Source organism: Lacerta agilis, chromosome 10, assembly GCF_009819535.1.
Source record: "Lacerta agilis isolate rLacAgi1 chromosome 10, rLacAgi1.pri, whole genome shotgun sequence".
Lineage (NCBI taxonomy): Eukaryota > Metazoa > Chordata > Lepidosauria > Squamata > Lacertidae > Lacerta > Lacerta agilis.
The window spans coordinates 63,511,229-63,583,317 of NC_046321.1; the positions used below are offsets into that span (position 1 = coordinate 63,511,229).

Below are 72,089 nucleotides of genomic sequence, written 5' to 3' on the forward strand. Positions count from 1 at the left end.
CACGAAAGGGCGGGCTGCGAAGGCAGAGAGGAGGCAGCCACGCTCGCTCGCCCTCAAAGCCGGGGCGGCTCACAGGAGGAGTCGCGATTGGGGCCAGGCGGGGCGAAGGCAGGCCGGGCGAAACTGCTCCGCCCTAGGGGGTCCCAGCCAGGCAGAAAGGGAGCGTCTGCGAGCAGAGGCGTCTTAGCCTTTGAGCTTACTGGCGGTGTGGCAGCCAGAGCTCCCTGGCTCACCGACAGCCTCCCCCCATCCGCAGCCCGAGAAGAGGTGGGCGAGGGCGACGCTGCCGGCGGGGCTGGAGGTTGGAGGCGCCCTCCAGGCCATGGCGCCCTGGTGCATTGCGCCAGTGGGCTCAATGGCTAAGATGGGTCTGGCTGGGTGCACACCGCGCCCCAGCAGGCCCTTCATGGTAGGCGTTCCAGGGCAGGCGTCATGGCGGGAGTGGTGGAGAGAAGTGCAGGAGTTCAGCCTCGGTCCAGGCCGCTAGGTCGGGGGGACCTGGGGAAGATGCCAAGGGCAGGGATGGCAGAGGATCCCCGGGAGCCAGCAGGTATCTGCAAAAGAGGGACGGGAAACAAAGGGAGGTTGCAAATAAACACCCTTGTGGTGCAGTGACTACATAATTGCATGAGCACAATTCCAGAGTATTTTTCATTTTCATGTATATTATATCTATTTGAAAAAAAAGATTGGTTAATGAAGAAATTACATATCTTCCTACTAACAAGTGTTGAACTGATTCGCTGATGAAGAATTCAACGAAACAGGAGTTGTTATCCGGAAACACTGTTCAGAGTTGGACATCAGAATTGGACATTTGCTGATTATACAAAGCTTCACAGCTTGTTCTCCGCTGGGGAGAGTCTGGCACCGTGATTCATTTAAGGACTTTCAAAGACTTCAGTTTGTTAGTTTTGATGTTTTGAATCATTCCATAAAGTTTTTCATATTGTATTTGTTTCTGGTCATCGTGTTGCTTTGCGTTCCCCCTCACACAGAAAATCTCCCAGTGTTTGTGTGGGCAGAATGAGGAATGGATTTGGGCAACACTCGGGTGCGAAGGCACCCTCTGCATGGGCTTCGGATAGATACCTGCTCCCAAACAATCCCTCGTCCTGTTCTCTGCTATGCTGAATGCTCACAGAAGCTGCGGCTGCCACTCATGTAGGTTGCAGAGCTATTGGCCCTTTGTTGCAGCTTATTTATTGGCAGGCAGTGCTGAGTATCCTTGCCTTGCCCTGGACCCTGGCAACCCACGCTATGCCACGGTGTGTGAAATTAAAATTATTTATGTAGTAAGGAGTGTTGAGAGGACTGTTTTCAAATATTAAGAGCATTAAAACAGCCTTGTGGATCAAGCCAATGACCCATTCAGTCCAGCATCCTGTTCCCACGGCGGCTATCCTGTGCGAAACCCGCATGAGTCATCTAGTCTGACCCCCTGCAACATTGTGAGGTAGATTAGACTGAGAGACAGGGACATGCCCCCAAGGTAACCCAGTGAGCTTCATGGCCAAGTGGCGTTTGAACCCTGGTCTCCCAAGCCACAATCTGACACTAACCATTATACCAAATACCCAGCGATTCTCTTCAAAGTCTACCTTTCCTTTCTTGAGCTCAACCATCTGCCTAATATTCCTGGGACGGATGGGGGGAGCAATTAGCCAAGGGCATCCCATGATCTTGCATGGGGCATGAATTTTCTCACATAGAAAGCTGCCCGAATCGGACCACAGTGGTCCATCCAGCTCAATGTTCTCCCCACTGAGGTAGGCGGAAAGATGACACACACCTACTTGGCCCTTAGGTCTCCGTGTTCAAAGGGTTAGGCATTTCCCTAAACCCGCTTTCTGCAATCATGATGGGGAGAAGCAGGCGGGCCAATAGCTGTCCTGGTCAAGTATCTCGAGTCCGTGGGCCTTTCCTTATAAAAGATAACTGGCCAATTACCTTTTCTAAGGCCATCACCTCCTGGCAAATAGAAGGGGAAGAAATGGAGGCAGTGAGAGACTTTACCTTCTTGGGCTCCATGATCACTGCAGATGGTGACAGCAGTCACGAAATTAAAAGACGCCTGCTTCTTGGGAGGAAAGCAATGACAAACCTAGACAGCATCTTAAAAAGCAGAGACATCACCTTGCCGACAAAGGTCCGTTTAGTTAAAGCTATAGATTTCCATAAAGAAGAGCTGGACCATAAAGAAGACTGATCGCCGAAGAATTGATGCTTTTGAATTATGGTGCTGTAGGAGACTCTTGAGAGTCCCATGAACTGCAAAAAGATCAAACTTATCCATCCTTAAAGAAATCAGCCCTGAGTGCTCACTGGAAGGGCAGATCCTGAAGTTGAGGCTCCAGTACTTTGGCCACCTCATGAGAAGAGAAGACTCCCTGGAAAAGACCCTGATGTTGGGAAAGATGGAAGGCACAAGGAGAAGGGGACGGCAGAGGATGATATGGTTGGACAGTGTTCTCGAAGCGACTGGTATGAGTTTGGCCAAACAGCGGGAGGCAGTGGAGGATAGGGGTGCCTGGCGTGCTCTGGTCCATGGGGTCATGAAGAGCTGGACACGACTGAACGACTAAACAACAACAAGGCCAACCAACTCAAGATACATTGCTTCTCTCAAAGAATTCTGGGCACTGTAATTTACCCCTCTCAGAGTTATAGTTCTCAGCAACCTTTCCATGCTCGGAGTCAGCATGCTGTAGTGGTTAAGGGTGGTGGACTCGTAATCTGGTGAACCGGGTTCGCTTCCCCGCTCCTCTACATGCAGCTGCTTGGGTAGTCACACTTCTCTGAAGTTCCTCAGCTTCACTCACCTCACAGAAGAAGAGTTTGGATTTGATATCCCGCTTTATCACTACCCGAAGGAGTCTCAAAGTGGCTAACATTCTCCTTTCCCTTCCTCCCCCACAACAAACACTCTGTGAGGTGAGTGGGGCTGAGAGACTTCACAGAAGTGTGACTAGCCCAAGGTCACCCAGCAGCTGCATGTGGAGGAGCGGAGACACGAACCCGGTTCCCCAGATTACGAGTCTACCGCTCTTAACCACTACACCACAATGGCTCTCAGAGTGTTTGTTGTGGGGGAGGAAGGGAAAGGTGAAACAAGGCAAATCCTCAAGCAGGGGTGTGATCTTGGAAAAGTTATTGGGGACAAAGAGAGAGGCTAGAGAAGCCACTTTTGTCCCCTGGGCCTGAGGTTCTCCACCCCTGCAGTAACTTCTGTTTGAGTCCAATTGATCAGAGGGCGCACAAAATTCCCCTGTTGCCACGATACCACAGTACTATGGTAGACATGGAAACTCAATGTCCCAGAAGTTGTGCTGGTACTGGCCAGCTGAGCCTTTCTGCACCACGGGTCCATAGGGGTGGGGGGACATTTTTCAAAAGTTGCATGATTATTCCTCCTTCACCCATCACACTGGAACTCGTCGTTTTAGGAGCATTTGCTCCTTATTTTGTCATTTCCTAGCAGTCCGTTCTGCTGTTTTTTAATGTCTGCGCTGGTGTCCTCATCTAACCTTGTGCTGCCAACAGTGCCAAGCTCATTCCCCTTCTCCTGCACATGTCTCTGTCCTCTATCCAATCAAGGAAGAGTTCAAGGACACATTCAGAGCCGTCTCATCCATAGAAGCCGGTGGCGCGGTGCGCCAGGGCGCTGGGCGCCCCAGGGGCACCCCCGCGAGCCCGCCGGCATACCGGGCTCCTCCTCCCCAACCCGCCCCCGCCCCCACGGGCAGGCGGGCACTCGCGCGCCGGCGGGCGGGCTGTAAGCCGCCCGCCCTCGCCTCCCAGAGCCCCAGCTGGAGCGCTGGAGCGGCGCGGGGCTTTGCGCGACCTTCCAGCACTCCAGCTGGGGCTCTGGGAGGCGAGGGCGGCCGGCTCGCGCTCCCGCGCGCAGCCGCCCGCCCGCCCGATGCAGCGCGAGCTGCCCAGCAGCGCCGCGCCGTCCAGCTGCGCGCGGAGCGCGAGCTGCGCGGGAGCGCGAGCCGGCCGCCCTCGCCTCCCATCCCGGAAGCGCTGGAAGGGCGCGCAGAGCCCCGCGCCGCTCCAGCACCACGCCCCTCACCCCCCGCTCGCCCACCCCCCTCCCAAGGGGCGGCAAGCGCGGGAGGGAGGCGGCGGAGAGGCGGCATGGCGGGGGCGCCGGAGGGATAGCCGCGCCAGGGCGGCAGATCCCCTTAAGACGGGTCTGGACACATTGCAGCTAGGTGGGGACACTCAAGGCCTGCATACACAGTATATTTTTAAAGCAGATTTGATGCACATTATTTCCCTCAAATAATTCTGGGCACTGCCGTTTGCACCTCACAGAGTTACAACTCCCAGAAGCCCTTTAGAAACTCTGATGCCCATAATTCTTTGAGGGGGGAAATGTTCTTTTGAGTGTGTTCTAAAGCCATAGTGTGTACTCAGACTAAAAGCACACACACATCGCAGTCATGCCACACACAGTTTGAACTAAGTTAAAGGCCCAGCTTAACAGGAATGTGTGGCTCTCTACAGAGAATATGCCATTACAAGTTGAAAAGTTAGTGCAGAAACATTTGGAACATGGGAGAGTGGTGGCTAGTAAGACAGAAGGCAAGGAGACCAACAATTAGTGGAACATCAGCCAAATAACAAATTCTACTTTGGTCTCCATCCTGCCTATGTGTTACGTTCTGAAAAGGCAAACTTTAGTGTAAGGAGGAGGAAGAAGACAGTGAGCTGCACCCCCTTGGCTGGTTGATAAGGAGGAGGATGGGATTGGCAAGACTGAGAGGTTGGAGATCTTGCACCCCTGGCAGAACCGTCCAGATTGAGCCCCCTAGCCACAAACAAATTAGCTCTTCTTTCTGCCTCTCCTCCACCCCACTACACCCTGGCAGTCATTCAATTCCTCACACACTTCACCTTGTAACAAATTATTTTTTGTAATGAATTCTGATTGAAGGAGGACACCAAGATGGGGAAGGCTGACCTAGATGATGGTACAGTGGTACCTCGGGTTACAAACACTTTGGGTTACAGACTCCGCTAACCTGGAAGTAGAACCTCGGGTTAATAGCTTTACCTCAGGATGAGAACAGACATCGTGCAGTGGCAGCGGGAGGCCCCATTAGCTAAAGTGGTACCTTAAGGTTAAGAATGGTTTCAGGTTAAGAACGGACCTCTGGAACGAATTAAGTTATTAACCCAAAGTACCATTGTATTAGGGATGCGGGTGGCGCGGTGGGTTAAACCACAGAGCATAGGGCTTGCTGATCAGAGGTTGGCGGTTCGAATCCCTGCGATGGGGTGAGCTCCCGTTGCTCGGTCCCTGCTCCTGCCCACTTAGCAGTTCGAAAGCACGTCAAAGTGTAAGTAGATAAATAGGTACTGCTCCAGCAGGAAGGTAAACAGGTTTTGTGCGCTGCTCTGGTTCACCAGAAGTGGCTTTGTCATGTTGGCTACATGACCCGGAAGCTGTACGCCGGCTCCCTCAGCCAGTAACGCGAGATGAGCGCCGCAACCCCAGAGTCGGACACGACTGGACCTAATGGTCAGGGGTCCCTTTACCTTTACCTTACCACTGTATTAGAGATTAGTGAGTCCTAAAAAGACTCCATCAGAGCATTTACTACTTAACACTTCTATCAGCAGCTGCCTAACAGACCAACAGACACAACTGTCACAAAGAGGCAGTTAGTCCTCTCTTAGAATATCGGATTTGACTGACATATCCCACAGCTCTGTGGTCAGAGAGCTGGAGAGGTTGTAGCAAAGAACAACCATAACAAACACTTGTAGGGTTGGAGCAGCCTGCAGGGATGTGTTAATCATTTTGGGATTCCTTAGTCAAGAAGAAAATGATAACTGCTCTCTGTTCTTGTCAACAGAGCATTGGGGACGATTTATATTGTTGCATGCAACCCCAACCTCTGAGTGGTGCAAAGTTCCAGGGGTGCTTATCCAGGATTCGTGTTTCCTTTTGGAAGTGAGGCACAGTGGAGATGGTGGTGTCTTTTATGATATACACTTTAGCCTGGTATGGAGGGATTCATAACATATATCACCCATAGCCACAGCCTCAGATTCAAGCAGAGATCTGGCATGGCTCTCTCTCTCTCTCTCTCTCTCTCTCTCTCTCTCTCTCTCTCTCTCTCTCTCTCTCTCTCTGCTTATTGCTTTGCATCTAAATCACATACATACCTGCAAAACTCTGCCCTAAATTCTGGCTTTTGTCCTTCTCACTCTCTGGGAGTTAAGAGAGGGGCCCCACCCATTTGCACCTTAATTGCCCTTAATGACTCAACCCCAAGATTATCACCTTATGATGAAACTAGCTTGGCTTAATACAAGGGATGTATTGATATGCAGATAATACAAGGGATGTATTGATATGCAGATTTTTTTTCTATACTGTATGCACCTACCCAGCCATTGACATGAAAAAGGAAGCCCTCTCACCCAGAATATGGAGAAGGTGTGGGGGCAATATTGCTGTTGACCCCCACCTACAGGAAGGAGGCTGCCAAGCGGCCTAGTTCTGGGGCTCCCGCAGGCCCCTTGAGCCTAACTTGAGGCCCCACGGCGAACCGCGGTGGCGGGAGGGCCACGAGCCCCCCCCTGCCGCAGGCCCCTTGGGCCTAAAGAAAAGCCTTGAATAAAAAAGGGGGGAGCAGTACTTACCTGAATCCTGTTGACGCTCTCCTACTTCTGTAGGACCTGTAGACCTGAACCTGTAGGAGGGAAAAATCAAAAGGGGTCTGGCTGGGTGGCTCTGCTTTTTTACCTAGCCCTTGACCCCACCCCCGGCCACTATCCTTTGTCCACCTTGGCCAGGGGCAGGCCCAAGGGCCCACCTGAGTTGGGGGGGAGGAACCCGCCCAGGTGATCATGCCCAGTGCCGCAAACCCCGTCCACCTGAGGAAGGGAGGGCGGAAATTGCTGTTGACCCCCACCTACTTCTTTAATGGGTGATGCGTGGCTCCAGACCCAAGAGGAGAACTCATCCAGCAAAGATGGGACTTGCACAGGAGCTGAAACGGAATAATCCCAAAGTAAAGTCTAGACAAGTCTGATGTAATTTAGAGATCTAAAGCAAAGCATGGAGACTCATTGCAATAATTCCAGGTCCATTGAGTGTTTCTCTTTTCAGGCTGAGCAACAGACTATGTTATTAGCATGAAGACTCAGAGTTTGGAATTGTGCTGCTTATAATCAATCCTAAAAAAAAAAAAATTCAAAATGTGGTGGGGTATCTAAAATGAACCCCAAAACAAAAGAGACGGTTTCTCAAGATGCTGACAAAATGAGGATTTTAAAACAGCCTGATGCATTGCAGCCAGTTATAATTTAAAGGCCTTCTTCATGACATCAGATCATGCACCCAAAGCCCTGCAAATGTGTTTTCTATACAGGACTACCTTAATCTACTATGCATTCATAAATAGCATGTTTTTGGTGCTGTAATAACTTCGTTATGATGACAAAAAGGGAAGGGCCTGGAAAGAGGGAGGGAAGGGCTGGGCCCCGGAGCTGAGTTTGAGGGCATGGTGCTAGGATAGCTAAACCTCTGAGCTTTTGAGAGCAAGATTTGCAGCAGAAGTCCCTGCTTCTATATGTCCTTCATTGTCACAACATAGGAGTTCTCTACCATTGCATCCTTGGGGGGAAACCAAATAGTTTATTTATGCTAGTGAAGTCAGTGCTTGATTCACTGTCCAAACAGAAACCATGGCGTTCAGCAAGTGCAGATTACAGCAAGCCAGTAAATAACACAAATACAGAACCTAGTAACTAATGTCAAATGAGGACATTTACCTTTCATCCTACTTTGCTTCAGACCTCCAAATAAAATGTACAACAGTGACACAGATGCACAGCCTTCTTTTGAAATCCCAGCAGTGACGTCCTGCCTTGCTATCAAGAAAGAAACTGTATCTCCCTCTTTCAGGTATAACCCACATTAAGGTAATTTGCATTAAAAGCACAGACATGACCTGTGATGAGTAAGACTAGATCTCATACAGCACATGGCACAGTGATCAGAGCATGATTGTGAAGCCTCAGGGTGGAGGGGCAGAAGCTATCAGAAGATTTAAAACATGGGTGGCGCTGTGGGTTAAACCACAGAGCCTAGGGCTTGCTGATCAGAAGGTCGGTGGTTCGAATCCCCGCAATGGGGTGAGCTCCCGTTGCTTGGTCCCTGCTCCTGCAAACCTAGCAGTTTGAAAGCACATCAAAGTGCAAGTAGATAAATAGGTACCGCTCTGGCGGGAAGGTAAATGGCGTTTCCGTGTGCTGCTCTGGTTCGCCAGAAGCAGCTTAGTCATGCTGGCCACATGACCCAGAAGCTGTACGGCGGCTTCCTCGGCCAGTAAAGCGAGATGAGCGCCGCAACCCCAGAGTCGTCCGCGACTGGACCTAAAGGTCAGGGGTCCCTTTACCTTTTATCCTAAGAAGTCACCTTAGGGCATTTGTGATAACAGCCATCTGAGGGTCAACAGGGCAATAAATGGCTTCTTGCTCTACACTTGCAAACAGACACATCAAACAAAGAAACAAACTGTGCTCCCAAACCCTGAAAATTACTACTACTATGACTACTATTCATTTAATTTCATTAGGGCCATGTACACACTACAGCAGGGGTAGGCAACCTAAGGCCTGTGGGCCGGATGCAGCCCAATCACCTTCTCAATCCAGCCCGCGGGTGGTCTGGGAATCAGCATGTTTTTACATGGGTAGAATGTGTCCTTTTATTTAAAATTGTGGGGAATAGAAATTCGTTCATTCCCCCCCCCCAAAAAAAATAGTCTGGCCCACCACATGGTCTTAGGGACATTGGACCGGCTCACGGCTGAAAAAGGTTGCTGACCCCTGCACTAGAGGCTTTAACGGCAAAGAACTCATCACTTCCCCAAATGCATTTCAAGTTGTTGTTGACATCTGTCACTCACCAGCTAAAAACACTAAAAGGTGGCAGCCGGTAGGCAAGCTCATATTGCAGAAATTGCTTCTAAGGATACTTGCACATTTTGCTTCATAACTTTTTTTTTTCCCCTAGAGGGTCTAGGGACATACTTTTTTTAAAAAAAAGTAAACGACAGAGGATGAGATGGTTGGACAGTGTTCTCGAAGCGACTAGCATGAGTTTGGCGAAACTGCGGGAGGCAGGGAAAGATAGGCATGCCTGGCGTGCTCTGGTCCATGGGGTCACGAAGATTCGGACATGACTGAACAACAAAGTTCAGACTCTGCCTCACCCCACCCCACCTCGGCCAGCTAGTTGTGAGCCTGGTACACCAGTAACCTCAATGAGGTTACCTCAGCATTCTGCTGCAATTTAAATGCTCCCCTAGGCTCTTACCCCACAATGCCTTCAAGGAATTCAGCAGCTGCCTGATTCTTACATACAGATTCGCCATAATTAGGCTCCCCCACTCCCAACACCAGTTGAAGTATGTCACTTTGCAACCATAAGGACTCACAGGATCCATTGTCGTTGTCAAGGTACTGTTTGCAGCAGAAGGTTAGGTGAGGACACCAGCGCTGACATTACAAAACAATGGAACGCCCTGCTAGGAAATGACAAAATAGGAAGTGGGTGCTCCTAAAACGGTGGGTCGCAGTGTGATGGGTGAAAGAGGAATTATTGTCCTACTTTTAAAGAGTATCCCCTCCATGGACCTGGTGTACAGAGAGGCCCAGTGGCCATTGCCAGCACAACTGCAGGGATATGGAAGTTCAGTATCTATTGCATTGCTGTGGCAGCAGGGAACATACTCAGGGGCCAGATGTGACTCTCCAGGTCTCTTTATCTGCCCTCAGAATTCTCACAGGTGATGCCCCCTTTCTCCACACCACACCCCTCTTTAAGGGTTTGCCCTCTGCCTACATACTATAGCTTTAGAGCACATTTGAAGCATGTTCCACTGGGGGGGGGGATGCTGGGCAATGTAGTCTGCTAAGAGTTGTTGGGAATTGTAACACTATGAGAAGTACACTACAGCCCTTGTGTGTGTCCCGTCCCCTCCGGTGGAATGTGTCCTTGAACTCTGATAATGACATGTGCTTGCCTGGATGAAGGAACAGAGACCGGTATGTGAGTTCATGTAGAAATCAGCCCACTGTGCAAAGGGAAGTATGAGACAAGTGTATACTATAGTACATGGTCAACCCAGTGCCTTTGTGTGTTTGTGCTTCCGGTTTACTGAGCAGGAGAGCAGGCAACAGTGCAGCATTACAGCTAAGCAGGGAAGTACGGATCTGATCTGGCACCATAGTTAAAGCCACAGCCTTTCCTGTTCCTGCCACATAATGCCACAGCTGCCCATGCGATGCTCTATTACTTGTTTGCTTGTTGCATTTTTTATACTGCCTTTTTGCCAAGTTACTCAAGGCAATTTACAAATTTAAAACAACTAAAACAAATGATACAAAGGGAGGAACAGACTGACTGGAGCAGGTCCTGAGCTTACCCCTGTCTTCCCTGTCTACCCCTGTCTTCCCCCTGTCTTCCTCCTTCTTCCTTCCCACAGAGCAGAGGGTGTCCATTTAGTCCTGCTGCAGAGAGGTGGGGAAAAGCAGTCTGACTGAAGAAGACCCTGAAGTTGTCTTTGACCGCCTCCCTCATTTGTCTATTATTATTATTATTATTATTATTATTATTATTATTTTCAAGTGTGAGGGTAGCAATGACAGGATACAAGAAAGAGAACTCTCCATGTCTACAAATGAAATACAGAATATAATAAATAACCACAAAACAATTATGGAAATGACACAGAATATCTCTCACATCTATATCTTATCCAAACCTTACATTAGGGTTCTAAATGTACACTAATCAATTATCCATAGTCCATGGAGACATCACCCCAGTCACACCCTTCTTGACTCCCCCATTTGTGACATCTTTACCGCAAGTTAGCTCCCTGTGGTTTACACACTTACATCTCAGAAGCACCAGTGCTACTGATAACACCCTAATTAAACTTAAGTGCTTCAGCATAAGGGGTTTGCCATTGGTTTAAGCAGAGAAGCTATAAAACTGAACCGCACTATCTAATATAAATCTGGACTAATGGTAAGAGGTCCCTGTTTGCTCTTTATATCAGCGAAAGTGAGTGCAAAACAAATAGTCCCCTATCAAGTCATCAGTATCTTTGCCTCAGCACCCTCCAGCAAGTACAGGGCAGGAGTGAAATGGAGTTACTGGTAATAACCTTGGTCCAAAGTTTTCCTCCACAAAGGTATGCAACAGAACAAGCGTTGGGTCTCACAGCGAAAGTGCCCTGAACTGAAGAGCAAAGTCCACACTGTCGTTATAAAGCATTTTCTCTGCTTTGGGGAAATGAAGCCATTCACTCTTTGGCTCAAATGGTATTCGGTCATGTTTATGAGAGGCCATCACAGAGCTACAACTTTCAGAGTGGTTTAACAATCCATCCAATTCCATAGGGACTCTGGGAATTGCAGTTCCATGAGGGAAACAGGTTTTCTAACAACTATCAGCACCCTTGAGAAACTACGGTTCCCAAGATTTTTGAGGAGAAGCCATTATTGTTTACAGTGGTATGATACTGCTCTAAATACATAGTGCAGATGGGATACATCTTTCCCAGCTAGTGTTCCTGGGCAATGGTCTGGGCAAAACTCTCTTAGTTTGAATTATATAGGTGGAAACCATTTTAGGTGCCTACAACTGACACACGACCACCGATGCTTGGATCCTTTTGGACCCGGAAGGAGGAGGAATGGGGATGGTGCAGGAGGGTGTGTGGGTGTGTGGAACAGGTTAGGGAGCAGAACGGGGTGCAACGGGCTGATACACACTCGCTGACATACACAGGTGTCAGGAATGGAAACAGTGCACAATGGCCACTGCCTGTATATATACCTATACATTTCAGAGTAGTTTTGGGGCCATTATGATAGGGTGTGTGTGTGTAAAGATTTGTGCAATGCTGCAGTTCCTGTTGTGCTAGTGTAAAAAATGGAGGTTTCACATTATGAAATGCAGGGCAACAGGAAGTATCAGGACCTCAGGTTTAGCACTCAACAATGAATTCCTTCCATTGTGTGTACTCAGCCAATTTCGTCATCTTGAGGCCAACCATTTCATGAACAGGAAGTTATTTGGTGTGGTCATGCCCGTCTATTTCCTGTATACCTTCTACCAATGGTTCTCAAATGTTTTTCTCTGGGCCACTCTTTCAGAATGAAAATTTGCTCATGCCACACCAACCTTTTTAATGGATAAGAGATACCGGTATGCTGGAAAACGAAACGAAACATCTCCTAGCAGTGCTTGATTTATACCACAGAACACAACTAAAGCATTGTTACCATACTATATTGTACCACAGTGAAATGCTTGCATCTTTCTTTGATTGTCCTTGAATCTTCAAGCCAACCTCGCCATCCTCTCCTACCACCACCAGTGTGGTGCACCACAGCCTGTAAGAACCACTTTCTTACACATTCAGGCCCCATCCCCATCCTGTTTCTGATATTCCATAAAATAATATCTATATAAATCAAAATAAATATAAAGCGGGTGGTGCTGTGGGTTAAACCACAGAGCCTAGGGCTTGCCAATCAGAAGGTTGGCAGTTCAAATCCCCGCGACGGGGTGAGCTCCCATTGCTCGGTCCCTGCTCCTGCCAACCTAGCAGTTCGGAAGCACATCAAAGTGCAAGTAGATAAATAGGTACAGCTCTGGGGCATTTCCATGCGCTGCTCTGTTTCGCCAGAAGCGGCTTAGTCATGCCGGCCACATGACCTGGAAGCTGTACACTGGCTCCCTCGGCCAGTAAAGCGAGATGAGCGCCGCAACCCCAGAGTCGTCCGCGACTGGACCTAACGGTCAGGGGTCCCTTTACCTTTACATATCTAAATCTTTGGATGGGATGAGTTCAATATATAAGATTATAAAAGAAGAAGCTGACAGGGGGGAAATGTATCTGAATGTGAGGTGTTCTGGATTTGGTAGATTAATTAGTACTGAGATTTGACTGGGACAATTCAGGTCTCCTTCCTGGTCCCCACCCCCACCCCCGTGGCCCATCTTTTTTTTTTTTTTAACAGAATTTATTGACATTTTCATAATATAACAAAAACCCAACCCCACACCTACAAATACCAAAACAAATACAAATACACATAATGTCAGGATTCTTCTTCTTATCTATATACCTTACAAAAAAAAAATTTCTAGTTCTGAATCTTGACGTTTGACTTCCCCCGCCTATACACCTTCGGTTTTAAATCAATATACTATTTCCTTAACAACTTTTCTCTATAAAAAATTTAACTTTACTTAAAAAGAAAAAACACAATTGTCTTAGTCTTTGCATTATAACCTAAATCTTGACCAAATATTCTTATAGCTAAACTTAATTCTTCTATCCTTTATCATGCTGCTTTTAACTTAAAATTCAATATCTCCTTACTTATTTAAAATAAACTTGTAATTAACAGACTTCACACTCCGATTTCGGATACCGTGGCAGACCATTCAGATTATACATTTAATACTTCAACCCACTCCCCCTCTGTCCATTGTCTTTTTCTGTCTTTCACCAGGACCGGATCTCCAATTATCTTCTTCTGGATGTCCACAGAACCAGGCTGCATTCCCAACAAACCTTGCATCGAGCTTCAGGATATTCATCCCCTCTATTCTGGGTTTCTCCGTTTCTTTGTGCCATACTTCTTCTTCTTGTAGAAATCTTAATTCTATGTCCCTTGCCCCCGAGCTGCCACCTCGGAGTCTGGATATTGTAAATCTTCCCGTTCCAGGGCTGCCACCCCCAGAAACCGGCCCCCCTTCCATTCGGAGTTGCCCAGCCATCTCAGACCATCCTTCAAACACCTCTCCCAGCTCTTTGCAAAAGTTTGTTTCCATTGTGTAGAACTTTTGAAAAGCCTCTTCTGTGGAAAATAAGTTCTTTCCATTTATAATTCCACTCAAGGCTTGTAGTTTTCGATTAAGCAGTTCCAGTTGAAAGACAGTGAGCATTTCCTCATCCTCCAAATCAGAATTCAATGCCAGCGCAAGCGCAAAGTCCAGCATCTTGGGGGGGAGGATGGGTATCAAGTTTCAGTTCCTGTCTCTTCCTTCCTTTGTTTCAACTTTTTCCCACGAAAGTCCAAGTCGCCGCCATTTCTCCGATGCCGGAGTATAAAGACCAAAACTTCAAATGGAGATATTTTTTCCCCAGTTAACCCCCGAAGGGAAATCTCAACAGTCTCAGTTTTCAACTTCCAAATACTTTCTATCAATTATTGTGGCAGCAGTCACTTAAAGGGTTAATTCCTTTCATCCGCCGAAGGGAGGGAGGCGGGCTGCCTTTCTTCTTTCCCCCAGATCGTTCCAGAGATACAAAGAGTCAATCAATTACTCACCGCCTCTGGGTTCTTTACACTCACTAAAGACAGGTAGAACTTAGACGCTCATCACAGGCTTTGTCGCCGCATTTACATCCCGGTTGGGGCATGTCCCCTATAGCCCGGCTCCGTCGTCCCTTCACCCCCACTCCCCCTTTACAGGGGGAGCGGGGGAAGGGTTCGGAGCCACAACGGGCACAGCCGGGGAGCCCAGGGAGCGGGACGCTCTTCCCGCACCCCAACCGGAGCCCCGCTTTGCGGTAGCGGGGCTCCTAACCCCCGGGATGGACTGGGTGCTTCGCAGCCGAAGCAACCCACGACCACCCGCAATGGCGTCAGCCGCCGGAAGTCCCCATCTTTTGATTGAGGTATTTGAATTGTTGCAGCTTTGAACTGAAAATGAAATACACACTCTACCTGTCAAGCTGTGTTCTGTTCTCTGCTTTCAAGAAACGGATGTCTTTTCAAATATTCCTCTAAGAGGAAAATGTATTTTCCTTTAATGAGCTATACTGAAATACTGAATAAATATCGAGGTTTGGTATTTTAAAAATTAATAAGGCACATTCTGCAGCATTTCCATGTTCAGCCTTTCTGGTTGTTTATATTTTATACATTATTATTATTATTATTTTGACTTTCTTTGTTCAGTGGGCATCCTATAGATACCGTAGATATTCCATTATACTCACAGTTCTAGCGCTTCTTTTCTCTTAATTCTTCCTTTCCATTCACAGTGCTTTTTATTTATGACCACGCTTCATCCATTTTACATGAACGCGTTCTAAAATTACAATTCCCCACAGTGCTGTAATTGTGGCCATACAGGTAAGGAGGAAAACTAAAATTCACCTAAGCTGCCTTGTCAAATGGAAGATGGAGCAAACTTGTTTTCTTCCTGACGTGGAGAGGATGGCCTCTCCCCCATTCTGTTAGCTGTTCAAACCCCTCTGAGTGGCAGTTGCAATTCTGCAACTGACTTTGTAACATAGAATGGAGCCCAGGCTCAATGGAATGAAGCTGAAGGTATATGCTGAAAAGGCTGGCAGGCGTGGGGTGCTACATCAGAAGCACTGCGCAAGCTGAGTTTGTCCTTGGGACACAGCTTGAACGCCAGAAACCTGAGAGTCACATGCTGCTTCTGAGCAACACCACACCTTGGCCTTCCCAGTGATGGAATAAAGAGACATGGCTGGGACTTTTGAAGTTCAGAGGCTCCTGTGGCGTCTTTTCAGTCCAGCTGTGGGGAAAGTGCCAGGAAGCCAGGAGGGAAGGATGACAGAAACATCATCCTGGTCAAAGGCAGCTCCATCCTCAGGCTTCCCTCCCAGTTTGCTGGCCACGAACAACTTGGCTGGGAATGCTCCAGCCCCCTTGAGCTAAAGAACTTGGCCATTCCTGACCTAGCGCAAACCCACCCTGCCCCTCTAGCTGCACATTTGGATGTGCTGTCGGTCAGGCTTTGTAAGCTGCCCTGGTACGTTTTATTGAAGGGTGGCCTACAAATCTACAAAACAAATATGTTTTAGGGTACAATCAGAACTGAAGAGCTCCCTATATTTTGGAGGAAGTTGTTTGTACTGATCTTCTGATCAAGGTGCTTGTAAGCTTTCTGGAAAACTCAAGGAATGAAGTTTCGACACCACAATTCAGTGCATCGCATGCAGGTCTGAAATCAGTTAAGAACCTGTTATCTTGGTTTTAGATAGGGTGTAAACAAACAGTGCAATATAAACTGGAAACATTTGTTTCTGCTTTAGGAATTATTTCCTTGCTCTGAAGCGGGATACAAGCTGTTACTACTAAGCATAAAGCTGACTTGTTTGCTTGTGAAGCTGCTGTGCTATCCTAGCTTTGCACAGGTGAAGAATTGCCCAACATTAGCAATTTCTTAAAAGCAACCCACATGCGACCTGATTTCTCCTAATGCAGTTTTTTTATTATTGAGATCTGCTGCAGAGTTGGTCACCTCTGCAATTTGATGGCTAGCAGTATCAGAACGTTTCCGTGCGCTGCTCTGGTTTGCCAGAAGCGGCTTAGTCATGCTGGACACATGACCCGGAAGCTGTCTGCAGACAAACGCTGACTCCCTCGGCCTATAGAGCGAGATGAGCGCCGCAACCCCAGAGTCGTCCGCGACTGGACCTAATGGTCAGGAGTACCTTTGCCTTTACCTAGTATCAGAGCAGCTATTGCTTTGGCTCCCCTTTTCCACCAAACATACCCTGTCCTGGTCCTTTCATCTGGATGAAAATACAATGTATTGTGGGACAATCATCAGATAAAAGGATGAAGAATCATTAATGTTTGTACCTCTGGCAGCTTTGTGGGGGATTGTACACGAAATGCACTACCACCATATGCTAAAAAATAATAATTAAGTGAATCTCAAAATGCATGTTTGGGTTGTGATAAGAAGCTCCTTACCACATTTAACAGCAGACTATAGTTTCCATTGTATCAAAATCCCACAAAATAATATTTGTGCAAACCATAGTTTTTCCTCAAACCAGGAAACCATAGCGGTTCAGACACAATGGCAAACTAGGCTAACCATAAACGGGAGCTTCTGACGGTGGAACAAGAAAAAGAAAAGAAGAATGAAGAGAAAGGGAAGGTGGGGGTATCACACAAGCCCAAGGATTGTGGCTGATTGTTCACATCATACTAAAACATTGATTATATTGTATACACGTTTTAAAGAACACATTGTTGTAAGATGTTGAGCTAAACACATGGGGCTGAGTAGTAGAATTGCTCCAGCAATTCCAGAAGGTCGTGAGATTTGAGGGATAGCAGATAGGAGGTTCAGGGCTCATACCAAGAACAAACTTAGTTGGTCTCTAAGGTGCTACTGGAAGGAATTTTTGTTTGTTTGTTTTGATCATGATGAGACTAGATTGCTGGATGTGCAGTCCTGTTTTTTTTTAAAATAAATATTTTCCTTTTCAGGTAATGCAGAGCATGGTGAAATCACAATAAATAAAACCTCCCCTTAAGTAGTTTCAAGCACTACTACAGGTTCCACATAATATCTGTACTGCATTGTTTACTGTGACAGCACCTGCACTTTGGAACTCCCCGCCTATTGCAACAAAGCACATGCCTTTGCTAGACTCTTTTCTGGCACCTGCTAAAAGCATTCTTCTTTAGGCAAGGATACTTAGATGCTGAGGAAGTTGAAGTAATTTTAATCTTAATATTTTAGCTTTTGTATGTTTTCAAGTAGGATTGCTAATGTTTCTTGATTATACTGCTGTGGTGTTTTTTTTGTTTTTTTTTGTAAACCACTTTGCAGGTTTCTTAAAATAAATTTTATTAAATAAATAAACAATAAATATAAATTTAATAACACAAGCCATCCTGTAGATTTAAGGATCTGTCCACAGTCGCCTACTTGTTATCAGAGGCGCAGAATCCACATTCCCTTGTAAGAAAATATGAAAGAACGTAAAACCATTTTTGCAGGCAAAAAACAAACAATCAATGTGGGGTTAGGCTCACATAGGATTGTGCTATGATTAACTGTTAATATCAGAGTCTGAAGCTGTATTTCTAAGCCTGCTTACTTGGGAGTGAACCTGGTAACATAACACTCCAGTAAATAAGTACTACAACACACTGATTGGCAAACCTGATAGAGAAAGCACTTAAGAATCTAAACGAGGCCAAAGAAAATAGGGTTATGTAAGTAACCTGTTTATAACTGTTTGGATACAAATGGATTAAAATGCTGCTGAGTCAATCATCTGGAATAAGAAATGCCTTGTGATATAAATCTGTTGAACTTCAAGCAGAGCAGTTCCAATAATGCAGCCCAAGCATGTATATCATACAGTATCTGTAATTTGACCACACTGTGGGAATGTTACGTTAGTAGAGACGAAGCTTTAAAACAGTTGTTTTGTTAAAAAGAAAAACTATCATTATTTTTTTTTAGTAGTAGTAGCAGCAGCAGCAACAACAAAGTCATATATTCATTCCTACTTAGACACATTTGCATTTTTTAAAAAGGACATGCATAGCTTTTACATTTTACATTTCTTGGGGCTAACATTTCTTACACCTTGTGCATTTCTCTGGAAACACCTGGATTGGTGTGTTTTTTTTCTTTTTCTTTCAATGAGTAATCATACTACAGGTGAGCAAGTACAGATATCATGTTCTATGCCTTGCTTTTCCTTTTATCTTGACTTTAAAAGGTTTCGTATAGATTTGCTTTAAGGTTGAAGCCTTAAAGCCCCACTTTTTGGGGTTCAGGGAAAAAATGCTGAGCATTTTTAGGGGAGCCACAGTTGTTGAGCTTCTTTGGGAGGATCCAGTGATGTACTGGTGATCTACCACAGACGTTCAGTGATCTACTGGTAGAGCACGATCTACCTGTTGGACATGCCTGCCTTATCTGATCCAAATGCCTTATCTGGGTAGCCTGGCCATTCCTTTGAGATGGTAAATACTTAGTTCCTGAATCTCTTATGCATATTGATAGTGTGCTCAGCTTAACAGATACTTGCCAGACAGTATTTGAAAAGGGAGATGTAAGCCCCTACAGTCCAAATACAATTGGAAAACTTTTCCCATTTCCTTCCTCTTTGCAGAGAAATATTTGAGGTCAATTTGGGAGCATCAAAATGGCTTCAGGATTGTTCTCCTGTACTATTTCAGACACGTGGTTTTATGTGTGTTTGCCTTGTACATTTATGAACATTTATTTTTTATATATAAGACCTTAGAATTCCTATAACAGGGAGTAGGGCTGTAAAAGCCAACCCCATATTTTTTGTATAACAAAGAACAATGGGAACAGTAGCCCAACAAACATATGGAAAGCCACAGGTTCCTTTCCCTGCTATAAAATGTACCCAGGGACGTCTTAACTGCGCTGTCACTTGATGTGGAAAGGGCTGGTAGCCAGCCCAAGAACTGTGCATAAAACTGATGCTTTTGCTTTGAGTGGTGCCATTCACACGGAGACCAAACACAGTAGCCCAAATACTGCTTCTGTCTTAACAAGCGCCTTATGCGACATCATGGCTCACATGCTTCTATGTCCGCACCGGGGAAGGGGCATGGCAGAAATTCTACCAAATTTTATATTGCAGTCTTGTGTTATGCTGAGATGAATATGGCCAGTGGGGAAATGGCATTTTAAGGAGAACTATCTCCATTTGCAGACTCTGTGGATTTAAGCCCTCTTGGGAGAGCTTAGTTCTCGAACAGAGGACTGCTTGTTGCATGGTTACATTTTAATCACTCCAGCTCCCTTCTGAGTAGCTTTGTTGCATTTTCAATATTTTCTTTCTTTCTTTTCTTATGAAGTTGCTATTATTTTCAAAAAGCCACAGTAGATTTCTGACCAGTTTCAGATCAGCAAAGGGTTTGACATGAAAGAAAGGAGTGTGTTTCTTTGCATTTGTTCCCACCAGGCTTTCTTCTGATGAGCTGAGATGGATAGTGGCCACAGGAGATGTGAATTCCCCATTGATGATAACAATAAAATATCGGAGCTTTTGCTGCAAACATCAGAAGGAGTCATCGGGCTTAGCTGAGGTGGCTGTGAAATTTCACAGCTAGCTTTGTCCATCTGAATTATGGCTTTGGGGAAAGTAGTCATGAGAACTATTAGCCAGGTATTAGCTCAGCAGCATTTCTCAAAAAGGAACTATCTTTCTTGTTTTTTTGTTCCATTTAACAGCAGCATGGCTATATTTAATGACACTCATTCAGCCACTTTGCTGTTGGAACACTCTTCAACTTAGTATGGTAGGCAAACCCCAGCTATGGAATTATTCTGGAGCTGTGTATAGTAGCTACTCACACAGCCACAACTAACAGTTTTTGTGTCTTGCCAACATAAATGGGTGTTAAGAGCTTTAGCCTTCTAAGTATAATTAAAGCACTTTCACACTTGAATTTATTGCCGGCATAACATACCAGAATTGAGAGCAGTTTGTGATATATGGAAGGGCGGGTGGAGGAACAAGAAATTAAAAACACACGCACACATGTTCAGGAGAAACATTAGTTGAAGGCTTAATATTTCAGGTGCTTTGCAAAGGACTACTGTTCTGCAGGCTGAATTGTAGGGCAGAGGACAGTACATTTCAAAATACAGTGGTATCACGGGTTAAGAACTTAATTTGTTCTGGAGGTCCGTTCTTAACCTGAAACTGTTCTTAACCTGAGGTACCACTTTAGCTAATGGCGCCTCCCCCCACCGCCCCGCCACCGACGCACGGTTTCTGTTCTCATCTTGATGCAAAGTTCTTAACCCGAGGTAATATTTCTGGGTTAGCAGAGTCTGTAATCTGAAGCGTCTAACCTGAAGCGCCTGTAACCCGAGGTACCACTGTATTAACCTTTTCGCTGAGCAGGTATATTTTAAAGATGTGGGATGAGGGGGCAGTCAATAACAATGGTTAGAAAATGACAAAAGCCAACTACCAGTCTCTGGCGGGCCACAGGTTCCCCACATTAACTTAAGGTGAGTTAGTATTTTTAAACCCTGTACTGCAGATGGGAAGTCAGAGGTGGGGTTGCCAAAAGTCAGCTACTGAGTTTATGGCAGAGAAGAGATATGAATACCTCCTTCACACCACAGTATTTTTTCCAATATGCTACACCAGCTTTGTGTTCTGTTATACAGTACGAGTGCAAATTGCATGGGTCCTTGACATCCCATTACTGAAAATACAGTGCTTAGGTAAGAAGAGTTCAGTAGTCAGAAGTGGTACACTCTTTTCAGATACCTGTTTACCACCTTAGTCAGAACTAGGCTTATATGTGTCCCAACAGAGTGTCGAGTATGGGGTAAAAGGCAATGAAGTGCTATCATGGGGGGGACGGGGACGGGACATTATCAGTGCAGGACGGAAGCTAAGTAGACACTAACTGCTCTATGGGGAGACTTCCAGCTTGCCAGAGCTACTTTGCTGTTTATAAGAACTCCAAGATTTACTAACCAGAGCAGGTGCAAAAGATATACCAGTTAGAATTAAGGTACAGTGTTATGAAGCACCCCTAAAAATATCCAGCTTTTGCAAGCATAGCCAGCACCAGAGAAGCGTGATTTGATTTTGACCAGGAGACCTCAAGAGAGACTTCCTTACAGAAAGCCATGTTCCAAGCAAGAAACAGCACCTGGTAGATGGTTTCTTTTACTCTAAATGTCTACTATCCCTCCTGTAGCATTTGTAAATGCAAAAGAAACAAAAGAGCACCAGAATCTTTCTAAAAAGTGTTCAAGAAAGATGTGATGGGTGAGGGCCTTCCTGTTCACCCCTCCTCACAATCACTAATCATGCTGTTTTCAATGGCCTGAGGCTCCTTTCTGTGTAGCTCAAAAGATATGTTAATCTCATTTCCCCACCTCACCTGGACAGCAGAATAACACACATTTCTAGAAGCTATTTCGCAAACATTTTAGATAGGCTCTTCCTGGCTTCCACCATTAATTTTTTTTTAAATCCAATTCACTGTCAATAAGATGTTATTTTCAGTCTTTGTTTTTTATGTTTTAAGCACAATTTAAGCATAAAAGTTGATGCTTTTCACCCTGCCAACTAGGAATCTTTGGCTTACCAAGAGACCTCTCCTCTCTGCCCAGAAACTTTTCTGTGGACTCCCACCCCACTCCACTTTCCATCCCTTTTGTTACTAAAGATGTACCCATTGAACCCCAACCACGCAGAACAAGGACAAGTCTGGAATCTTCCTTCATCCCTGTTTCCCTGGCAAACCCATCTGCTCCTTCTCCTCCTCCTTCCTATGATCATCTGTTCCCCCTTAGATGTCTCAGCTCCTAATCTAAGATACCCAATTCCTCACAATCCACAGTAACCCTCTGCAAAAACAGACCTTTACTTTTGCGCTTAGCAATTGCCCCAAACTCCCACACCTGCTTTCCTCTCATTTTTACCTCAGAACTTCTCCAAAGTCCACTACCCAAGCCTCCCTAATTCCTCTTACATTCTCTCTTTCTCTAAAAGCAAGCAGCTCTAACCAGCACCCATTTTTCTCTGAACGCACACAAGGCTTTTCCTCAGAAATCCCAGATGTATTTTAAGAACAACTCTTGCATTGGTTTTAAACTCTTCTAAACACCCCTCAAAATACAGTTACAAGTGGGTAGCCGTGTTGGTCTGCCATAGTCGAAACAAAATAGAAAATTCTTTCCAGTAGCACCTTAGAGACCAACTGAGTTTGTTCTTGGTATGAGCTTTTGTGTGCTCATACCAAGAACAAACTCAGTTGGTCTCTAAGGTGCTACTGGAAAGAATTTTCTATTTTGTTCCCTCAAAATACAGTGTTGCTTATAAAGGTCTGCATGTTTAGTAAATTCGCTAATTCTCTCTTGACATAATAAATTTTATGTTTATCTCAGTTGCCTGCGTTAACTCTTGGGGTGCCAATCTCTGTGTACAGCTCTGGCTACCTCACCTCAAGTTGGCCCTGTGAGAACAGTCTGGGGTTGTTTCTGGATCCAACTTTGTCACTGGAAGGCAAAGTTGCCACGGTGGCTAGAAGCTCCTTTCGGTAGCTGTGCCTGGTATGCACAACTCCGATCATTCCTGGACCTAGGAGAGCTTGGTCACATTAGTTCAGGCATTGGTGACTTTCGAAAATGGATTACTACAATGCACTGTACTTCCCTTGAGCTTGATCCAGAAATGTTGCAGTTAGTGTTGAATGCTGCAGCACAGTTGCTGAGAGGAGTGTGACCTTGTCAGCATATAACAGCTGAGAGATTTCCACTGGTTACCGATTTACCAATTCAGGGTGTTCCTAGTGGTCTATAAAGCCCAGAACAACTTGGGACCAGTTTATTTTGTGCGATCGCTTTACTACAAATGTGTCCACATAACCGCTTTGATTTGCTGAACTGGCACCGTTACAGATACAAATCATTCCACACTTGCAAGCAATTGTTCTTCTTGTCTAGCAACACTACACTTTGGGACTCCCTGCATATTGACATCAGACCACTGACTTCAATGTCCACTTTTGAACACCTGCTATAACATTTTTGTTTAGGCATGCCTACCCAAGCGTGTAGATGTTGATGTCTTTTTAATCTCCTATTGTTAATTTTAATCATTTTAATATATTTTAAATTGTTTTTAACCGTTAAAAAAAATATTTTTTGTAAACTGCTTAGAGGTTTTACTACACTCAAGTGGTACATACATTTTGTTACAACAATAAATGAATGAATCTATAGTGCAAATCACTGAGAGATCTAGGATTCTAGTCTACATTCTGCCTATCTCTGCACAAAAGTGAGAAGCCATGACAAGGAAGACCAGGCAGACCAGTTGGAGGATTCGGTTGAGGGCACGAAAAGTGTGGGAAATACGTCATTGAAAGTAAAACCTGGAATGCTCCCTCAAGGCAATTCCTGCCATTTTCATCTTCTTTAACAAGGCTTGTATTTATGAATGGAAGGCAATAAAGAGACATTTCTTTTGAGACTGAATGTTAACCTTGGGCGATGGATTTTGGGCACAATATTGAATATGATGCATGGACAAAACTATGGAATGAGACTTTGAAATTCACTGCATGTGTATCATTGAAAGAGAATATCTATAAAATGATGTATAGATGGTATTTAACTCCAGTAAAATTGTCAAAAATGTATAGAATGCATGATAAGCTATGTTGGAAATGTAGACAAGAAGAAGGAGATTTTTATCACATGTGGTGGACATGTAACAAGGTTAAGGGGTTTTGGGAGTCTATTTACAATGAACTCAAGAAGATGTTTAAATACACTTTTCCCAAAAAGCCTGAAGCCTTTCTGTTAGGATTGATGGGAGGAGAAATAGAAAAAAATGATAAAAGACTGTTTATGTATGCGACAACGGCAGCGAGAATATTGCTTGCCCAAAAGTGGAAATTACAGGAACTACCAACAGTTGGTGAGTGGCAGACGAAGATGGTGGAATATGCGGAAATGGCAAAACTGACCGGCAGGGTCAGAAACCAGGAGGACTCGAGGTTTCAAAGAGACTGGAGTAAATTTGTGGAGTACTTAAGATTGAACAGAGGAAGTTTAAAGACACTAGTAGGACTGGAATAAACCTTTGACATAGATTAACATGGTTTTATTTCGAACTGCGCGACAAGAATGGACAAGAAAACCTGCTGACGTGGGGGAGGGGAGTAATAGCTCGGCAGAGCATTGTTTTAAAAATGTATTGTATTTTGATGTGGAATTGGCTGTAATTTGGTATATTTGGAAAATAATAAAAAAATTATTTAAAAAAAAAAGAGACTGAATGTTAACCTAAGGGAGACTTATCTTGGCCAAGCTCAGAGGACTTCAGGGCGGTGATAAAACGAAGGAATACCTTTCTCTTTCTCGCTGAACTTTTCCCATCCCTGCAAGTCAAACAAGCCTTTGGTGTACAAGAGACTCCAGGATGACTCACCAAAGGTTGTTTGAGGAGAACCATTTGCTCCGCATTGTGACTGGCAACTTTGCTGACTCAGCGGAATAGCAGCAACACCCATAACTTAAAGCACTTGCAACACAACCACCATGCATAACAAGATGCCTACAGTCAATTTTGTTGTGAGTCAATGTCATATGCCCTAGAAGAAATATGTGGGGAATGTGCGTTAGCAACTGAAGTGTGCAGCACCTCCAGCCTGGAGGCAGCACTATGACTACTGTTGTCTGTAAAGTAAGAAGAAAAGTGGTCAACAAGAAGGCCAACAAAAAGGTAATCCTAGGCTTTCATCCTGGAGACTGCAAACAAGCTGCATGTCCAGTCCTAAATATTTTTTATTCAAAATTAGCATTAGGAAACCTTTGGCCCTCTAGATATTGCTAAGCTACAAAGCCCATCAGTTTCAGTAAACATGGCCAACAGTCAGGGATGATAGTACTTGTAGTACTGGTGGGCAAAAAAATTCCCCACACCTGCTCCAAAGTAAATCCCACTGTGGTAAAGAGTTAGGATTGCAATCTGTTTCTTCTTTGGTAATAGCTGCTCTACTTACTTTTTGACAATCCCGAGGATTTTTGAAAAAGAAATTTGCATAGCAACACCAGGTGGTGTTTATAGGCTGCATGGAGGGTAAGCTTAAGCTAGATAGCAGAGTATGAGAGAAACCCCTTCTGCACACCTGATAATGTCCCAAGAGGTTATAAGTGGATTAAAGGGCAAACTACTGTTCATAAAGTTGTGATGCAATGTGGTTTTGTGTGTTTTTTAAAGCTTGTGCGGAGTATTTTCCATTAAACTGAAGCACAATAATCTTCCTTTAATACTGTAATCTTTTGATCTTTGGGGCTTTGATTTCTCAATAGCCACATCAAACAACCAAATGAAAAAGGTTGTTCTCACTGGTGAAAATGTTGCCTTTGTGCCACGTAAATGTGAAGCATCTCCCCTTTCAGCCCCTCTTGGCAGAAAGAATGTCCAAAAATGGTTATGCTACGTTGTTAACAAAAGAAAACAACAACAGTGTGTGGTTCATAGAATCATTCCTTTCAAGTAAAGAGTTGAACAGTGGTTGTCAACATGGTGTCTTCCAGATGTTGCTGGACTACAACTCCCATCATCCATGACTTTTGATCCTTCTGGCTGGGGCTGATGGGAAGTGGAATCCAACAGCATTTGGAGGGCCACAAATTTCACAAATGTGCACTGTAGTCCACAGTATATGTGGACCATAATTAATTTGGTAGACTCTAATGTGCCACGACATTCCCTTGTTGATTTTGCTGAAACCACTACAAATAGCAACTGACTCATTTTAATGTGTTTTGTGCCATGCTCAGCAGTGGCTACTTCCTGTTACGAAGTGTTCAGTTTGCATGGAAGCCTGCAGTTCTCACATGCGATCCTGACACTCAGTTCTAGGGATCTTTCCACAGCGATGGCTGGATGCGCTCTGAAAGATGGCACCCCAAGTGTTGACAGGAAGATCAATCCCAAGTAAATTTATTATATCAAAAAGGGAATTAGCTTACTTCAGATGTAGAATAGAATCGATTGGAGAGTTTAAACAGAAAAAGCAAACTATTTTAAAATAACGCTTGAGAAAACATAGGAAAACAAGTGGGGTCAGGAGAAAAGGCAGGGAGAGGAATGTACTTTGGAAAGAATTGTATTTCACACAGCTAGCAAAATTTATGATGGGCTGGATGGGCTTCCCTGGGGAGGGCCTTCCCAAAGCACCCGTTGCCATGACTGAAAAGGCCCCAATTTCTGTGCCCAGCCATGCCCGTTTTCAGGATACTCCATTCCAACTACCAGAGCTCCAGTTCAGCAATGGCACAAAGGTTTTTCAGCAAAGTTTCTATATATATTTTGTGGGGGTACGCATACTCCTAACAGTTTGTGAATCTTAAGTTTGGCCTCATTGAGCGGCAGTATTTAAATGAGAGTAGGAAAAGGATAGTACCCCTACACATTTTTTGAAGGGAAAACTGTGTATGTGTTTTAGAATTACGTTTCCCCAGAGCACATTTTATGGAGGTTATAGCTGGAAACGTTAGGACTTTATACAATGTGTGCCATCCTCTGCTCACTTCGCTGGCAGCAAACCCTACTGAATTTGGTGCGGTCTACTCCCGAGTAGACAAGTGCCTTTGGACATATCAGGACTTGCACCTGAGCCGTTTGTATTTTTATTTTATTTTTAAACGCATCAGATGATCCGGCTGCAACCCCCAAGCACGATCGCAAAGCACCACTGAAGGCTGAGAGGTTTAAAAATATATTTGGATCAGGGCCGAATCACACCCTACGGGCAATCTTGTGGCGTCCCCTGAGGGGTTTACGGGAATCCCAGCCGTTTCCATGAGACTCTGAGCCCGCGGGGGTGCGGATGGGAGGAATCTCCCTTCGCGATCCAGGTTCGCTTTCCATTCCCCTCAGACGCCTCAGCCAATTCCGCCCGTGAGCTGAGGAGAATCGAAAGCGTAGCCCTGACGGCCGCTTGCCGCGCATGCGCGTAGATCCTTTTCTCTTTCGTCTCCCGCAACCTTCGCCATCCGCGTCGAGCGCTGTCTCACGCCCGCCCTCCTTCCCTCCAGTCCTTCGCCCCCACCCTTCGCCCGCTAAACGCACCGCGCCGCCCAATCGGAGAGACGGAAAGCGGAGCGCGAGCCCCTGTGACGTCAATTCCTGAATCCAACATGCTCAAACCCCTTTCTCGTTCTCAAGGGGGGGGGGAGAGGAGGACGAGGGGAGAACGCGCGCGCGCGCTACTGCTTGTGCGACGTCTCCGGCTTCATTTCCCTCTAACAACCGCGCGCGCCCTCCGCTGCTGAGATTGCGGAGCCAATTGACGGAGACGCCGAAAAGCCCCGCCTCCTCCTCGCGGTGACCTCACAGCTCTTTCTCTGTACCGTCCCTCCCGCCACTCTAGGGACGGCATCCAATCCAGGGCGGGGATGGCGGCGGGGCGGTCCCTCGGCCCTCCGTGACGTCGTGGCCCCGCCCCGCCGCCCGGCTGCCCCCTGAGGCGCTTGGCAGCGGGCAGCGAAAGAGAATCAAGTCAGTCAGCCAGTCTCAGTCAGCTTGCCTGCCTCGCAGCGAAGCCCCCTTTCCGCGTCCCTCCTCGTCGTGTTTCTCCCTCCTCAGCCACCGAGCAACATGGAAAGCGCGGCGGTGGGAGCCGAGTTCAACATTCTCCTGGCGACCGACTCCTACAAGGTTGGGGGCGAAGCGGGCGGGAGAGAGAAGGGTCTGGGGCGGGAGGGGGAGGCGGGCTGGCGGGCGAGGGGCTCACCTTTGGCCCCCTGCGCCTCGTGCCCCTCTCGGCCTGCCCCTCACAGCCTTCGGGAGGGAGGATGGCTGGGCTCTGGAGAATCGCACTGCACCCCCCCCTCCTCCTGCGTTGTGCTTCTTCCCTTCCTCCCCCCTCCCTTCCCCCCCAGCCCTCCTTCCATGCTCCTTTCTGTTTCGTGTTCCTGCCTCGCACCCCGCCCTCGCCAGGCCAGGCACCGGGCCAGGACGTGGCTGGTGCTGCATGCATGGCGATGGGTGCCCGGAGCTACGTGTGTGACGGCTCGCAGGCCATGCCCACATGCGAGAGGCTTGCGAAAAAAGAGGGGTGGCGGCGGCGTTGTCGTTTTTTTTGGAGGGGTGTTAGGGTGTGGGAAAGCCCCCCCCCCAGCTTGGCCTTTGCCCTTCTCTCCTGCGCGCGCTCTTTCATCGGGCTCTCCTTGGTTTAATGGAAAGCGCAGGTTGAAGCTTGCGGTCCTTTGTACACTTGCTTGGTAGCAAGCCCCGTTGAAATCGGTGGGGGATCGCCTGCAAGGAAAAGTGCACTGTTTTGCTTTTTTTAGGGCAAGCTCTGATGGCTTGGTCTGGCCATTTGAGTCCGGGGTGTGTGTGTCTGTACCCACCTACCCACCCCTTTGAATGTGTTAAGTGCTATATAATTTTAATGGAGAAGGGGAGGCAGCGACAGTGAAGCTCTTTGCTTCTTTTGGAGTGCAACACCTCTCCCTCCCTCCCTCTCATATCCTTATGCGCTTGGCGCAAAAATGGAGCCCGGAGGTTTATCATCCACACATGCTGACATAGGTGGAGGGTGGGCAGGAGACAGTGGCTTTCTAGTAATAGGCAAGTGCAGAGAGAAAAAACGGGGCAAGATAAAAAGTGACACCTGTGGCATGGAGGAGATGGCTCCCCACTGGAACTCTTATTGCCCTTGGCTCTTTCATCTCACTTCCAAATTCTTGCAGGGGGAATGCAATGATAGTGAAACACCACCTGCCTCTTTCACTTACTAGACTTGTGGGAAGTGCTAATTTTAGTTATCTGGTGCCAGGAAAGGGAGTGTTTCTGAGGAAAGGTAATCTTTGCAGGCAAACTGACTTAACACTTACCTGATAATAGAAGTACCAGGTTTCTGTGTAGCAAAGAACCTGCTCAAAGTAAGCATGCTGTTTGCTTTTTATCAAGATAATAGATTATAGCTACTCATCTGTACAGAACTTTACAGTTCTTAAAGCGTCATTTATACTATTGGTATTTCCTGTACTTATGGTTCACTTATACCAGGGGTCCCCAAACTAAGGCCTGGGGGCCGGATGCAGCCCAATCACCTTCTAAATCCGGCCCGCGGATGGTGCGGGAATCAGTGTGTTTTTACATGAGTAGAATGTGTCCTTTTATTTAAAATGCATCTCTGGGTTATTTGTGGGGCATAGGAATTCATTCATATTTTTTTTTCAAAATATAGTCTGGCCACCCACAAGGTCTGAGGGACAGTGGACAGGTCCCCTGCTCAAAAAATTTGCTGACCCCTGACTTATACTATTGGTATTTCCTAGTTTAACTCAGACAACAATGGTACAGTGTTGTAGAAGAACAAAAAGAGGAGGTTAATGAGAAAAGATAAGGAAGTTAAGCACTTCAGGCAAGGTTTTAAATCAGAGGGTTTTCATTTGGACTCATTACTGGTTTAGCTATCTTTCAGCATATAATTGTTTCTTAGCAAGACCTGCCTTTGGTGCATAAATGGTTGGATTATAATTACAGTACAGCAGTGATAGTACTTTCCAAAGTTTAATTATGTTACACATTTGTCAGTCTTTAAAAACTTGGAACTGTACAGTATATGGTGGTAGATCAAGCATTGTGAAACTGAAACTATTAAACCAGTCCTACCATTGTTGGAGTTACTGATGATAAAAGCATTAAAATAGCCACACTGATTTCAGGGGAAAGTTCTGCTTGTGGGAAACTATGGCCAATTTATGAAATTAAAATAAATGATGAATATATTGGAAATAATTGGCTTAAAATTATAATTTTAAATGATTTAGCTGATTCAGATTTGCTGTAGTGATTTACCTGCTGCAGGCAGTTATCAGTGTAATTTGCAGTGTAATCCTTTACATGCCCACTCAGAACTAAACCACATTGAGTTACGTGCAACCTCATAGGTCAGTGAGTATAGGATTGCAGCCTTAATTGCTAGCTTGTGCCCTGCTAGAAACAATGACTAGCTTTTACGGGAATAGCAGTGAAAGAGATTACAGTATGTATAAGGAGTCTCATAATCTTTGCCCCAGAGACTTTGCCATTTAACAGTAAATGAAAGCAATTCAGACAGAGCCTTATGCTGCTATAATATCAAATAGCAAAGGTTGTTTAAATAGTGCTTTCAAGCGTTCAAAGAACTTCATATGTATTTAGCTGTAATCCTTACCAACAACCCTATAAGGTAAGTTAGTATTGCTAGGCTCCCATATTGCAGCTGGGCGCAAAAGAGGCAGACAAGTAGATCTAGCCTGTGGACATCCAGTGAATTCAGAGTGAAGACTAGATTTGAATGGAGGACTTTCTAATTTAGAAACAAAACAAAAAAAATCCTTCCAGTAGCACCTTAGAGACCAACTAAATTTGTTTTGGTTAGTCTTGTTTACTTACAGTAGCCCTGTAATCCCTGCCTGAGCAATCTTGAATAGCATCTTAGGCTACTGCTAAGAGTCTAGTAGCCTGTTTCCATGCTGACCATGAAGGAAGGAGAGCCTTTCACCAGTAACCAGCATAGAGAGACAGACTGCTAGAATCTTAGCAGGCCAGTAAAAAAAAGTGCCCACTCCCAAGTGAATTGCTGAAGGTGTGATGGACAGATCCATCCAACCTCCACCAGCCTGATCACTTGCCTGCATGGAATTCTTGGTTGCTGGTGCCTATTGGAGAAATATTGCTGAAGGTTTTTCCACTGGCTGTGTATTGCATTGATGTACTCGTCCAACATTCTCCAATATCTTATCCAACATTTGCTTCTGAAGCAAGTGTGCTTGTAACCTGACTGTACACTTATTACTGAGGAATGCCTAACCTCACAATTGATCTGATTTTATTTATAGCAGACTTAACTGCAGTTCAGACAGATTCATGAGCCTCTACTATCTAGAGAGGGAGATAGTTATGAATTAAGGATGGAAGGGAAGCAGTACCATCACATTCATTCTGTGTGTGTGTGTGTGCAGATGCTTAGGGAATTTTGAATTCTTATCTGAGGTGCCCTGATCTGCACCCCCACAGCTGACTGGAACTTAGTTATACACCAGCTTTTGCACTTTCTGAATGTTTCTGTCAAAGTTTTCAGCACAAAAATTGCTCATTATAATAGAAAATGGGTTTAGAAATCTATTTGAAGTTAACACATTTAAACTTGTGTATTTAAATAGCTATTTAACATGAATTTTAATGCAGATTTTTTAAAATGAAGAATGTGGAAATGGTGTGGGCTTATGAATGAAGAAATTTGAAAATGGCATAGACTAGACAAGCAAATTAGAGAATTTCTGTGCATACGCACTAGTGAAGATTAATCACCAAAGACATTTCATTTGTACAGACCTTTGGGGGGAGGCTGAGAAACTTGTAGAGCGCATGTGTACTGATCCTTTTTTAAAATGCGCCCCAAACAGCTGCCTGAAAGGCAAAATAGAGGCAATTGGCATTTTAACCTGGGGACATGCACCAGTATATAGGGACAATTAAAAATTATGGTGTGCCGTAAACAAAAAAACCCCAAACAAATGGTTGCCCTATGAACTTTACAGTCTAATTTTTACGCTGGGAAGGCAACATCTAGCTAATATGAGGTGATAAATGTTTTAGAGAGGGATCTGAAGATCTATAAAAACCCTTTATAGATGTTCTGGAAGTTGCTTAAAATTTAAAATTAAGCTTATTCAAGTTTATTATTTATTGCATTTATATTCCACTTTTTCCTCCAAGAGCTCAAGGTGGTGTACATGGTTCTCTCCCTCTTCATTTAACCTGGTGCGGTAGTCTAGATCAGGTAGGTTAGGCTGAGAGTGTTAAGACTGGCCCAGTGTCACTCAGCGCACTTCATGGCCAAGTGGGAATTTGAATCCTGGTCTTCCAGGTTCTAGTCCTACATTGTAATCACTATACCACACTGGCAGTCTTTTAAATTCCTGCAGAAAACTTAAGCAAACATGTTAAGTTCATCACTGAAAGTCAAGCAAGGAGGTTGGTTGAACTCATTTAGAAAGAGATTGCCATAAAACCAGACCTGCCACTGTGAAGGCCCTGCGCCTTACTCCTGCCAGTTTTGCTTCACAAGTCACTAGCAATCAGAGCAGGATTTCCATTTTCATGGGTGAGAAGACTGTGCAAAGTCTTTAGCTGTCGGTTAAAACACTTGCATTGTGCCAGAAAAATAATGGCTTGTCATTGTGGTTAACACAAAACAGGCGTTATATTCACGATGCCTTCTCCCAGTTTAACAGAGAAGCTGCCATGTTCTGCACTAGCTGGGCCTTCAAATACTTTTGAAGGGAAACCCCATAGGTATTGGGTCCATAAGAACACGAAGTTTGGCACTATGTTACCTTGGAAGAGTATTTGTGAGATCTTGCTCATTTGATTAGAAATACTTACCCTTTTAATATGGAGACTTTGGTGATAGAAAAAAGTGATTGCAATTCAGAGGAAATACAAGACACTAAACTAAACACATTACCTGATTACAGATGACCTTAATTTCCCAGTATTTATAAAATTTTGTAGTTTGGGTTAAACCAACTTGCTGGCGTAGAGCAGCACATTTATTATTTATTTGAAGCATTTTTACCCTGATCTTTTGCTAAGAAGGGTTCCAGAGTAGCTTACAAAGATCAGTAGGAAGATAGTGTTTGCCTTCAAAATTACAGTCTTAAAGTTGAGACATACAAGGAAAAGTGGGTGGGGAGGAAGAGAGAAAAAGTAAGCTCAAGAAAATGTTCTTAAAGTTACAGTTCTTAAAACAACCAGCTAGGATGGAAACAGTTCAGATAGCCTCATTACCTTCTGTGGCAGGCCCTAAGCAGTGGAATTGTCTGTGACTGTAATTGTTTATTTTTTTGTTATACGCTGAAAAGACATTTCATTGCCCCTGATCTTTGAAATAGATATATATTTGAAATATTTTTGAAATATATGTATTTTAGTACCCACCTCGTTCTTGATTATAACTTGTTTTAACCATTCATAATATTGCATAATGATCAGTTCCATGAACTTATTAATTAATATAAGCTGCATAGTGCTCATTATTTGGCATCACATTCCAGACTGAAAAATACTTTTATTCACATTCAAGGAAACTCCCTTGATAGGGAGCTAATTTTACTAGGTATCCAGATTTCAATTTGCTGAGTTCCTGTCTGTTTTGGCACTAAGAACACTCTTCTAGATTCTGCAACTGGAATGCTGTCTAGGTCAGAGAACAGTGTTCGGGCATACATAGTTCTGCCTGAAAAAGTGTTTAATCAGAGTTTTTGCAGAGTTTTGGAAAGCTTTTAAAATATTAATATGTTTCTAGTCCTGATATGTTCCAGATCACTTTACATAGTTCAAGTAAGTTTAGGGTGAAAGCTTTAAAAGTGAACTCCTGGATCAGAAAACTAAATCCAAAAAGATACTGTTTGCTATCCAGAAAACAATCTATGCTGTAGTGTATGGAAATTCAGTTTTTAAAGCAAAGATACGCTTGGTTCGAGCATCACACTAAACCATACATTAAAAGGAAACTGCCCAAAAGTTCCCATGTTAGTCCTCAGCTCCTGCTGCCACTGCTCCTTATGGAACAAAGCACACCCAAGCTCATAGACACTTACTTGAGTGTCAAGGTTTGGTTCTGGCTCACTACTCTTTGGTTTATTTGACAGAAACAGACAATGAGCCTGGGTTCAGATGATTCAACAAGATGCTTTGTTCAAGGCGTGATGGCAGCAGGAGTGGTTACTTTTGAGTAGCACCATGGTCTATGGGATGTGTGAGGAACATGTAAGCAGCCCCATGATTTAATGTGATATGTGAACCATAGAATGCAAAATGAAAGAGCTTTCTTATCAAGTGTTTTCAGATTAGGCACACAGGTATATTCCTCAGAGTAAGACCTGGATGTGACATTTAATCTTCAAATATGGCACAAAACAAAAAATTCCAGACCATGTGGAATTTTAATTTCTTTAATAGCATTCCAACAAACCTTCTGATCTATTATTTCAGAGAAAGGTTGCTGGTGTTAGCTGTGGACTGCAATTCAACCAATTGTTGTAGCAAATGCTACCTTTGGAGATGACGGAACAAAATAATTCCCCATTCTATTTGATAAATTGGTGTCCTGCTTGTAGGGCTAAATCAAACTCTTTAGAGTGGTTTGGTTAAATTAACTCTAAATTTATTAAGTTTTTTACACATTGTAATATGCCAATAACTCAAACTTTAGGATTTTTAGACTTAAAAAAAAAATCTGACTGAAAATATTTTCACTATATTAATTTTTTTTACCATTATCAAACATTCCCTTGCAGTGTTGGAAACCCAAACATTACAGCATTGTGCTGGTGTGTCAGAAACAGAGAGTGAAACTGACCAGTCTAATTCATTTCCCAACCTGAGAGAAATGCAAAAAAGTAAAAAAGCATAAATGGTGGAAAGGAAATTTGACTTTTAAAAATCTTTTAATCTACAGCTTTAGCTTGCAGGTAAGGGAAAAATAAAATGCTTTTGTCTTGAAAATTTCAGAACTACATATTTTAAAGTAATCTGGGAAATCTTTCTCAGAAGAGGTGCCATCAAAATGATGTTATTTTAATGTCTTACTATAGATTTATTTTAGTCTCAATAGAACGTTACCAGAGTCATTTATTGAAAACTGTTGATCAAAGTCTCAATGAAAGCTCTTGTGTTTTCTTAAGCTTCCTGTAATTTTATAATCACATACAACATAGTTGCAATTGAGGGGAGAAATATTCTGTACCATGTCATTCATTACCTGTGGTGTCACTAATATGGACAATAAAATTTGGTTAATCTTTCTTCCCCTGGTTATATGGAGTTCTTATGTGTAGCTGTGCAATTTTCCTAGGAAGCACATGATTGACAGGTGAAGTTTGAAAGGAGCTTGTTTATAGACAACACAAAGCACTTTGTAATTGCTGTGCAAGTAAAAAACACACAACTGCACATGGTGGTGGGTGTTGAGATCAGACGGATGTTCCACCAGAATAACTGGTTGTAAGCAACGCTTATTACATTCGGTTTGTGCTTGAAGGAAAACTTCTAATAAGGACAGCAAAAATCCTGCAGATCACTGACACTGTAGCTTCACCTCTAAAGTCAGGCTCCTATACTAGGTTTGACACTGGAGCCCCTAAGCAAAAATTAACCAAACATGTTGCTTTTCACATTTGTTCAGAATTCTGGTCAGTTTCACTTCTCAGTTATGGAAAAGTTGTTAGATAAGCTAGGTAGAAAAGGAACAACATAGGTAATATAGTAATGGGCATTTTTGCTTGGTCAGCTGAAAACTGGACAGACAACGGGATGTCTGGTTGAAAATAGTCTGTTTAATATGCTACAAGAGAAGCAGAGTGCTAAATTGCTCCTTGTTTTCCAAATCCAGGAAAAGCTGAGCTGCTTCAAGCTTGCAGGCTGAGCTGGAGGTTGAAGGGTGAAAGTGATCCTCACTACAATGTGTATGGCACTGTCAAAGCTTGTTTGGATAACCATTTTGTATGTGGTGAAATGTTTTCTTACCCAAGTTTTCCTCATTTTAGGTGACACATTATAAACAATATCCACCCAATACAAGCAAAGTTTATTCCTACTTCGAATGTCGTGAAAAGAAGACAGAGAACTCTAAATTCAGGAAGGTGAAATATGAGGAAACGGTTTTTTACGGGTTGCAGTACATTCTTCATAAATACTTAAAAGGTATTTCATGTTGGAATTTTAAATAAAATTACTCATCCATTCTAACTTCGCAACTTTTTTCATGGATCCTTTAAGCAGGAGCAGCTATGAAGATGTCTTCATTCATGATAAAAGTATTATCAGAGGGTAATATTGTTTGATAATCTTGTAACTTCTGAATTAATTGCATTCATACACTGTAAGTAGAGTTGCCTTGCAGTGAAAGAGAAAATGGTCTGCCTTGCTCTGTATTAATATCTGTCTATACCAAGTTACACTTATTTCTAATGCTTGAATTAATTTAAGACTTAAGTCAGGGGTGGTCACTGGATCAATTTAAGACTTAAGTCAGGGGTGGTCACTGGATCATATTGTTGTTTTCCCCACCCCTCACAGGCCAGGAAGAACTTTCTGAGAGTAAGAGCTGATAGACTGTGGAATCCTCTCCCTCAGAAGGCGGTGAACTCTTTTTCCTCTGAGGTTTTTAAGCAGAGGTTAGATGGCCACATGCCATGGATACTTAAGTTGAGATTTCTACATAGCTGGGGGTTGGACAAGCTCCTTTCCAACTCTGCAATTCTATGACTCTGTTGTTGTTGTTGTTGTTGTTGTTGTTGTTGTTCAGTCGTTCAGTTGTGTCCGACTCTTCGTGACCCCATGGACCAGAGCACGCCAGGCTATCCTTCACTGCCTCTCGCAGTTTGGCCAAACTCATGCCAGTCGCTTCGAGAACACTGTCCAACCATCTCATCCTCTGTCGTCCCCTTCTCCTTGTGCCCTCCATCTTTCCCAACATCAGGGTCTTTTCCAGGGAGTCTTTTTTGATGTTGAGCTTCAGACATCTTTCACCCTCATTAAAAGGTTCTTTAATTCCTCCTCACTTTCTGCCATCAAGGTAGTATCATCAGCATATCTGAGGTTGTTGATATTTTTTCCGGCAATCTTAATTCCGGTTTCGGATTCATCCAGTCCAGCCTTTCACATGATGAATTCTGCATATAAGTTAAATAAGCAGGGAGACAATATACAGCCTTGTCGTACTCCTTTCCCAATTTTGAACCAATCAGTTGTTCCATATCTAGTTCTAACTGTAGCTTCTTGTCCCACATAGAGATTTCTCAGGAGACAAATTAGGTGATCCGGCACTCCCATTTCTTTAAGAACTTGCCATAGTTTGCTGTGGTCGACGCAGTCAAATGCTTTTGCGTAGTCAAATGACTCTACAACATATTTATTAAAAATATTGATAAAATCAAATGCCCACTCTCTGCTGACCTTTCAGCAGCAGGCAAATATGTTTTTTTCAAGAGAGATTGCCTTTGGCAGGTATGGCTTCAGTGTGGTGTAGTGGTTAAGAGCGGTAGACTTGTAATCTGGGGAGCCGGGTTCGTGTCTCCGCTCCTCCACATGCAGCTGCTGGGTGACCTTGGGCTAGTCACACATCTTTGAAGTCTCTCAGCCCCACTCACCTCACAGAGTGTTTGTTGTGGGGGAGGAAGGGAAAGGAGAATGTTAGCCACTTTGAGACTCCTTCGGGTAGTGATAAAGCGGGATATCAAATCCGAACTCTTCTCTTCTTCTAAATGCTGCAATTTCTTCAATTTACTGTTTTTAGTTATATGTTTGGTGAGAAGATGGCATACAAATGTAACAACATTTGAATGCAGTTTAATGATTACCAAACAGTCTTTGCACAGAATGTAATTTTAAAAATTATTCCCAAATATGATAGTGTAATTTTGTCAACGAAATACTGTAAATAACTGACTTTTAGAAGACAGCTGAAGGCATGTTTAGGGAAGTTTTACTGTGTTTTTAATATGCTGCTGGAAGCTCCCCAGAGTGGCTGGGGAATAAATAATAAATTTTATTTATTTACTTACTTACTTACTTACATGTGGAGCTGTCTGGTTTATCATATCAGTTTCTGCAAGTACAGTGATGATAATATATATCTGGATAACCTGGGTTAGGGTCATCATTTTGTCATTGGCATGCAGCCAGGTCATCATTTTCTTGATTTATATTGATCAGCATAGTGTCCACAGACCCAATCTGAAAAGTGATACTAGGAGAAACTTTCTGTTTGCCATGGAATGTAATGGCAATCTAGGATTTACAATGTGACAGCTGCAACTTTCATTCGAGTACATGAAATTGCTGTCAGACTCATCTGATTACAACCAATGGGTAGAGATAAGCATGTTGTTTTTGCTGGTGCATTAGCTGGTTATTTGATTTACTCTGTGCTCTAATTGTAAATCATTAAATTGCACTTTAACCAATGGAATCTGTTGTTAAGTAAGTAATGTTTACAATCTGGATGCACCCAGCCCACTCTGATGCACGTTTACTTGGATATATATCCTACCAATTTCATCAGGTCTTCTCCCAGCAGCAGCCCAACAATGCAACCCTTTGCATGTCTACTCAGACCTGCTCCATTGATTTAATAGGGCTTGCATTCAGGTAAGTGGTATAGGACCGCAAGCCGATACGGTCCTAGAGAGAACTGCACTAGAAATCACAATTTTTGCATAGTTTAGCTAGTTTGTTTCTCCTCAGGACTTCCATAAAACAATAAATGGCAATGCCCAACCAATGTTTAAAAATATTCTTATGATTCAGTATTTTTTTTGTAATTGTTATACATCGTTTAAAATTCTTCATCATAGGCAAAGTGGTAACCAAAGAGAAAATCCAGGAAGCCAAAGAGGTATACAAGGAACACTTTCAGGATGATGTCTTCAACGAAACTGGGTGGAACTACATCCTTGAGGTAAAAAAATAATAATGAACACTTTAATGTGAACACACAAACACACTAAACTGCCTAATATGATCTGGTATTAACTATGTGGTTGTAGCTGACAGATACTTAGCTGCATCAATAGGAGTATAGCATCTAGATCAAGGAAGTAATAGTAGCACTGTATTCCGCTCTGGTCAGACCTCACCTGGAATACTGTGTCCAGTTCTGGGCACGACAGTTCAAGAAGGATACTGACAAACTGGAACGTGTCCAGAGGAGGGCAACCAAAATGGTCAAAGGCCTGGAAATTATGCCTTATGAGGAACGGCTTAGGGAGCTGGGTATGTTTAGCCTGGAGAAGAGAAGGTTAAGGGGTGATATGATAGCCATGTTCAAATATATCAAAGGATGTCATATAGAGGAGGGAGAAAGGTTGTTTTCTGCTCCTCCAGAGAAGTGGACACGGGGCAATGGATTCAAACTACAAGAAAGAAGATTCCACCTAAACATTAGGAAGAACTTCCTGACAGTGAGAGCTGTTCAACAGTGGAATTTGCTGCCAAGGAGTGTGGTGGAGTCTCCTTCTTTGCAGGTCTTTAAGCGGAGGCTTGACAGCCACCTGTCAGGAATGCTTTGATGGTGTTTCCTGCTTGGCAGGGGGTTGGACTGGATGGCCCTTGTGGTCTCTTCCAACTCTATGATTCTATGATTCTTCAGTTTGATAGGAATAGCATAGCTACTCTGTTGCTATTGGTTTTTGTGAGGTTTTTTTTTAATAGTTCATAGAGCAAAGCAATGCCTGTCCTTTACTAGGAGTTGTTACTGCACACAAAAATGTGGGAATTGAGCTTGGGGGTTTTTTTGGAGGGGGGAGGAATCCATATAGAATTTAAAACTGACACATTTGGAAAGAGCATTATAATCTTGTTCTATACCTCTTGACTGTTATTTTTTTACAATATTATATGAATTTAAATTCAGAGGTGAGTTGAAACCGGGGAACATGTTGATGCACCAGCAATTTGTCGGTGTCCTTCTAAGGAAGCTTACCCCACAGTTTGAAGGCACAGCCTTAAATTCCCTTGTGAAATCACTTCCTTTTAAAGAGGCACTGTGACAAGATCTGCATGTGAGCTAAGCTTTGCTAAATTTAAGTTAATTCAATTATAAGCATTGTAACTGAAAGAAGAAGAAAAAGTAGTGTTTTGTGAATCAAATTTGAAAGTTGTGTAGCTTTGTACTTGGATTAACTCTCATTTAAAGGACTATACTGTCAAATAAAAACACTCACAGATACAAAACCTATTTTTCACCCAGTGAAAAAGTCTTCAACTCTCCTTTCCAAATAATTGTATCTGTTTACAAAACAGAAGTACGAAGGTTGTCTTCCCATAGAAGTAAAGGCTGTTCCTGAGGGCAGTGTCGTTCCCAGGGGGAATGTGCTCTTCACTGTTGAAAACACTGATCCGGACTGTTACTGGCTCACAAACTGGATTGAGGTAATTAATGAAAAATTATCTCTGTGACTGATAGCATTCTAGCTGATTTGCTTTATTTTCAACATGTCCTGATCATATATTTGAATCCATCTTTTAAAGACATCATTCTGCCCTTTGATATGTGGGAACACATAATGAAATACAAGTTGTGCTTATTGTACTGCGTTCCATGTGCTTTTAGACTACACTCAAAAGGCATTGACTTATTCCTTTACATGGGTCTCTTTTTTCCCAGATGTACGTAAGGCGGCTTGTATTTCTTACTGATTGGCCCATAAGCTGCTTAATCAAGTTTCCTGGGGTTATGAGTTTTAAGATTGAAGCCATGTGAGCCCTGTTTGGTATAAAGTGGTGCCAAGGCATCTTTTTACGCAGAAGAGAGCCTGTGCTGTGGACAGGCCTCTTGTCAAGCTACGTGCATGGTTCTGCCTCCCTTCTGTCCCAAAAGAGCAACTGGTTCTTTAGAGTGTCACTCTTTCCCCCATCTCTTTAAGCTAAAACTATATCAAGCACACCTGTAAAAGCTGGTTGGTGAAGAAAATCAGATTTGGAAGGCCTGTCTAAATAATTGTTTTCAGAAGATGTCTGAAAGCAAGCAGGGATGACTCCTGCTGAACTTCTGTTGGCAAGGTGTTTCACAGGGCATGCTAAAGGCCCAGTTCCTTATAAAGGCCAGATGAACCTCAGGGTCATGGGGAGCACAAAAAGTGCCCCACCAGATAGACCTCAGCATTCAAAGTGGAGCGGTAAAGAGTCAGGCAGTATTTTGGAGCCAGTGGAGTAGCATGTTGCCAGTAGCTGCAACTTCCAGACCAGATACAAGGGTGAGCCCCACATAAAGCACATTGTAGAAATAGAGCCTTGAGTTTTTCATGACTTAATAGGCTCCTATCGCAACCACCATATTTTGCCATCCTTTTCCCCTCCCAAACTAAGTGAAATTAAGCACAGTCGTGCTTATTTCTCCACAGATGAAATATTTGTTGTGGGATGATGGAGGTAGATTTCTGTAATTACTTCTTAAATGTCTGTGAATGGGTTTGAAAACCTTTAATAGTTCTAGAGAATTTCCAAACTTTGAAAGCGACTAAGAGAAACCTGAATTACCTGTGTGCATATATGAAAATTACCTGCCATATCTAATTTGATTCTATATTGTAGTTTCTATTTTTACCCTATTGTATCGAGGAGTGGGTATCTTCACACATGCATGAAACATTTTTCCTCTTTATAGACTATTCTTGTTCAGTCATGGTATCCCATCACAGTGGCCACAAACTCAAGAGAACAAAAGAAAATCTTGGCAAAATATCTGCTAGAAACCTCAGGCAGTTTAGAAGGTTTGGAGTACAAACTACATGATTTCGGTTACAGAGGAGTCTCTTCCCAAGAGGTAATGCTATTTTTAAAATTGTATTGAAATTGCCTATTTTCTTTCTTTCTAAAATTGTAATCCATAAACTGTGAACACCGTATAGTGTGTATTTATTCTTGCAGCATTAAACTCTTCAGTAAAAGTCAATAAGTGTGGCACTTCATATCTTATTTACATTGTCCTGCAGATATTAAGACGAAATGAAGAAGGTACTTATTAATGTGGAGTTACTCTGCTCTGAAATGGAATCTTCTAGTAATTGCCATTTTGGTTTTGCATGCCTGTAATTCATAATTTGTGTCTTATTCTCTAAGACTGCAGGAATAGGAGCCTCTGCGCATTTAGTGAACTTTAAAGGAACTGACACAGTAGCAGGAATTTGTTTAATTAAGAAGTACTATGGAACGAAAGACCCTGTGCCAGGCTATTCAGTACCAGCTGCAGAACACAGGTATCTGTATTTCTTTGATGCATTGTATGTGGAAATCAAAGTGTAGATTAGCTGAAGGTCTGGTCCTACGGCATCTTTGAGGACCACGTGTCTTTTTTTTTAAACGAAGCACACACCTTGAACTCAAATTATTAAACAGTTCATTAACAAGTCTGATAATTACAGACAAGCAATTACAGCTGTTGGTTGCTGTTGATTCTGCTTGTTTTATATGTACAAATGTTGTTGTTGTTGTTGTTGTTCAGTCGTTCAGTCGTGTCCGACTCTTCGTGATCCCATGGACCAGAGCACGCCAGGCACGCCTATCCTTCACTGCCTCTCGCAGTTTGGCCAAACTCATGTTAGTAGCTTCGAGAACACTGTCCAACCATCTCATCCTCTGTCGTCCCCTTCTCCTTGTGCCCTCCATCTTTCCCAACATCAGGGTCTTTTCTAGGGAGTCTTCTCTTCTCATGAGGTGGCCAAAGTACTGGAGCCTCAGCTTCAGGATCTGTCCTTCTAGTGAGCACTCAGGGCTGATTTCTTTGAGAATGGATAGGTTTGATCTTCTTGCAGTCCATGGGACTCTCAAGAGTCTCCTCCAGCACCATAATTCAAAAGTATCAATTCTTCGGCGATCAGCCTTCTTGATGGTCCAGCTCTCACTTCCGTACATTACTACTGGGAAAACCATAGCTTTAACTATACGGACCTTTGTTGGCAAGGTGATGTCTTTGCTTTTTAAGATGCTGTCTAGGTTTGTCATTGCTTTTCTCCCAAGAAGCAGGCGTCTTCTAATTTTGTGAGTGCTGTCACCATCTGCAGTGATCATGGAACCCAAGAAAGTGAAATCTCTCACTGCCTCCATTTCTTCCCCTTCTGTTTGCCAGGAGGTGATGGGACCAGTGGCCATGATCTTAGTTTTTTTGATGTTGAGCTTCAGACCATATTTTGTGCTCTCCTCTTTCACCCTCATTAAAAGGTTCTTTAATTCCTCCTCACTTTCTGCCATCAAGGTAGTATCATCAGCATATCTGAGGTTGTTGATATTTTTTCCGGCAATCTTAATTCCGGTTTGGGATTCATCCAGTCCAGCCTTTCGCACGATGAATTCTGCATATAAGTTTAAAAAGCAGGGAGACAAATGTAGTAGCATTCAATTTTCTTTTTGACTCTGATTTTACATTATTTAATTAGTAAAGTCTTGCCTGAATAGTTAGTTACCAGGTCCCATGTGAGGAAGATAGAAGTTTGATTCAGTAACTTTCATATGTAACATGTTTTTACAGCTTGTTCTTGCCATATTAGAATAACTATTAGAATAATTATTTATTGTCATAATTGTCAAGCTTGATATTTAGTTAATTAGAAACTGAGTACCCCTTTTGCCAGCATGTTGAATTTTTCCATCACTGTCCAATGCTTCCACTACAATATAAAAAGCTTGGGTTTTTGGAGTGTTCCAGAGCACAAGGTGTGAGTCTGCATATGTATAGCTCAGCAAAATGAGTTAGTGTTGCTTAACCCAATCCCCCCCCCCAATTCCAAGTGCTGCTTAACCCATTAATGACTAGGTTTCATAGGTCAGTATGAACAGATTGAATAACTTGTAAGCTACATTCAAAGAAAAGTAGCGCAGGAAAAAAAACTCGGGTGCCTAAATATTTGATACTTGCACTTAGGTTTCTACCCAAATTCAATCTTCCTTATTCCTTTTGGTGGTCTTGCCAAGCTACATTTAGGTGATCATAAAAACAACACTCCAAGGATAGTTCAGTGTGTATGGGTGAAATGCAGCATGGGGAATAATGTACCATAAAGTTGATAACTCACTATGATCAGGTACATAATTGTACTAAAAATCATGTTGAGGTCAGTGGTAAATTCCAGTGCCTTTCTACTACACAAAGTCCTTATTACCTTTTGGCAAGAATATAGTTTGATTTTTATATTCTGTTTCTTACTTACACTGTCTTTAGAATGTTCATGATTTGGGTACTTTCCTTGCTACTCAACTGTCTAAGAGATACTTAGTGAACTTCGTGACCTTGGAACTGTTTTTGTATAACATGGTTCTTTAGTATACATAAGATCTCATTTCCTGAAAAATCTGATTACACACTTGGGATTAAGTGTAGATTTAATGTCCCAGCAATTATAGTCATACCTCGGCTCCCAAACGCCTTGGGGGAGTTGAACGTTCCAGCCCCTGAACAACTGAAAACTGGGAGTGTTCCGGTTTTTGAACTTTTTGGGGGGAAGCTGAATGTCCGGCGCAGCTTCCGCTAATGTTTCAGGCGTGCCTGCGCGATTGGAAGGCTCACCTTGGTTTCCAAGCGTTTCAGAAGTCAAACAGACTTACAGAACAGATTCTGTTTGACTTCCGAGGTATGACTGCACTCGGACATTCTGCTGGTACCCCATGTTTGCATGCAGTTGATCAGGTTGAGCATGATTACTGCTATCTTGATATCAGCCCTCCAAACCTGGGAGTAACAAAGAACTTCTAAGAGGCAGTTAAGATATTCGGCTTAATTGGGTAACAACAATTGTTCCACATGAATGAAAGCAGCATGTAAACCTTGTAATGCTCCAGAAAGCATCACTGATTGAAACCTGTACTGTCGGTTGGTTAAAAAGTAGTGTGAAGATAAGGAATGGTTGCATTTGTATTAGCATAGTATAGAGTTGTCTGTTGCATTCTAAAAGGAAAACATAATGTGGCAACTACCGGTAAATATCAAATGAGTAAATCTCTTCTGTTCTTCCAGTACTATAACAGCTTGGGGGAAAGACCACGAAAAAGATGCTTTTGAACACATTGTGACACAATTTTCTTCAGTGCCTGTATCTGTGGTCAGTGACAGTTACGACATTTACAATGCTTGCGAAAAGATATGGGGTGAAGATTTAAGGCATTTAATTGAATCAAGAAGTGCAGAAGCGCCATTGATTATTAGGCCAGATTCAGGAAATCCTCTTGACACTGTGCTAAAGGTAATTCTTTAAAAAAATCTTCAGTTTTAAAAATTACTTAATGAAGTTATTTGGGAAAGACCTTTTCTTTTAGTCCAACGCCATTTCTACCCTGTTACAAAATTGTATAATTGACAAAATGGTTTATCTAAAATGTACTTAGAAATATATATGTGGACTTCACTAGCTATGCATACAGATAATTTTTGTTGGATCTGTTCAGTTTCTGTATCTAAATATATTTATGAGCTATGCTGACGTTTATTAACTGGTGTCTGGCATATATTAAGTTTCTATAGAAAGACCTAAACATCTCATATAGTTAACCTGAAAATCATAGAGTGACCTGGTTCACACATTATGGTAAGCAAAATTATGCTCGGGACCATGCATACTAAGTTGGCTTCCAGAGAGAAGCTGGCAACCCCTTTGTTCAGGCATAGGCGAACTCGGCCCGCCAGATGTTTTGGGACTACAATTCCCATCATCCCTAGCTAACGGGACCAGTGGTCAGGGATGATGGGAGTTGTAGTCCCAAAACATCTGGAGGGTCAAGTTCACCTATGCCTGCCTATGTTCCTTTCCAGTCCTTTTATTTTAACACAGTGTAGTGGCCAAGTCAAGATTAGGCATAGTGTTTCTTCTGAACCTGGGACCATGGTTAAGGGCTTTTCTTCCTTAACCATATTCTGTAATGATAGCTCAAGCCATTTCTATGCTAAAAGGACTAAAAGGAAAAGGACTCTGGAGGAGCGCAGTGAGTTCAAAAGAGCGTGTAAAGATAATACTGGTGTGTCATGCAGTGAACAGAGGACCTCACTGCCATGGCCATATTTGAACGTATTTCATATATACATCAGTTTTGTGTGGATAACTATTTGAACATGTTATAATAATATTGTATTTACTTGTGTTCTGATTTATTAGTCTATCCTTAATGATATGTATGTATTATATTTGTTTAATCCTTTTATTTTTTCTCTTTGTTAGCCATGCAATTTTAAAAAAAGAAATTCATAACTCCATAAAATCAAAATCCCATAAAACTAAACTGTTTGCAATACATATGTTTTGACTAGCAGGTTGACTACTGAGTCTTTTCATATAGCTGCTTGTAAACTGATTGTCCTAACACTTCCTTTCCCAACCGTCATCAATGGTAGCAGGATAGCATATTATTTAAGTGAAGTAGTTCCAAGCTATCAGTTTGTTCTTTTGCATAGGACACATCTGAGTTATAATTACAACTATAAAGGTAAAGGGACCCCTGACCATTAGGTCCAGTCGTGTCCGACTCTGGGGTTGCGGCGCTCATCTCGCGTTACTAGCTGAGGGAGCCGGCGTACAGCTTCCGGGTCATGTGGCCAGCATGACTAAGCCGCTTCTGGTGAACCAGAGCAGCGCACGGAAATGCCGTTTACCTTCCCACCGGAGCGGTACCTATTTATCTACTTGCACTTTGACGTGCTTTCGAACTGCTAGGTGGGCAGGAGCAGGGTCCAAGCAACGGGAGCTCACCCCGTTGCGGGAATTCGAACCGCTGACCTTCCGATCGGCAAGCCCTAGGCTCTGTGGTTTAACCCACAGCGCCACCTATAACTATAGGTTATAGCATTTTGGGGGTGCGGGTGTGACATCACTGTTTCCAGGATAATAGTTTAGAATGGAGACTTCCAGACTGGTTTCTGAAACTTGGGGATTCCAGCTTTGGCTTTCAAAAATTGAAAACAACACTGTATAGTGCCTCTGCGTTGTCAATAAAAGTTAATGATTTCGGTTTACCAGCACAATGGAGTGCTTGATCAACAATGGCAAATGTTTCAGCTGCTGCTATCTACAAAACAAATATAAATGTATCTGGTTTGTTTAAATTGGCACAGGTTCCAGCCGGGGAATACAGTACAATTTTAAGGCATTACTGAGACCTGGTTTTTTTGGTCGACAAGGATAAGGTCCCTTTTTTTGTCTCCATAATCTGTCTACAATGTATCTTTTTTTATTTGACGAAGCCATTGTTAAGGCTACATGTAATAAATTTTAATACTATTATGTAGATATATGTGTAAAGGCTTAGTCCTCAGAATAAACTTTCTTCTGATTCTGGTACTGAGACCTGAGAAAAAAGCTGAGTAGGCACATACAATTTTGTAATTAAATAGAGCAGCAAGTCTCAAATTAAGGCTTTGGATGAGCTAGTGACTTTAGCTGGCAGCCATGCAGAAAGTAACAGTAAGACTTGAACACTTCTTAGTATAACAAATGTAAACTAACTTTCCAGTCAAGATACATGGGTAGTTAAGGCTTAATCCTAAGCAAATAGGACTATCCCTTTTTGGAAGATTTCTACAGTCATACCTTGGATCCCGAACGCCTTGGGAGTCGAACGTTTTGGCTCTCAAATGCAGCAAACCCGGAAGTGAGTGCTCCGGTTTGTGAACGTTCTTTGGAACCTGAACATTCGACGCGGCTTACACAACTTCTGATTGGCTGCAGGAGCTTCTTGCAGCCAATCAGAAGCCGCGCTTTGGTTTCCGAATGTTTTTGAAGTCGCACGGACTTCTGGAACAGATTCTGTTCAACTTATGAGGTACGACTACTAAGTTTGACTCAAGGCACACATACAGTATTTGTATGACTGAACTGGCTTATTCAATGGAGTAATGGACTTAATTGTTTAATTTGGCTTTCTGCAGGTTTTGGAAATTCTAGGAAGGAAGTTCCCTATTACAGAAAATGAAAAAGGCTATAAAGTGTTGCCCCCTTACTTAAGAATTATTCAAGGAGATGGTGTAGATATCAACACATTACAAGAGGTGCACCTTTTTATTCATATGTAGATTGCTTCTTCAGTGTCTTATGTTCGGGGGGGGGGTGTGAAAGTTCATATCATTCACAAATGGGTCAGTGCACCTGGTTGTTAACTAGATGGTTGCTACGCTGAGCCCATCCAGGATACCAGAGGGTTGGACCAGATGACCTTCAAGGTCCCTTCCAACTCTACAAATTTATGATTTAATATTGTATGTCACAGCTTAGTTTCATCTGGCCTCTAATGCGATGCCAAAAATACCCCTGCCCCGCCAAGGGATGCCCTCAAAAGCAGAAATCTGGCCTGCTGTTAACTGGCTGCATCTAGCCTTTGAAACTTGTCTTCAGACTGAAGGCTACCCAGTGCTGTGAAAGACACTACCTTGAAAGATGTCTTGAAACAGCAGATCAGACAGCTGAGAGCTGCCTAATCTCAGGATAACACTTGATAGCAACCCACCCCCAGCCTAAGGAGGGAAGCCACCAAAGATGCAGATTATCTGGTGCAGAAGAGCCTTTGGTCAGGCAATTCTGCTGGGTGTTTCTCTGGGGCTCTTCTAACAGTGGTACCCAGTATAGACAGGAAGATGTAATAGGGTGTGGGAAATTGGAGAGCGCGAAGAGTTATGAAGGTGTAAATAGAATAGGAGCTGCTCTGTGCTTTCAAAGGCATTTCTTGGACCATTAAACCACAGAAATCAATTGTTCACTCAGTTGTGTGTTCCTGTGGTTCAATAGACAAGTAACGTTAAGCTGTAGTGCATGAACATTGCTAGTTGTCACTTGGCATACAAGAGCACCATCTAACCTTGAACTGAAATAACATGTGAGCAAACCTTAGCAGAAGGGAGGAAGTGAAGTCTGAGTGTTTGTCTTTCAGCTGGAAAAATAAATGGCGTTTTCATCCTCACACGTTGCTGTAAAGCATGGGTAGGCAAACTAAGGCCCGGGGGCTGGATTCGGCTCAATCGCCTTTTAAATCCGGCCCGTCGAGGGAATCAGCATATTTTTACATCAGCAGAATGTGTCCTTTTATTTAAAATGCATCTCTGGGTTATTTGTGGGGCATAGGAATCCGTTTATTTCCTCCCAAAAAATATAGTCCGGCCACCCACAAGGTCTGAGGGACAGTGGACTGGCCCCCTGCTGAAAAATTTTGCTGACCCCTGCTGTAAAGTCAGTATCTTTGTGTTTAAAATATGCCTACCTACCAGTGAAGTTGTTTCCCCCAAAGATAATTTGTACTTTTAGGCATATTATGGTACTTGTTGGCAGCAGTTTGCTGTAACTACATGAAATATTTTCAGAGGGTCTGCTAAGTATCATTCAGCCTTACATAGTCTAAAGTTCCTGTTCCCATATTATATACTAGTCTGTAAAAGAACACCATGGTAAATGCTTAATAGGAAAAAAATGTCTTATTTGTGCACTTCTTAATTTTATTTTATTGCTTTCTTATCAGATGGTGGAAGGAATGAAACAAAATAAATGGAGCATTGAAAATATTTCATTTGGGTCTGGTGGAGCTTTACTGCAGAAAATAACTAGGGATCTCTTGAATTGTTCCTTCAAATGCAGTTACGTGGTGACCAACGGCCTTGGGGTATGTTCTTTAAATGTATATTTTACATTAGGAAAAAAAGCGCCTTGATTTCATTCTTCAGTGTGAATGTGCTCATTTTGTAGGAGGGATGATCTTTTACTCATAGCATCTTTTTATTCCAAATTTTAGGTAAACGTGTTTAAAGATCCTGTAGCTGATCCCAACAAAAGGTCAAAGAAAGGCAGGTTGTCTTTACACAGGACTCCTGATGGAGACTTCGTTACGCTAGAAGAAGGCAAGGGAGACCTTGAAGAATATGGGCAGGTATGTATGCCTTAAACTCTTGATGTAGGGTGATACCAAAATTAGTCATGCATAGACCCACCTGTGGACTTGAACTAATTTTTATAGCATGCTGAATACAGTTGGTGTTCATTAATTGTAGCATCAGGTGGACATGTGAACCAGTCAGCATCAGGAAGAACTTTTGGCTTTTGGCAGAGCCGTAAAGGGATAAGACATACGAGTGTGTGAATCAGCCCATGGTTGTATTTTAATGTGGGTTTTAACTTAATCATAATTGCCATGATACGTAAATTAATAAACTCAGAGTTAAAGCTGTAGCTTCACCAAGTTTTGAGTTTATGTGCTGCTAAAGCAAGCACACTTTGCCAGGTTTGAGGAGCCCAGTTTGAAATAGAATCTGTTAGACATTAATGTTCATTTAGTGGCTAATTGTCCATACAATTGTCCACTCTCAAGCCCTAGGCACAGTTAGCTGCTAAAAGTGGCAAGATGTTTTCTCCGTTTATTTAAACAGATTTATATACTGCTAAACAACAACACTCAAAGTAGTTTATACATAAAATAATACAGAATATTCATTAAAATACAGATAAAATCAACTAACTTTAAAAACAAGTACAGTGGGTAGAAAAGCAACAGTCTGAAAGACAGATATAGATAATAAAAACTATGTTCCCTGCCTGTCTCTGGGGGACTTCAAATTCCTCACAGTCAGAGCCTGGCTTATATGTGTCTTGAGTTTGGAATGATGAGCTGCGTCGCTCTTGAGTGAGGGTCTTCATCCGCCAAAGCAGACTCCTTGACATTAACAGGCGAAATACTGTTTTTTTATTGAAACTAAGAGAAAAATGGTGTCTGTTTGCAGGATCTCCTTCATACGGTGTTTAGGAATGGAATAGTAACGAAGTCCTACTCGTTTGATGAAGTAAGAAAAAATGCCCAGCTGGAGATTAGTGAACTGACAGTGGCATCTCACTAAAGTTTCATTCCATGTTTGTATCTGTGTAACAATTGTGTACTGCATAGCTAATGATTTCTTGTACAGATCTGTGTGTTTCTGTTTGCCACATTATAGCCAAATTATTTGTTGGTTTATGGACATCACTGCCCTCTTCTTTACTTTTGCCAGCCTTTAGGGGGGGAAATGGAATTGGGAAAACACTTGAGTATAAAATATGTGCTTCTAAGGGGTCCTTTGGTATTCAATCTGGTATTGAGCTCCTCACTAATGAGACACAACTGAGACTTTTTATACATATAAATATATATATATATATAGTAACCTACCACAAAACAGATCTGCATAAAAGTATCATTGCTTTATGTTTATATTTACCTTGTATTTTTGTACAAACAAGATTGTGTAAAATATATTTAAAAGTTACAATTATTATGTCTTTCCAACTTTTCATGATTTTTATGAGCACAGACTTTAAAGGAAATATTTTGGGGTGGGGGGAATTCATTGCCTTTTTGTCCATTGATCAGCAAATAAAACATGGCCTTAAGTTTTGTTGTGACAACTGTACTATTTGGAAGTTTTAATCAGGATAGCTCCCTCAAAACCCACAGAGAAAGGGACTTTGCTGTTCATTGTAGCTACCAGTCAATTGACAGCGAAACCTCCTGTTCTTGCTGAGGTGCTGTGAGAATATATAAACACACGAACACTTGCTAGACAGTAAGAGATATAACTGGAATGCCAAATGAGGAAGGACTTCTTACTGCAACAAAGATTGCCAAGTACACCTCAATATTCCAAGAATATTGGAATAGAAATCAGTGCAACTCATTTCCAAGTAAGCATGAAGGAGATCTGTCAGCAGAACTTCTAAGGGATTTCCTTCCGCTACGGAACATATATTTATATTTAAAATATTGACAGGTATGGAAGTGATGTATTAAAGTAACTACACTTCGGGGTTTATTTTTACATATATTGTGACAAACTTCAAAGCAGAATACTGGTCTTAGTTGTGCACTTTTTTACTTTTTGTATTTTGGTCTTTGATTTTGCCTTTTTGTCAGACTGGATGTTGACTTGTATAGACGTCTTAACTATTTTTTTGTTGGACAACTTTAATAAAATATTATACTAGCAAACTCCTTTTACATTGGTAACCTCCCCTACAGGGGACACTATGCAGAGGTTAACTATTTTAAATACTAAAGGTGATGAAAGGTACTCTTTTCATGACTGCACTTGATTCACTTTCTACACATGCTTTGAATTTTTTTACTAAAGAACAAGTCTGTTGGTGAATGACTTGGCATGCTGTATCAAGTTCTCAGGTGTACAGCCATACTTCAGGTTGGTAGAAGACATGGATTTGTCAGCCTTTCTAGAGGAAGCAATATAATTTTGGTTTGGTAGCTCTGGTGAGGGATAAAATCTCGGATCACTGTATAGGTTGACGCATAAGTGGGTTTAAACAATTATCCGGGAATTGGTTCAGAAGAGCTCTAACATAATGGAAAAAACAAAGATAATATACTTTTTAAAATGCTTGAAAAGCCATATTTTAATATTCCTGCTATGGAACATATTCCACAGTCTCAATCTATTTTGTGTTAGAAGGTTTTCCACGTTATTGCTCTCAGAAATAGTGGTTTGGTTAGCACTCTGAACAGTGAGTTTCACTCCTAGAAATGTCCTTACCCTGATAACTGAAGTAGCTTGTCTTGGGCTGAAAAAGTTGAAAAACTGATTAAAGGTCAGCATGGTTAAGCTTCCACACAATGTACCAAGGAAAGAACTGTATGATAAGTAGTACAATAAACCTGGTAAGTCTCAACTGATATTTTTATACTTGAGGGCAATGGAGAGGCATTCTTCTATGCACCCAGTTCCCTGGGTGTTTGATTTCTAGTTATTTCTGGGAGGGGCAGGTGTGTGCTTTCCCCCCTCTTTGTAAAACACTAGGCTTCCTCACCTATCCTAGTTGGAAAATCCTGGGCTCTTACCATCAAGGATTTAGTGTTAGGACAGTTGACACCTGAAACGAGAAGTAGTTTGGTGCTGGATACAACTTTACAGAGCTTGAACCTTAAATATCCCAATTCTTCCATGCAAAAGCAAGCAGTGTGTGTGGGTTTGCTTTTATCAATTAGAATCGTATGGACCTAGATCTTTAGCTCTCATTTCATTGTAGTGCAGTACTTGTTTTTAAAAACGGCAGTTGGGAAGCTTTGTGTTTAATTTATTTGTAACCTGTATTTAACATAAGAAATTATTTTTATGACTTATTTTTTTCTCAGAGGAATGATTATGAAATTGATATGAAAATCTTTTTATAGCAAAGAATCCACCTTGGAAGATTTGAGATGTATTTATTGTTTGCCAAAATTCAAAAAGTAAACAGAATTTTCTCTAGTTTTACATTCCTTCTTAACCTACTTAGCCGAGTAAGTATTCTTCACCTAAATTCTATGTTTTAGTCAAAATGTACTTTGCATTAAAGACAAATGTAATAAACATGGAAATAAAGTTTTAGTTCCAGTAGTAAAACATATAGCTATTTGATTTTATTTCAGACTTGTACTTTTTGATTGTCAAAAATTACTTACGGAAGAAAGGGTGATGCTGCAAGCCAGGGATGGCCAGCCGCTGTATTCTGCTTGGCCACTTTATTTCCCAAGCCTGGCAGTATATTTTAACATGCAACCTGAACCCATTGTGGAGAGTCAAGTTCTATAATCAAACTGGCACCACACCGCACTAAATGGCTTCACAGATATGGAGTGCATTGGCTTGCATGGTGTGAGGTCACTGATTTGAGAAGCTGAATGTGAATGTGCTTCCTAAAAGATCTGCCCAAGAGACAGATCAGCAGCGGTCCTTTGCCTGTCTTGACAAGGAATAGCAATACTATATATTGTCTGCAACACTCTGGGCAACAGTCCCCATCCTCCTGCTTGCTGCACCTTGAATAAAATATACGGTCATCTAGGACACATAGTTTCTCCACATCCAGGCTACAGCCTGCCAGCTGACCATCCCTTCTGTAACCCAAATAACCTGATTTAAAACATGCAGTTCTTACAGATTTCTACGGCGTTTCTTGAGTCAAAGCACTTTTTCATGCAACACAAAATATTTCAATAAAATACGTTTTGAATTCGTGTTGGTGCTTTATACTTCTAAAATGGTGTGTAGCTCACAAAACAGTAAGCTGAGGACTTGGGAAATGTCTGCTTTAAGCATCTTCAACATCTCTGACAAGCACACGTTGAGGAAGTGCTGTAGTTCTGCTAGAGAACGTACATTGTATGACGAAGGTCCCAGGTTCATTCCCTGCCATCTTCTGATAAAGACCTCAGTGTGCGACTTTGGAGCTACTGTCCCTTCAGAAGTCAGCACTGGGCTCAACTGGAATTTCCTTCCATGGAGCCAAAAAATTGTACCTCTGTTAGATTCATATAGCGCTTGTCTGAGATGTAAATTCAAAAATGAATGTTTTCCCCTGTGAAATCCACATCACTCTCACCTTGACGCAGTTGTACAAGTGCTGATTCCTTAGCAAAGATATGTGTCAAATATTTGCTGCTTTTTAAAATAAAACCAGAACAGAGCACACTTGTTTTCCTGTAAAGCAAAAGAAGTGCTGTTCATTTGCTGTACCTAGGTCTAGTTTCGTCGAGTTTCTTGAGACCAGTGGTGCGATTTCATGTGTAGGATTTATGACATAAGGTGTTACTAATACGTGGAAATGTCATGTGTCTTTATGGCAAAAGCCTAACCCTCCTTTCCTGTAGCAAGCCCTTGACCAAAGAGCCATGCCTCAAAGCTCTCTAGACACCAACAATTACTTGTTCTTTGTGTGATGGGACGAGAATCTGCTACTGTGCAAACCCAAGCCAGTTTCCAATAGCTTGCTCGTAACCTGCTTTGAAATGTGAGTTATATCACAAAGCAAAGGTTAGCTAGTTCTGTCTTTTTATTGTCTTTTAAGAAGCAACTTCCCATTTCTAAATCTCTCTCATGATTCTTAAATAAAGGTATTTGACTGGAATTCAGTGAGCCTAAATAGTTTACCTGGTCTGGATTAATTTAATGCCTCTGCCTAGACCTCAGTTGCCAACATTAGTTTGGCCTCATAGAGTTTAAAGGAAGCCGTGTAAAAAGGCCTCTCCAGAAGAATTTTCTGCATGTTCAGGGAAAGGGGTCAAAACATATGCTCTACTGAGCTATCCAGGCAAGTCTCTGAACTTTGCCTAGGACTCATCTGCTGCAAAGGGGATCTCGGCAACTGAAGGGGACATAAGGTCAGGTTTGCTGTTCATTGCAGTTTCCCTTCTAAGAAAACCTAGGAAGTAGCATGCTTTTTGCCTTGCTCAGATCCCAAATCCCTGCATGTGGGTGACAGAACAGGGTCTGTTGCAGTCTATCCTACCTGCAAGGTGGAAGGTGTATGAACCTCATTTCACCTTTTAAATAGGCAGCTTAACTTTTTACACTTCGCTTTATTGTAAATCTTTAAAGGTAAAGGGACCCCTGACCATCAGGTCCAGTCATGTCCGACTCTGGGGTTGCGGCGCTCATCTCGCTCTATAGGCCAAGGGAGCCGACGTTTGTCCGCAGACAGCTTCCGGGTCATGTGGCCAGCATGACAAAGCCGCTTCTGGTGAACCAGAGCAGCGCACGGAAATGCCGTTTACCTTCCCGCTGGAGCGGTCCCTATTTATCTACTTACACTTTGATGTGCTTTCGAACTGCTAGGTGGGCAGGAGCTGGGACCGAGGGATTCGAACCGCCAACCTTCTGATCGGCTAGCCCTAGGTTCTGTGGTTTAACCCACAGCGCCACCTAGGTCCCTTGTAAATCTTTACTCATTACAAAATGAGTGGCTGACCCAAATGCTAAGCAGAATTGCAGATTGGGGAGTTACTGCAGTTAAGCCAATATTGAGTTGCTGCAGCAAAAAAAGCTAATGCGATTCATAGGTATGCTGCTTTGTTTGGTGGCTCATCACAGCGGCCTTAGTAAGTGTCAGGAAAAAATTCCTCATGGCACATAGGCAATGAGCAAAATTGGTGTGTGGTGGTACAGGCAATGTTCCGAGGCACTGTGCACATACATAAAATTGCATATAATTAGAGCACCTGTTGGAAAATCCTGCAAACATGCTCTAAACCTCTGGAAACCCTTGAGAAAACCAACAGCCCTAGTGTTGGGCGGACAGGAAAGTTGGCCCTGTCTTCCTCATCGCTAGAGGACAGGTTGCAAACGACAACAAGCAGGGTAGATCAGTACTGTGGGCCAGATGGGGATGATGGTGTCTTGCTGAGGAACATGGCAATGAGCAGCGGGTGCTTTTGTCTCTTCAGCTGGTCAGGGCATGCTTGGTCTGCAGATACAGTTTGATGTTCTTCAAATTGAAGCAGGCCAGCCAACTGGAGCAGACCTCCTTTGCGTGCCTCCTTTCTCAAGGTGCTGCCATCGATGGGGATATGCTGGCAGTTCATGTCCTCTAGCCACAGATTCAGTGACTCATGTGCCTTTTCTCACACATGGCTGGGGACATTGGCAGTTGTAGGTGTACAGATACTCGCTGCCACTGCTGCCTGGATCTCCTCCCAGTCCCAGATCTTGATGCCACGTATGCTGGACTCATCCTTGCCAAATTTGCCTGCCACAGCACACACACTCTTGCAATCTCACAATTTCCGCTCACCCCCTCCCTTGGGTGGGTGGGGTATGCGACACCCTGGTACAGGTGAGCCACCCACCTTTGTTCCAGGGAGGCCATCGCCCTGCCCCCATCTCAGCAGGCCTATGGGCAGCCAGCTGGGGGTGGGGCGAGGGCCAGCATAAGGGGCCAATGCTCCTCTGCCCGGGCTCAGGTCACTTTCTATTTTCATTTACTGTTTTCCCTTTGACTTTGTTGCAGATGTGCCCTGCACAGAAGTCTGGGTCATGGGGCATGGCCGCGCTCACTGGGCACAATTCATGTTGCCTCACACTTCTGGGGGCCTAATCTTGACAACGAGGCATGTGATGGGGCGCGCGGATGCCCAAACAGCGCACATCTGCGAAGGCGGAACTGGAGGGATATGCCCTAAGTCTGGTAACGACCATCCTATTGTCTGAACTCCTCCCCCAGCAGTGCTTAGATTGGCCACAAACTCACCAGGGCCTCAGGGATGGATGGGTGGCAGGGTCTAGTCCTTGGTAGGAGAGGATGTTCAGCTGAAGGTATCTTGGCGGCGAGACCCTAGTTAGGGTCTCGGGTGGCGGTTTTAGGCCTTGGTCGGTATTCTATAGTCTATCTGTGAGTCGGGGGAGCATATTGATGCACCCCCATGCAGCAGCATTTGCAGGGCCCGTTAAAGGGTTTATTGTGGGAGTCACTGGCCCTACAGCAGCGGCATATAGGTCAAACTCCTGGCTAGGTGAAGTGGGAGGCCATGCTGGGTAAGTTCGCACTTTCCAGTCCCCTCCCACAACACCTGATTGCCGTGTGCATCCTCAGCCCGTCGGGCATGAGAGGGATGCCTTCTAAAGCCTAAGCCAAGGTTCCTACACCTGAAATTAAATAAAGTTGTGGCCTAATTTAAACCCATACATTGTTGTCATGTCTCATCTCTTGGGGGTGTGGTGAGCACTGGGGACAGGGTTTAGCGTGTAGGCTGACCAAGGCAGAATAAAGTGGTACTATTACTTCCCTTAGGGACCCAGGTGGCGCTGTGGGTTAAACCACAGAGTCTAGGGCTTGCCGATCAGAAGGTTGGCGGTTCGAATCCCTGTGACGGGGTGAGCTCCTGTTGCTCGGTCCCAGCTCCTGTCCACCCAGCAGTTCAAAAGCACATCAAAGTGCAAGTAGATAAATAGGGACCGCTCCGGTGGGAAGGTAAACAACGTTTCCGTGCGCTGCTCTGGTTCACCAGAAGCGGCTTTGTCATGCTGGCCACATGACCCAGAAGCTGTCTGTGGACAAATGCCGGCTCCCTTGGCCTATAGAGCGAGATGAGTGCCGCAACCCCAGAGTCGGACACGACTGGACCTGATGGTCAGGGGCCCCTTTACCTTTTTATTACTTCCCTTGATCTGGACGCTATACCTCTGTTGATGCTACCTAGAATAGCATTAGCTTTTACTGTATTTGCTGCTGCATCAAACTGTTGACTCATGTTAAGCATGTGGTCCACTAAGACCCCCTACGTCCTTTTCACATGTACTGCTAGTAAGCCAGGTGTCACCCATCTTATTCGTGCATCTGGTTCTTCCTGCCTAAGTGCAGAACTTTACATCTGTCCCTATTGAAATTCATTTTGTTAGTTTGGCCCAGTTCTCCAATCTGTTAATGTAATTTTGAATTCTGATTCTGTCTTCTGTGGCATTAGCTACCTCTCAGTTTGGTGTCAAATTGGATGAGCATCCCCTCAATTCCTTCATCCAAGTCATTTATAAAGATGTCACAAAATGGCTGCTGATGCACCCTAATCCTAACCCAGTGGTGTTCAAACTTTTTTCAAAGAGGGCCAGATTTGATGAAGTGAATGGCCATGAGGGCTGACCAAAGGGCCAACCAAAGTTGTTGACCTTGTTTTAGAATTGAAGTTGTTTAGGTTTTTTTTAGGATTAAAATTGTTGAGAGTTTTTTAGGATTTTACCCCAGGAAATAAACTGCCACAGGGGCCTGATTAAACCGGCCGGCGGGCCACATTAGGCCCCCAAAACAGACCTTGGACATGCCTGCCCTAACCCTAACCCTAATACATACATGGCCAGTCACAAATCACCCATTTCACTGATGGTAAAAAACTTTTGTAAATGTTGCCAAGCCAGCTGTGTTACCGATGACAAAATATCCACTTTGCAGAAGGCAAAAGCTTCGTCTACCTGGCAACATATTTAACCCCCCTCCAAAAAAATCTCTTTATGGATAGATAAGCTTTCTCTTAGTTCCCATCTCTTGGCAGTCAAACATAATATCTGTGACTGTTATCTTATCATTAAAAAAATTCCAGTAGAATTACTGGAACTATGCTAGGATTGTTCTTTCTTTTATTTTCAAGAAACTTTTCTCCACAACGTACGTACAATACTTGTCATTAAGTCATGCTTCCGATTTTACATGTAAACTGCATTTGCCAAGTTCACAGCACAAATTTTGCTAATTATGTTGTACTGGAATCCACACAACGCTGCACTCCTTTGGCTTAGGATATATTTCCAGTGTGGAGCTCAACCCTGAGCAACTTTTACAACAAAGTAAATGAACTCTCCCTTTTGTTCTTTCCTCCCACACCTTCCCCAGAGTGACTGGGGAAACCTAGCCAGGTGTGTGTGTGGGAGGGAATGAATGAATGAATGAATGAATGAATATTATTTCAGTTTAAAAGCGTTTTAATGGTATGAAGTGTGTACGCTGCTCTTCTTTAGATTTCAAACCCCATTTTCTCTCATTTCTGTGCTTATGCTTTCTAAATGCTTTTACTGTACAATCATTTTGCTGGGGAAACCAAGCCAGATGGGCGGGAAATAAATAGATAGATAGATGATAGATAGATAGATAGATAGATAGATAGATAGATAGATAGATAGATAGATAATTATTGTTATTCACACCCTGAGACACTATTTGAATGATGGGTTATAGTTTTTATAATAAATTATAACAAATCTGCTTCTACAAATTTTTCTTCACCCCATGACTTGCAGCAAGCCATCAGCAATGTCGAGTTTCATACCGTCAAGTATAGAATGTGAAACCAAATTTGAGGCTACTAAGTTTGACTTTCCCTGCTCCCTGCGGCTTCTCATCTGCCTGCTTTTGAACCCCATAACCCAGAGCACTTGTTGGCTATGTTTTCCCTTATATTTTTAGCAGCTGCACTATGAGCTCACTCTGCTATTTTCAGTTGCTCGTGACTGACAAGTGTTCCCGGCAGAGGAGCACCAAGTGGGGAAAGCGTTCCGACAATTCGGTTTCTAGCTCTCAGACATGCCTCCCCATGAGCAATGTTCTCCTAAATCCTGCTGTGCTGTGCCATTTAATTGACAAACCACAGCCCCAGTCATAACCATAGAAGAGACCTTCTATTGATCCTCTGAGACAACTGGAGCACAGGCACTGGCAACAAGGTAGACAAAAATGAAAAGGTACACCTATTTCTTCAGTCAGGAAATCAATGGTCCTGTCAAAACTCATTTATGGTGAGTTATATCCCCCTTCTGCTAATAGGTGGGAAAGTAAATGGGTTGATTCCATCATGCAAAAGTCAATATAATGCACGATTGCTAGAATATGTATGGAGCCTAGCAAGCAAGAGAGAGGTGTGGAATCAAGGGAATCAAGTTCACATGGATGTCCAACTGTCTCCACATATTTGGCAAGTTGCAAGGTTCACCTCTTTGGTATTTCTCTATTAAAATGGCAGAATGCCCAGTCAAGGCTCTCTTGAAAGTCAAGGCACTCGGAGGCAAGGTCTTTCTGAATGCTATCCTTCTGATATATTAGAAGCTCATCTAAGACTCTGTCTCAAAGTTCAAAAATATTTGTTTTCTGATGTGCAATTCAGAGTTTGGACGAGCAAAATAAAATGCAATATTACCATGCCAATTGGATGTTGGGTGTCATCTAAATGTAGGTAAACATGATGCTTTACAAAGCCCTGCATTTTTATTTCTCGCTATTTATTCAAGCTGCAGCATCATGAAAACAATGTGGCTTTATTCAAATTACAGTGGTACCTTAGTTTTTGAACAGAATGCCTTCCGGGAGCCCATTCAACCCCCAGAACCGTTTGAAACCAAAGCGTGGCTTCCAATTGGCTGCAGGAGTGTCTGCTTCTATTTTCTGCATTTTTTACCATAATAATGTGTATATTTTTGCTACAGGTAGGTAGCCGTGTTGGTCTGCCATAGTCAAAACAAAATAAAAATATTTTTGCTATCATACAGCCTGACACCTTGTTTAGTATTAATGCGAGCTGTAACGCTTGTCTACAATCCAAATCGGGGGTCAGCAAGGCTTACTGGGCATGGGCCAGATCACTCCTGTGAAGATCCTCCGTGAGCCGGACCGGCGCAGCCCGACACCAGAAATCGCATCTGAGCATGTCCGCGGCGCCAGAAATCGCTTCTGCACATGCCCAGACGCCAAAAATCGCTTCTGCACAGAATGATTTTCGGCATTTGGGCATGCACAGAAGCAATTTCCGGTGCTGCGGACATGCGCAGATGCGATTTCCGGAGCTGTGGAAGAGAGTCCCCGCACTGTGCTGCGCCATTTTAGGCTCGGTTCGGGGGGCGGCTCGTGGGCTGGTTAAACGGCCTCCATGGGCCGCTTCCAGCCCATGGGCCTTAGGTTGCCGACCCCTGATCCAAATCTTCATGGGCCCAATGCAACAGAACTGCATTAATGGCACTGGAGTGACTCAGATTCCAATTCAACATAATTTGCTGTCTGGCTCTTAAAATGACATGGGAATTTGAGGTTAGGGAACTAGGAAGATAGGGAAATCAAACTGGTTTCAATAGAAACACAGATTTTATCATTTGATGACTATAATACTGGGCTTATTTTGAATTCACCTCACAAACATTCAGTTGTGTCAATTTAGGTGCATTTATATTGTTCAGAACCATGGCGTTTTATTTGATTTTTAAACCAGTGGCCCACAGAGAGCCCAGGGTAGTGCATATGTTTTATCCTCACAACAACCTGTGAAGCAGAATAGGCTGAGAGAGTGAGTGATTTGTCCAAGTGTGTCTAATGTCTGAATGGCGATTTTTGAACCTGATCTTTCCAGAGAATCTACCGGTATATCTACACTCTTGGTTCCATGAAGAACTGAGGCAATGGAAGCAAAGGTGGCACACATTACACAGGATGAAGAAAGTGAGGACCGGCCCTATCGTTAGACGGATGAGTTGGCTGCCTCAGGCCACTGTTTTTGCTTGTCATGAATGGGAGGCAAACGTGATAGAATTACCGTCATGATGGGGGATCAATCCTTGTGGGATTTTTTACCTCAGATCCAAAATTACTCGGCTGGTCTTGACTACCACGCAGACTTTTCTTGGGATGTGTCCGCGCCATTTTCTGCTCTGCTTCAGGCAGAAAAATGTATTGGGCTGGCCCCGAAAGAGTACAGCAAACTATTAAAAATGCCCCCTCTGCCCTTCAAACCCACCCTCTGCTAGTTTTTTTTTTTAAAGGTCAAGAGATATTACATATTTTCAGGTATTTAACAATAATCTTAAGGGCTATATTGAAAGGGGCGTGAGAGAGAGAATGAAAGCAATAGATTTTTCCAGTAGATTGATGAATCTGTTTCTGTCTTTTCACCACAAAACTACGGCCTATTATTTGAAGCACAAATATTTTCTTTCAGCCTTTTCAGCCCTCTAAACTGGCGTTCATTGCCACACACACTTCTCTGTTTCTTTCTCATCACTCCTGTTTGCAAGGCTGGCATTTCTTGCTGCCATAATTTATCCGAGAAAACCAAAGGGAACATCGGGGTGGGGGAATGTCGCAAGCAGGTCAAGATGGCGGGTTGGAACTTAACAGAAAAGGCTTGCATATTTGTGTGTGATGATACGGCTGTCAAATCCCAAGCACAGTGCTTTTCCTTACCCCACAGTTCAGCAGCTTTATCTGTTTTGTTTGCTCAAGGTGCTTAGTGATTATATTGCCTAGTTCTTATACACAATTGCTAAGTAAATTGCCTTCTGAGAGGTCCCACTTTAGATTGCAGGTGTGAGCTCACATATCTGAATACATATACAAATACAGAAAAGTAGCTGCTGTGGGAAAGGCCTCTGGCCTAGTAGGGAGCCCTTTCCTCTGATATCTAAATTCCACAACCAGGGATTTATTTATTTTGAGTGGAATAGCATTCAGTTACATGATTCCTCCACCTGCAGTCTGAAGTAGTGCAGCTGAGAGAAACAGGTTTTCCCCCCATTTGGCTCCTTAAATTACCAACGTTTTCCTAGGCTAGGCCTCCTTACAACAATATACTGTATTCATTTCAGTGCGTGCTGTTCCGAAAATGTGATCAAGACATTTTTTAATTTTTTAGAGTGAGACTTTTTTTTAAGATTCAAAAGGAAGGAGAGATGTGGGAGTAGTATTATGGTTTATTCCGATTATTAAAAACACCTTTCAAGAGGAGAAGTTATCTCTTAATCATGTGCATTAGAATCAAGGACAAGCTTCAGAAAATTATGAACAGGCTCATATGTCATGAAGTTCCTCAGATCATATCTAGCTTCATATAAGCTTAATGGACTTTGGCAGATAAAAGGCTAAAAGAAAGAAAGAACGCGCCATGCTTGTTGACCCCGCACTTTAACAGTGTAATACAAAACCACAAGAGATCTTTTACCAGCAGAAACCATATTGAGTCTCATCTTTCCCAGCAGGTGGGGACCTTCAACTTGATTGGCATAATATACTGAGAACTTGTTTACAATATCTTAATATGCTGATTTCCCGCTGTTTCAAATATCAAAAGATTGCTATTATTTTAACAGAGGATAATAAGTGTTCTGGCTCACTGTATTAAGGAATAAATAAGATGGAGTAGACAAAGCAGTTGAGTGTACAGGCAGTAATCCACTGAGCTATATAATGCAAGAACTTGAGGATTTTCAGAAAGTGCTTTGAATACTTCCAAACTGGGGTAGCTAAGCTATCCCTCCCTCACCTGGTCCCCATGATCTCTGACCATTGGCTATGCTGGCTGGACCTGAGAGGAGCTGGTGTTGAACTTCTGAATGGGCCCTGCCACAGTGTAATGCACAGCTATATCATGTGCATGAAATGTGTGACCATATTCAGCAGTGGGATCTATCTATCTATCTATCTGATCAGTGCTATTTTTATAGAAAAAGAGGTGCTGGATCTTGCCACGAATGCCATACTACTCCGGAATTAGCACCTGTGGATTCCGTGTAGATCTGACACATTACATTAAAAAATAATCAATATTTATTCCCAAATCTTTAGACTAGCAACAACAAATTAGATAGATAGATTTATTTATTACGGCTATAAGCCCATATAAACATTACATAAACACAAAAACATTCATAAAACACAGGGAAACATAAAACCACAAGAGCAAGAAACCATATCATGGCCACCAGAAATGAGCCAGCCAGGGGTATTAAACTATAATCAAAAGGGAAAGTTGCAGAGACCTTTACAAGTCCTGAATTTGGCCGGTTCGCCTTTTTGAGATAAGACAGAGTTTAAGAACCTTGCCACCTGCAAGGTTATGGTAGGGACCTTATCTTGCAGGATTAGGGGAAGGTGGGACTCTACCGGCGCGCCATCCATTTCCTGGATTATTGAACTTAGTATTTTTGCTCTGGCATCACTATACAAGGGGCAGGAAAAAATTATATGATAAAGGGATTCCATTGACTTATTCTCGCATACACATACATCGGAGACTAGACCCTGTGTCGCAGGACGTTGTAGGGAAAGGCATTAAACCTCGCTTTAATAAATGCAAAGCAGTGGGAGGCAGTGGACAGAGAAGATAGATAAGCTGGAACATGGTATAGAGGACTAATGCCAAAGATCCGAGGCGAACAAACCCCCCCACCCAACGAAGAATTTCGTTGTAACTCGATGTCATCCATTCTCTGGTTGATGAATCTTTTGCAACAACAAATTATTTAAATGACCTAAGAAAAGGAAACGTTCTGTGCAATAACTGACGGGGGCAACCGTTTTGCGCTACTGTTGTTGGGAATATCACTGTGCTTAATTCTGCTTGCACAGAACAGTCACAAACTGCACCTCACAGTCATTTGGCCCCAGCGTGCTTACAAAATCCATGAGTGAGTGAGTGTGTTTGTTTGTATGCATACACACACAACTGCAGAAAACATTTCATTGCATCTGATAATGTGGCCTGGGGCCTTATGCTAAAAGAAATCGGTTAAGCTCTTTGTTGCTTATTCTCTGGATTGTCCATCATGAACTTTGGCAAGTGCCAGAGGCGGCAATGCCTTCCTAAAGGATTTGCCACAGATTCAAGTGGCTGTAGATCTCAGATATCTTCCCTTGTTGGGGTCTGATTCCTATCAGAATCTTTACTCATCTTTGCAGCTGAGGCATTACTGAAAATATGCGAAGAGCTAATTTTAAAACAAACCAGCTTTTATCCAATCAAGGATTCACCATACAGTAGGTAGACTACCTGTATGGAAGAGTTGTATTATTTCATCATTGGCTAGCTGAAACCCATCATGCTTGGTTGGCTGATGTTCTTGGCAAGGCTCCCCACGTAGGACTCGTGTGAGTTGGGGAGGAGGCTGCCATGAAGACAACGCTCTTTTTCTTCTCTTATTGGTGTTAATGGCAATGCAGGCTTCATGCAGCTGAGCCCCTCCTATTTCCATCCCTAAACTGCAAATTAATCTCCTGTTTCTCAGTTGTTAACCACAAACAAAATGGCCCATCCTTTCCCTGTAAGGCTGCTTGATGAGGTCTCCTGTTGTGACTGTTCTCGAAAGGTGCTGATCTTGATGTTTGTTCGCTGGGGCTAAAATGACGTCGTTAAACCAGCTATGGTATAATTGCCACAAGCTTATCCTTCATCATGTCCCTGGATAAATCAAGGGGCTGGATAAATCATTATAATATACAGTCTATATGCACAAACAGGACACACACACATACAGGCACAGAATTTTCCTTCTCCCCCCATTCCTAGTGCCATGGTGGGTTTGAAGATCATCCCTCCCTGCTCATCAGATAATGAGGGGCATCTGATGAGAAAGAAAACTGGCAGGGCTGCAATACAATGGAAAACTGGACGAGGAGCTCTGGCACAGTCACCGAGAAAGCCTTGGTAGGCTGGATCAGACCAGCAGACCAGTGATTCATCACCCCTATCACAGACACTATTAGAGGGGCTCTACCATTTGGTAGAATGAGGCACTTGCCTCAGGTAGCAAATGCCAGGGATGAAAGCAGCCCTCTACCATTTTCCCTTAAGTTAACCTGTCTCCTAACCTAGCCTACTGCCAACAGGTACATAGTAGGACAGGGTAGACAACCTAAGGCCCACAAGCAACCCACGGGGGTTGTTTTAACTGGCTCACGAGCCGCCCCTGAAACGAGCCGCCTGCTCGGCAAGTCCCTGTGTGCTGCGCTAAACTGGCAAAGCATGGCGTGGCGACTCGCTTCCGTGGTGCCAAAAATCACATCTGCGCAGAGGCAGATGCTGGAAATCACAGGCGCACATGCTCATGCGCATGCACAATCCGGCCCACAGAGGGATCTCTGCTGGAGTGAACCGGCCCAGGTGAGGTAACTTTGCCGACCCCTGTTGTAGGATGTTGTCCCATCATCAGTGTCAAAGTAAGTTGGATTTTGTGTATAAATGGAGGGACTCAAGCAGCACTATTAGCATGTTTGCCTAGACAGCACAGTTTGCCTTGAATTCCCAACATCACTGCACAACCTGGCCTAAATCACTGAGCATAAAATAAATTGGTCTGTTCTTGGAACCAAGCAGAGCTCCGCCAGTTATACATATCAGAAAGGTGGTGCACACTGTAATACACAGCTAGTGAGGAGGAGAAGGCTGTCACAATTTGCAAGTTTAAATGTCAAAATAATCATAGATGGGAATTCAGACAGCTTAAAACAGCAGTTATACTGGAGTGAAAATAATAGCAGGTTGTTAAACACGTGCACACACACAGTAAGACACAAAACCTGATCCGGACATAATGTTGCTTCCTTTTTTGGAGGGGGGGGTGTACCCCCTGGAACTCAAAACATCAACACATTAAAAAATGAATGAGTTTCAAAACAGAAAACACCATCCTTTGGATGTCAAATAAAAATGTTTCTACACTGAAATGGAGGGGGGGGGGACAACCAGTGTTTTCCACTAGGTGTCTCACAGATCTGGAATGTTCATCTGGACATTTGAAAAATACATTCATCTAGACATCTGGATTCCATGCTGGAGTCTTTAATACTAGGAACAGGCTCACACGTGTGCAAAGCCTTGGGAAATTAATCAAATGGATGTTCCTGATACAGAATGTGCCCCTTCCACTATCCCAATAATGTCAGAAGATGTGTTGCTAGTCATGAAAGCTACTGAAAACTTAAGAAATACATGAAACTGTGCTCAAAACTCCAATTATTTGCATTAAATTTTTTTAACCTCCCATTGGAATAAAATACATTCAAATGATACTTCCAAATGATTATCTTGTTCTCCCTATAACTAAGGTAAGGTAAGGTACTGACCATTAGGTCCAGTTGTGGACGATTCTGGGGTTGGCCAGCATGACAAAGCCGCTTCTGGCGAACCAGAGCAGCGCACGGAAACGCCGTTTACCTTCCCGCCGGAGCAGTACCTATTTATCTACTTACACTTTGACGTGCTTTCAAACTGCTAGGTGGGCAGGAGCTGGGACCGAACAATGGGAGCTCACTCCGTCACAGGGATTCGAACCGCCGACCTTCTGATCGGCAAGCCCTAGGCTCTGTGGTTAGACCACAGGGCCACCCGCGTCCCTCCCTATAATTACTGAACCTTAAAAAAAGGTTAAAACCAAACTTAGATATATGCTTGATTACAAACAATTTTCTCGGTTTAAGCAATACAGCAATTTCAAATGTTAAAAGAGTACTGGTATTTTCTCAAAATTATTTGGTATAGCAATAATCTCACAGACAGAATCACTGTGAGGAATTGATAAAAATTAAACAGAAAAAATTGATAAAAATTAAACAGAATACCATAAATATATGAAGAGGAATCTGGTATTTGTAATACATGAGCTCCATCTCCTGAAAATTGGAGGAATTTCCAGATAAAGACTTCTGAAATAAAAATGTAAGTATTCTTCACACATTGGCCAGCGTTCCACATAATGTCACCAATACACGTACAGTACAAGTTTTGGGTTCATCTACTAACCTGTCCCCTTTCCTCTGCTAGCACTGCTGTGATGAGATCAAAAGTTTTCACTTCCATTTTAAACTAACCATAGTTTATTGTCATGTCTGAACTGCTAACTGTAGCTACTTTACTGCAATATGATAACAACTACTGCCTGAAGTTGGCTTGTTTCCATAAACCATAGTTAATATCCACCTTGTTTTGCCCAGACTTGAACATAACATAGAATCACAGATAGCTGAAAATGGAAGCGAAATCTTCCACTCTTGTTGCAGCCCTGCTGGAGGAGGAAGACAAGAAGTGAATGAGTGCATGCAATGCTAAACTATGGAAAGACAGCTTGCACATGGCTTGGGTAGTATTTAAAGGGCCAATTACTTGAGAGAAAGATAAAACTGCATGGAAATCTATGCATAGGCTCATGTGTTTTGTTTTACTTGTCTGCATATACATGAGGAAAACTTAAAGAATTAAAGGTGTTATGTTAAACTATAGTTATATCTTCCGACAAGTACCGTATTTTTTTGCTCCATAAGACGCACTTTTTTCCCTCCTAAAAAGGAAGGGAAAATGTTGGTGCATCATATGGAGCGAAGGCTTCGCTCCCTGCTGCCTTCAGCGGGAGGTGGGGGCAGCAGTGGAGATGTTGCTGTACCCTCCCTGCACCTCCGTTTGCAGAAACATGCTTGTTTCTGCGAACGGAGGATGCGGGGTGGATCCAGAAGTTCCTCCTCCGCGCCGCCCGCCGATCCTAAAAGCAGGCTTTTGGGATCAGCGCACGGAGCGTGGGGTGGTGGAGGGAGCGGCAGCATCCCAGCTGCTTCCTCCACCAACCTCCGTGATGCCCGCCAATGCAGAAAGCAGGCTTTTCTCCACCACCCAGCACCCCGCGCCGATCCAAAAAGCAGACTTTTACGAGTCACGGTGGCGGGGGGCAGCGGAGATGCATCACGGAGCAGGGAAGGAGGGGCAGGCGGCAGCTGCCCGCCACCCCTTCCCTGCTCCGTGAAGCCTCTCCTCCGCTGCCCCTTGCCGCAACCGCAGCTCGTAAATAGTTGGCAGGGGTGGGGGAGGCAGACGTAGCGTTTGGGAGAGGCACTGCAGTGTGCCTCTCCCAGTCCCTCAGCCGCCGCTGCCTCCTCCGCTCCCCCCCCCAGCGCCCCCCTCCCAGCCTTTTAGAGGAGGAAAACCGGAAAAATATTCCCCCCCCTGGTTTTCCCCCTTTATCGTCCGGAGCGTCCTATGGACCAAAAAATACGGTATTATTCATGATTAAAGGTAAGGGTAAAAGTACCCCAACCGTTAGGTCCAGTCGCAGAAAACTCTGGGGTTGCGGCACTCATCTCGCTCTATAGGCCAAGGGAGTTGGCGTTTGTCCGCAGACAACTTCCGGGTCATGTAGCCAGCATGACTAAGCCGCTTCTGGCGAACCAGAGCAACACACGGAAACGCTGTTTAGCTTCCCGTTGGAGCAGTACCTATTTATCTACTTGCACTTTGATGTGCTTTCAAACTGCTAGGTTGGCAGGAGCAGTGACCGAGCAACGGGAGCTCACCCCATCGCGGGGATTCGAACCACCAACCTTCTGATTCATGATTGTGTGTGTGTGTGTGTTGATTTTGGTTACAGCCCCTGTTTTACGTCTGTGTTTATGCTTTTCCAGACACTTCTGGAATGGACCACAGAGCACTGGGGACTTTCCAGTGTTACATACTGTTTTCTCTTGCAAGTGCCAAAACTAATAACAACAGTTTAGCACGTGCGCCTGGAAAATCACAAGTGGGATGCAAGCCAAGGAACAAAAACAACTGAGAAAGGAAATCTGATATATAGTATTCCACAGTAAAAGGCCTAAGCTCTAGTAAAGGCCTTAAGGCTTATCCACATATGAGCATTATTTAGCTGTTAATGCGGTTTCCCCCCATTCAAATTAGACTGGAGTAGTCCAGAAGCAAATGTATTTGAATTTGTATATAAGGAGCAACTTTGGTCTTTCTTAATCTTACCAGTAGGCATTTCCTTTTGTTTTGACCATCTGATTCTAATCCTATACATGTCTACTCAGACGTAAGTCCCATTGTTTTCTATGGAGCTTACTCCAAATAAGTGAGCACAGGTCTGCAGCCTTAAATCTTCAACCACAGAATTATAGAATTGAAGAGTTGGAAGGGACCTCAAAAGGCCCTTGAGATATTTGAAGATGGCTATCATATCTACTCCCAGTCTCCTCTTTTCCAGGCTAAACATACCCAACTCCCTCAAACACTCCTCATAAGGCTTGGTTTCCAGACTCTTTATGTGCTCTGCACATGTTCCAGCTTGTCAATATCCTTCTTAAATTGTGGCACCCAGAACTGGTCACAGTATTCCAGGTGTGGTCTGACCAAGGCAGAATAGAGTGGTACTATACCTTCCCTTGATCTGGGCACTATATTTCTGTTGATGCAGCCTAGAATAGCATTAGCTTTTTTTGCTACTGCCATCACTCTGTTGCATAGCTGTCAACTTTTCCCTTTTCTTGCAAGGAATCCTATTCGGAATAAGGGAATTTCCCTTAAAAAAAGGAAAAAGTTGACAGCTATGCTCTGTTGACTCACGTTAAGCTTGTGGTCCACCAAGGCCCCTAGATCCTTTTCACATGTACTGATAATAAACTATGTGTCCCCCATCTTATTTGTGCAGCTGGTTCTTCCTGCGTAAGTGCAGAACCTTACATTTGTCCCTATTAACATTCATTTTATTAGTTTTGGCCCAGTTCTTCATATTGAATTCGGCTTCAGTCTTCAGTGGCAATATGTACCCCTCCCAGTTTGGTGTCACCTACAAATTTGATACCTTCATCCAAGTCGTTTATAACGACGTTGAACAACAACGGGTCTAGTACAGAACCCTGCATCAATCCACTTATCACTTTTTTCCCAGGATGTCGAGGAACCATTAGTGAGCACTCTTTGGGTTTGGTCAGTCAACCAGCTCCAAATCCACCTAACAATTACTTTGTTCAATCCAGTTTTTACCAGATTCCTCACAAGAATATCATGGGGGACTTTGCTAAAAGCCTTACTGAAATCAAGATACACTATGTCTACAGCATTCCCTTGATCTAACAGCTTCTAAATTTATCCAAAAATCAAATGAGATTTGTCTGGCATGAGTTGTTTTTGAGTGGAGTCAGGTTCCCCTAAATTATTGGGTGCCAGATCCTTCCCATATTTCCTGGATGTAGTAAAAGTTAGAATTAATGAATTAATGACCCTGTAATAATTGCAGTCGTAACAGCCTGTTTTCCACACCTATCAGCTGATCACCCATTCCCACCACCCTTCTGAGTAATACCCCTCCCCACTCCCTCACTATATTTAAGGGTCTGGTGACTTCCGTTTCAGTGTATCTGAAGAAGTGTGCATGCACACGAAAGCTCATACCAAGAACTAACTTAGTTGGCCTTTAAGGTGCTACTGGAAGGATTTTTTTATTTTATTTTGTTTAGAATTAATGAAGGTTGAGTTAACATTGGCCAAACACACACAAAAAAATCCCTGGATTTAGTTATGCTAATGAGTGAAGCCAGCTGGGTAGAGCTAGCTGGGTGGGACATTTGTTGTTGTTCAGTCGTTCAGTCGTGTCCGACTCTTCGTGACCCCATGGACCAGAGCACGCCAGGCACGCCTATCCTCCACTGCCTCCCGCAGTCTGGCCAAACTCATGCCAGTAGCTTCGAGAATACTGTCCAACCATCTCATCCTTTGTCGTCCCCTTCTCCTTGTGCCCTCCATCTTTCCCAACATCAGGGTCTTTTCCAGGGAGTCTTCTCTTCTCATGAGGTGGCCAAAGTACTGGAGCCTCAACTTCAGGATCTGTCCTTCTAGTGAGCACTCAGGGCCGATTTCCTTGAGAATGGATAGGTTTGATCTTCTTGCAGTCCATGGGACTCTCAAGAGTCTCCTCCAGCACCATAATTCAAAAGCATCAATTCTTCGGCGATCAGCCTTCTTGATGGTCCAGCTCTCACTTCCGTACATTACTACTGGGAAAACCATAGCTTTAACTATACGGACCTTTGTTGGCAAGGTGATGTCTTTGCTTTTTAAGATGCTGTCTAGGTTTGTCATTGCTTTTCTCCCAAGAAGCAGGCGTCTTCTAATTTCGTGACTGCTGTCACCATCTGCAGTGATCATGGAACCCAAGAAAGTGAAATCTCTCACTGCCTCCATTTCTTCCCCTTCTATTTGCCAGGAGGTGATGGGACCAGTGGCCATGATCTTAGTTTTTTTGATGTTGAGCTTCAGACCATATTTTGCGCTTTCCTCTTTCACCCTCATTAAAAGGTTCTTCAATTCCTCCTCACTTTCTGCCATCAAGGTTGTATCATCAGCATATCTGAGGTTGTTGATATTTTTTCCAGCAATCTTAATTCCGGTTTTGGATTCATCCAG

General features: G+C 43.4%; 1 protein-coding gene across 1 annotated transcript; it reads left to right on the forward strand.

Annotated features, from left to right (window-relative positions):
• Window positions 1-27,921: 27,921 nt before the first annotated feature.
• Window positions 27,922-50,855, forward strand: NAMPT (nicotinamide phosphoribosyltransferase). The gene is made up of 11 exons (XM_033161732.1): window positions 27,922-28,040; window positions 35,930-36,086; window positions 38,741-38,844; window positions 40,188-40,316; window positions 41,551-41,709; window positions 42,006-42,142; window positions 44,893-45,118; window positions 47,791-47,910; window positions 49,368-49,508; window positions 49,638-49,772; window positions 50,620-50,855. Exons 1-11 carry the CDS (start codon window positions 27,981-27,983, stop codon window positions 50,731-50,733), a joined length of 1,482 nt encoding a protein of 493 aa, XP_033017623.1. The 5' UTR covers window positions 27,922-27,980; the 3' UTR covers window positions 50,734-50,855.
• Window positions 50,856-72,089: the final 21,234 nt, after the last annotated feature.

Coding starts and splice junctions, on each gene's coding strand:
- NAMPT (XM_033161732.1), top strand. CDS start 27,981: ATGGAAAGCGCGGCGGTGGGAGCCGAGTTCAACATTCTCCTGGCGACC. Junction 28,041..35,929: donor TGGCGACCGACTCCTACAAG/GTTGGGGGCGAA, acceptor TCCTCATTTTAG/GTGACACATTATAAACAATA. Junction 40,317..41,550: donor GGCTCACAAACTGGATTGAG/GTAATTAATGAA, acceptor TCCTCTTTATAG/ACTATTCTTGTTCAGTCATG.